Source organism: Diadema antillarum, unplaced genomic scaffold (genome assembly GCF_040938485.1).
Source record: "Diadema antillarum isolate AM-2024a unplaced genomic scaffold, OU_Dant_1.0 seq00001316_RagTag, whole genome shotgun sequence".
Classification (NCBI taxonomy): Eukaryota; Metazoa; Echinodermata; class Echinoidea; order Diadematoida; family Diadematidae; genus Diadema; species Diadema antillarum.
Window position 1 is genome coordinate 275,151 of NW_027272088.1, and position 53,961 is coordinate 329,111.

At 37.8% G+C, this 53,961-nt stretch overlaps 2 protein-coding genes across 2 annotated transcripts; both read left to right on the top strand.

The window, feature by feature from the left end:
* The first annotated feature begins 9,324 nt into the window (after positions 1-9,324).
* Positions 9,325-19,873, top strand: LOC139708165 (flavin-containing monooxygenase 5-like). The gene is made up of 8 exons (XM_071620139.1): positions 9,325-9,433; positions 11,331-11,476; positions 12,198-12,362; positions 14,026-14,172; positions 15,230-15,285; positions 15,904-16,283; positions 18,213-18,460; positions 19,535-19,873. Exons 1-8 carry the CDS (start codon positions 9,325-9,327, stop codon positions 19,871-19,873), a joined length of 1,590 nt encoding a protein of 529 aa, XP_071476240.1.
* Positions 19,874-36,995: 17,122 nt separating this feature from the next.
* LOC139708167 (flavin-containing monooxygenase 5-like) lies at positions 36,996-47,192 on the top strand. Its single transcript, XM_071620140.1, has 9 exons — positions 36,996-37,104; positions 38,117-38,262; positions 39,320-39,487; positions 40,474-40,624; positions 41,944-41,999; positions 42,460-42,850; positions 45,412-45,590; positions 46,506-46,764; positions 47,170-47,192. The coding sequence occupies exons 1-9, from the start codon at positions 36,996-36,998 to the stop codon at positions 47,190-47,192; spliced, it is 1,482 nt and encodes a 493-aa protein (XP_071476241.1).
* Positions 47,193-53,961: the final 6,769 nt, after the last annotated feature.

A 53,961-nucleotide genomic window follows, 5' to 3' on the forward strand; every position in this document is an offset into this window, starting at 1 on the left:
TTATGTCGGACAAGGTTTTGACAAGTTTTATCTTTATAGTGGGAAAAAATGAGCAAAGAAAAAATGAGATTTCTATCGGGATATATCTTTTTTAAAGGAATATTTCTTTATAAAGGAAAAACTCATACGTTTCTCATCGTGCAATAGCTCACTGCTTAGTGGGACAGTCGTCAAGAAAAAGTTTTGTTCATGTCAGTGAAATACTAAGCCGGTTCTGTTTTCAGTTTCTATCCCGATATGGGATTACGTTTAAACATCCTTCTGTCTGTGTGTTTTGCTGTTGCTGTTTTTTCTTTTTTTCTTTTTTGCTTTCTTTTTTTTTCTTATTTTTCTTTCTTTTCTTTCTTTCTTTTTTTTTGGGGTGGGGGTCCGATCCTCAGAATAGGCTTAGGCGTCCCTGCATGTAGTGTTTTTTTTTTTTTTTTGCATTATGCATGTTTATTCAAATACATCGAAAAGAGCCAACACAGTCCTAGATATGATTGCAGTTTTGATAATGTCCATAAATTAATCCTACGGACATTCTAACCAAACAAAGAATGGTTTTCTCATCAAGGTCTATCTCTTCAGTTTTTGCCATTGTCATGTTTCAACTTTCATTCCTCTCATCTTTGTGGTCATATTATGAAACAAGTTGATGGGCATGTCGATTAATCAGATGACTTTTCAGCCATTGCCAGGAATATATGCCATGAAAAAACAGAAACACCATAAAATAGTATCATAAATATTTTACGCCACACAAAACATCTTAAAAATAATCGTCGTTTGTTAGATTTTTGATTTCATCCAGGTAATACGACTCATAATTAAAATCTGTTCGATTGAAACCTATTTTGATGTGAAGTCCACGGATTGGTATATAGAGTTTTTGAATGGTTGGCAAAACTGTATGTGGGTGGAGAGTTTCTTTCTGACACAAACTTTTTCACCAACATTAATTCTCTTCTGTCCAATGTTTTTTTTTTTTCTAGTTTCTCTCCGACAGAGTACAGCGTTTGGTAGGTTTTTTTAATGTCCTCAACGAGCTAAAGGGGGAGTAGGCTGAAAAATCAATGGACTTTTTGGGGGCTTGTCCGGGAGAGTATACTTTTGGCCAATGTTTGGCAGAGAAACTTGTTAAACCAAGTTTTACACGTGTAAATCTGTTTCCGTCAAAATCGGGTCAGTTTCAACCACTGAAATTCCGCTGTAATTCGGTGATCACGTGGACCATGTTTGGAGCAAAAAAGCAAAGGGACTGAACCCCGTTCGGAAACGCGTTTGAAAGCTGGCCAACGGGCCATGGCGCGACCGGGTCCAGAAACTGTAGGGCCTAATAGGGCCTGCTATCCGTCTGAAAAAAGGGACGGTAAAATTAGTTTTGAAATTGTCCAAACTCTCCTGCGGAAAGTTAAGTACCCCTGGTAACATGATATGGCTAGATGACATAAGAATATTTTTTGAAAAAACATAGGGAGCTATAGTGCAGTATATAATTTTGAGATAAATTAGGGAGCTTTAGATTTGTCGCGACGGGGGACGTTTCAGAGGGAAATAAAACCTGGTCTGAGCATGCGCAGAATAGCGTAGCAAAGTCGATCTAGTCATAGCTTGCGCGCCTGAATTTTCACTACGCGTTTCTTTTGCTATTTTTTACGTCCGCTCAGTTTCACGACGTAGATCGCTACTTCATGCACCGATCATATGGGGGCGCCATTTTATCTTTTATACGTTGCGTCTCAGCGCGTATGCCCCAGTCACATACAGCGTGTTTCTACAGAACCCAACATTCCGGGTCTATCGGATTGTATCCGATAGAGGAGCCTGTAGAAACGCACCAGTGTCGGTTTCTCTCAGATTCCGATTCCGATTCCGATTATCATAACCGTCTCCAGAGGTAGTTCTTTCCAGGTCAGTTTCCCGTTTCAGCGCTGTGGAAATAAGCCGGGTTCAATAACCCAATACAGCTAGCTGGTGTGAGGTCGCGGTATGACCTAGGTGTATTCTGAAGTCACTATTGGCGTCATCGTGCTTCATCATACACAATGCTAAACTAAACTGCAAAAAAAAAAAAAAAAAAAAAAACACCCTCGATCGGCAATCGTACCAGCAGTCATGATGAATGTTTATTTACCCACAATGCACTAAGTAAACTTTCCAGACATCCGGTCACAACTGCATACAGGAGTAGAATCGGATTCTAACCGATTACACGTTTTCTGTAGAAACAACCCGGGTCTGCATTAGCGCAGTATTTGATTACGCGTTGGCAAATTATAGGTCTATCGGATTCTCTGCAGAAACACGCCGATTGACATCCCGGATCACCCCCGGACCACCCCGGATTTGATCCGGGGTGATCTGGAGAGAGATCCCTAGTATTGTACGAGTGTATTGTACGAGGCGGCGCGAAACCACACTATTAGCCCAAGACCGCGCAGCAAATCTAAAGCTTACTAGTATTGTACGACTCGGCGCGAAACCACACTAGCCCAAGACCGTTCTGAATCATGGCAATTCAATTTTTTTTTCATGCACTACTTATAATTTCTTCCTTCTTCTTTTTACGTCGCTACGGAACATTAGTCACGAACCTTGTGCCTCGCAGTTTCCAGGCATTTGATCACGCAAAAATAAAATCTGTGTGTTTCATTTCTAGTTACCTTTGTGCCTCTTAAACAAACTTTACGACCACAGTGCGTTTGTTTTCAGTGCTTTTCCACAACTTTGGGGTCACAGTAATGCCTGGATGCCTGTTTCACCCTCTGCCGCGTACACATGAAGTGCGGCTCATTGACAAAACGGCTCTGAATACGTTTTTATACAAAAGCATCACGATGTCGTTGATATCATTCTTTGTGTGTGTGCGTGTGTGTGTGTTTCAAGACGTCCTTATGTAGCATTGTAGCTTGTTGCCTCATATTATACGAATGGAATCAGCCTCACATCATGCGGCCTGGCTTTGATTTATAATAAACTAACATCGTCGAGCGCAGGATCTAGGGTAATCTATATTCCTTCTAAGCGGCAGTAGGGAGTACCCTGCCGAAGAAAAAGAACAGAAAGAAAGAACAACAAAGCAAAAACAACAACAACAACAACAACCACGAAGCTTAGCTCAGTCATCAGCCTATGTAGTCGCGTTCACCGTGAACTTGAACAGTTTCTTCATTGGGGTTTCTCCACACCGCGTTCTTATTGACTGAACAAAAATGTGAGTATATTATGTATGGAACTTCAACACATAATTGTATTATTTTGTAGCTCCATAATTAGTTCGTAGTTCTGACCATGGGGCTACAGATGTTGTACCTCCATGTGTGGAGATGATACGTAGAACAGATTATCTAAATCTATTTTCTGTGGAGCTAGACGAATCAACTCCGGAGGGTGCTTGCGCTTTTTACAGTTGATTTACATCACTGTGTAGCAGTATAGTCGCGTTCAATACGTATATTGCGCCAAGCACTCTTTAGGTTTGTTAGAGCCGACTTCCCCAAACTTCAGGATTCGGAAATATGTCGAGTACTATGTACCAACATACCAGACAGCATTTTCCTGCATGGATACCTCATTGAACAAGTCGCTTCGGCCATCGTTTCTCAGCGGCTGCCTTGCGATTCTAGAAGCCCGGGTTATTTTGTCGTTGTTTTGCTCTCTTTGTGTTTCATTTGATAAATGAATAGACTGACAATAATCGCAATAGTGCCCAGTTGTAATTACTGATAGGTAATATAATTTTTATTGTTAGTATTTAATATGTCAATGAAAGGGAATTTAACAAATATGGGAGAATAATCCACAGTGCGATTATATAAAATGTTTAATGTCTGTTTGTCCGTCCGTCGTCCGTCCGTAACGCTACAAAAACTTGAATAACTTTCTACTGAGGACTTCAATTTCATTCAAACTTGGAAGACAGTGTAGTTCAAGATACACATTTTACCAAACATGAAGGTCATCTCAAGGTCAAAGGTCACAGGCAGGGGTCAATGAACTTTAGGACCCAATGTTAAGTTTTTAGAGCGCGTTTCGATTATGGCTCATAACATTTGATGTATATGTCTGTTCGTGACCAAACTTAGATGGTAGAAGTCACTCGTTGAGTTGAAGGTCACCACAAGGTCAAAGGTCACAGACAGGGGTCAACGAACTTTTAGGATCCAATGTTAGATTTTTATGGCGCGTTTCGATTATGGCTCATAGCTTTTGATCCATATGTCCGTTGTGATCAAACTTGGATGGTAGATGTCCCTTGGGGAGTTGAAGGTCGTCACAAGGTCAAAGTTCACAGACAGGGGTAAACGAACTTTTCGGGCCCAATGTTAAGTTTTTAGGGCGCGTTTCGATTATGGCTCATAACTTTTGATCCATATGTTCGTTTGTGACCAAACTTGGATGGTAAATGTCCCTTGGGGAGTTGAAGGTCACCCCAAGGTCAAAGGTTATAGGCGTGGTCAATGAATTTCCGGGAGTTAGAAAAACATTCTACGCGAATGGGCGAGACACATTTTGGCACTTGCCTTGTTATTTTTATAATTTTTTTTTTTTTTGCTTTCTACACAGTACACTGGCTACATTGCATCAATCATTCAATTACTGCTACTCTAACTTAGTAATTTGTACCGAACCATCGATTAATGAACAAATAAATTAGACCATAAAACAGATTTCCATTTTATACAAACACACACAAACACCAATAGGCCCTATTTCCTTCGTCCGAGCGGGCTATCATTTTGTATGTACACAAAACGTCTTTTATTAATGATACGTTTCACGTGATAACGGCAAATTATATAAGGCCGTCTTTTTTTATACGCAACTTAGGCCCAAAGTTCATATCTTAAAAGCTAACTCGTGTTAGATTTCCTTAATGTCAAAATCCGCTATCTGAATAAAACACTGTACACTTTCCAACCTTACAGCACCGACACACCCTGGCACGTGCATATGCACGCAATTTTCCTCTATTTTTATCTGAGGAACTGTTTGTCCAAATATGCCTAAATTTTCTGTACATATAGAACTTAGACAGACATATATGATAATGTCAAGAGATGCGATCGTTCTCACATGTTTGATCTGGTTATTTATGATGATTTGGTAATTGATATCTTTATTAATAACTTATTGTTGCCATCTTGGTATGTATTCTTCATTTCGTGGAGTAATCTTGTTATCTTTTCACAGATTTATCAAATAATTATGAATCCATATATGTGTGTATATGATTATTATGAATTGTTTTAATGCAATAATGATAATTTATATTTCTTTTGTGAATACAGCTGTATGCTACTCTGCAATTCAGCCATTTGGCTGCCATGGCAGTTTCGTGCATGAATAAACCAGACTGAATTGACTTGAATTGAAAAATATAACTTCAAGTCTTTTGTGTCGCCCCCTCAGCCAGAAATTGGGAGTCAAAACGGTCCGATTCATTTTACTGTGATAACAACATGAGTTCCTTCACATAACAACTGTACTGATTTGTGATTCCCCAGTTTCAAAGATTACGATCATAAGTGACTTCTGCCAGTATATACCTGCGTATCACTTAGTTTGTCTAAGTGACGAGTTCAAGTCTAGTTGAAAGATTGAAATCGTTTTTAAAACCTCCAAAGCAACGTCGTCCATGCCATTCAACTTCTGCTAAATTTAACAGTATCAGGTGCAAGTTTGCTACGATTACGGTATAGGCCCCCTACTAAAAAAAAAAAAAAAAAAAAAAAAAAATTGCAGTGGGGGATCCAGCGGACGGGGCGCACCGGGCACGCCCCCTTTTACTTTTTGTTAAAAAAAAAAATGGGGCACTTGCGCCCTCCTTAATTTTGTAAAGGCGCCTCTTCTTTATGGAATGCCTGGATCCGCCCCTGTTTTGTCCAACCAACTACAACTTACGAGCAACACCCTCACCCCAGGCAAGCAAGACCCCCTCCCCCATAACACACACATACACATACATACACACACTGTTGCTGTTCTTGTTGGGAACTCCAATGCATACGACAGCGGTAACAAAAGTGTGCAATGAATGCAGTATATCATCGTCCCCTGCGCGCAGGCCATGCAATCTATCTTGTGGGTGCCATTAGTCATTGAATCATTCGCGTATAAGAGGCTTCTGAGGGTGTTTCATAAAGCTGCTCTTAAAGTTACGAACGACTTAAGAACGACTGGTGATCAGTTCTTGTACTGAATTATTGGAATTCTGATAAGTATAGCACATCAGTCGTTCGTAGGCTGTTCGTAACTTTAAGAACAGCTTCATGAAACACCCTCCTGAGCAATCAGCGAATATCAATCCCATTCTGAGTCAGGTACATGCACTTCATTATTGCTTCTAGTGGAAATCACCACACGCCACGACATAATAATAACAACAATAATAATAAAACGTCAATGAAACGCAAGACCTGGAGCGATATACTTTAACGACGCAATTGCCTGCTCGTACACTGTATCCCAGAAACAGGACAGAGTATGCTGACGCCATCATCGACAACCTCGCCAAGGACAATCCCAGGTGCAAACTAGGTCATCCCCCCCTCTCGGCATCTGATCGTAGTCATCGACGAGGATTAGATAACGCGTATTAAAGGTTGTTATCTCATCTGGCAAGCGACAAAATTGCTTCGTGATACAAGACGAAAATACTTGACGCCTCACGACAAAGTGTTATCTCAGGGCCGAAAAGTCAAGGTAAGAACGTGTGATGATAAGAATCTGACAATCTCCAGTGATGCCAATTATTGGCAAAAGCATGATATTTGCCATGATATTTGCCATGATATTTGCCATGATAAAACTATGCAGGGGGCTAGTAATACACCATCAATTTTGCCTATGCATCATGTCTAATTAATTGCGGAAACGTTCTTCACATAGTAGGGATTTTTGTTTGTTTTTGCTATATCGACTTCAGAAACAATACTATAGTATTGCCTATTGATTTATTTGTGACCAGATGCAACCTAAAATGAATCATGATTATTGAATTCAATTAAGATGACCCCAAGCGACAAAATTGATTCACGATACAAGATGAAAATACCTTATACGCCTCACAACAAAGTTTGATCCCATGGAGGAAAAATCAAGGTAAGAACTTGTCAATATTAACAAACTTCTTTGTTAATGATGTGAATATGCTCGATATCAACTCTGTACCGGACATATGATTCAATTTACTGTACCAGTGATTAAGCTGATGTCTTGAATATTCATGATGCACTTTGTCAATACTCCTTCACGGATACTTTAATATGATCAATTATCATTACTTGAATAGTTTACAAAACAAAGTTAGCCTTCAAGTCAATTTTCATGTAAATGTTCAAAGCTTGCCCGCAAAGCTTGAAAATTTAGAAAGTTATCAATATAGCATTAATGAGCATTAATAAAAAGAGTTACAGCATTCGCCTTCTCAGAAACTTGGTTGTCTGACAATGTAATTTCGTACTCTAACTTTGCCTATACAACAAGTTCACACAATATGTTTCACAACGCGGTCGTATCATACAGTGGAGATGGAGTATATGTATATAAATTTCAATTAAACAGAACTGATTTTTCATTCGGTGACTGTTTACTTAATGACTCCAATGACATTGAGCAAAAGGACCATTAAAAAAAAAAATAAATGTTAGAGTAATTTGCAAACCTCCAAATTTCCACTCCATTCATGTTTCACTTATCGATATCTTCAGTCAAATAGAATCTGAATATAAAGACCGTTTTCATGAAGCGATTATAACTTTACTTTAATTGAACATTCAACCCACGGAGATACTCAGTACTTTCTAATCTGATACAGAATAGTTTAGTTATCCCCCATCGATAAGAAAGTTAATTCGTAACACATAGAAAAATAAACTGAAAAAAAATATTCCCCCCCCCCCACAGGATTCGATGGAATCATGTAAATTCTTAATAAATAAATTGTGTAATGTATTTTAAAGCTTTTCACTCACATTGCAACTGATTGTTTTTAGACGGTTCTTTTCCAGAGAGTATAAACACACGATGCTCTTGATTCTTGTGCATAGATATTCAAGTGGTGATCCAAACTGAGCGATCAGCTATCTCCCGATTTCCTAGTTATACCCTTCTTTCGAAAGAGCTGGAGCGCTTAGTGTTCAATAGGTTGTATAAATTCCCTCCTATCATTAAAGTAGATAGCCAAAGAGTATAGTTAGGGTTTCGTCCCAAACACTCGACTGAACTTTATATTAATCCCTGCTATAGAACTGCGCTTTTCATGGAAGAGAAATGCTATTCACTCGGTGTATACACTGACTTTTTAAAGGTCTTTGACGCACTCAATCATGATATTTGGCTTCACAAACTCAAAAGTGTATAGAGTAAGGTCATGGCCTTCATTGGTTCGCAAAATTCCTTACGTAATTGTAAATAACTTGGTTAAATCAATGACTGCATACGTCGCTTTCAACACTGGCAGCATACTGGGCCCTCTTACTCTTTTGCATCTGATACGTCATTGAACAGGACCCTGTTTTATGAAGAGTTATAATTGATTGCAGAGTTGATTTCTGTCATAAGTCTATGGCAGCCTGTGTGATAAAGAAATTTATAATCGATTATATCTTTTGATAAAACGAGACCCTGGTCCGTAACTCACAAAGAGTACCATTCACTCTCTATAGTGATGACACCGATCTTTTCTTGTCCGATGAAGACCTTCATTCACGCCACTAATGAGCTTCAAGAAAATATCCCACTGGCACGGGAGTAAACTGGACACTGGTGCAATCTAACTTGCTGCTCAAAACCTTTTCTTTCTTTGATATGATATTAATCAACTCAGTCCGGCCATTATAATTCTTTCCCTCCCCCCCCCCCAAAAAAAAAAAAAATCTGTATCCGCCTGCCAAAGCTGTTACACATTTCTCTTTGCATTTTACCATTGTTGGACCACGTACACTGTCTTTAGTGCATAGTTTTACATTGTACTTGTATTTCCATCTTTCTCTTTTTTCAGTGTCATATTGAAGATATCTTAGATTCTTATGATTTTTTTTAAAAGAGAATGCTTTTATCCATTTCAAACCTTTTTTTTACAACTTGACACTGATTTATTGTTCATTTCTATTTGCGAATTTAACGAATAGATGTTTAATTAAATTGAATTGAATCTTGCTTAAGCACATTGTGAACCTAAGTTTGTTATGATTAACTCAGTAAGAACCATTTCTTTGCTGCTGAAATTATGACAGGCAAATAAATTCGATACAAGTAAAAATTTACTGCCATTAAAACCTCCTAAAATTTGGCAAAACAACAGATCTGTACTACCGACGCTGATTCTAGGCATTCATTATGAAGAGAGTTGCTGTCATCGGAGCCGGTGTCTCTGGCTTGGTTTCCATCAAAATTTGCTTGGAAGACGGACTGGAACCAGTTTGTTTTGAGCGAACAAATTATATTGGTGAGAGACAAGATTAATGTATACTGATTTATATCCCCTTTTATTTTTTCTTACCTAGAAGAAAAGTAATAGAAAGCATATTACACACAAGAGAAGGATTCACAGTGGGAAATCACACTGAATGATATCACGAGCAAAAAGCACGAACTGCTTAAAAGCTTTAAAATCATCTTTGAGATATTAAAAGCACCTTCTAATGATAAGAAACTGTGTACTACATGTGTAACATTTTAGGTAACTTTTGAATAAGATTTGAACACATTACACATTTTGTGTTTGGTCTCTGTTTCTACACATGTATGTATTGCCGATATCTCATAAAAACGAGTAAATACTGTCATTCATTTGGGTCTTTTTCCATTTATTTACAACTGTTCGACTTACATTTTCAAGAGCCCCTTATACCCAACAACAAAGTTCTTGTTTCTCAAATTGTTTTTTTTTTTCACTTCTGATTTAATGCCATCTATTCTTTTTCCAGTGCAACATATACAGTGAAAGTACGACAAAACAATTTGATTATGGCAACAACAACCACGAAATATTTCTGCAGAAGAAATCCTGACGTGTGGAGCTCAAAATTAATGCAAAATTATGTTTTCATGTCAAGGTGATATACACTCAGCAAAAAAAAAGAAAGAAAGTTAACACTTTTTCCAGTTAATATCTTTCATAGAAGATTTTGATAAAAATCAATGTGTCATATACCATATCAAAGATTATCTAATTGGCTATTGATCTGGTAGATTTATACAAAGGAAAATTTTACGCATGAGTGAACACATTCGTTTTTGTCCTCCAAGGCAGAAAGGTAAAAATTGCAGAATCGGACATGTTGAAATTCCTTTGCAAATGCCCTCCAAGATAGCAAATGATAACAAAAGATAATGATAACAAAAGACCAATTTAACGCAATGAGAGACATGAATGAAACAGCACAACTAAGTTTCCATTCCCTTGTTTCCCTTTGTATTCAAAACAAAAACATAGTGGCGAAACTGAAGGTGGAGCATAAGCATTTTCCATCAATTCAAACTTTAAATGACATAGGGAGTAAGCCGTAAAGGTGATAAAATCGACAGAATTTCTTCATTTCACCTTTTAATTAAAGAATTTAAGAATGCACGAGAAAAATTCAAGAACCAAATATCATTTCAAATGTTCTTAATTTGGAATAACGTTTGAAAGTTAACTTTCTTTCCTACCATTATTTTTCTCTTATGTCTTTTGACTGCGGATTTGACAGAAGATTCTTCATTTTCCTCCATTATTATTTGCATTTCTTTATCTTTGGAGGGTAACAGAGACATTATTGAGATCATAGGTTGATTTTTGCAAATTAATTTGCATTTCTATTCTGTTGAATTTGTCTTTTGTTCTCATTATTATACGGAAGAGCAAATAAGCTTGAATAACAACTTGTTCGTTTTGCAATTTTTACTTTTGTGCCTTGGAAGAGAAAAACGAATGTGTTCACTCATGCGTAAATTCAATAGTCTCATTGACCTACTAGGTTGATAGCTAATCAAATTACCTTGGTAAATTAACATGGTATACAAAATACCATTTTTAACCAGATAGTCTATGAGAAAGATAAACTTGCAAAAGTGTTTACTTTCTTTCTTTCTATCTTTTTTTTTTTTTTTTTTTTTTTTTTGCTGAGTGTAGATATGCATAACTCTGACTGCTGGCCCTCAGTTGGCTGAAATCCTCAAGGATATGTGCATTTTTAGATATAAAAAACATATATGACAGACTGCTGGTCTATAATCACTTTGCCTACAGACAATGATGACATCGGGTCTATATCTAGATATGACTGTGACGTCAGTACAGATTCTATTGTGTAATGACACATCGTGTGATATTGTCAACCTATGAATGTATTGCTGAGCAGGTGGTCTGTGGGTGGTCCCAGAAGAAGAGAGGACGGACCCACGTGGACCATCATGTATCTACAAAGGACTCGTAACTAACGTGTGCAAGTCGATGATGGCTTTCAGTGATTTCCCATTCCCTCCTGAATGGCCACCATTCTTACAGGTAATTTCACATTGCTTTCATAGTCTTCAGACCTATAATTATGAACGTTTGTCTTCCTTTTCAAGGTGAATTCAATACATGAATACATATTTTGATATTCTCAAGAAAGGTATAATGAAAATACAGTCATCGCGCCTACGCATATACAAAAGTGACAAAAATGCATTTTAGGTAAAACATTCAGCTGAATTACAAAAGTTTCCTGATGTGAAATTATGGTCAATTTACAACAGTATTGATATACTATGATCTGCAAAGTAGTATGCAAAGTATAAGAAGCCTACATAGTATAGTAGACCCTGATATCAAATGGAAGGGAAATGTGGAACACGGATAACTTCTCAAACCGGTGAGTGAAAAAAAGCACAAAAAGGGAAACAATTTTAATATATAAGTCAGCGATGCTACCTGATATAACAATAAGTAATACAATATTCATACAAACAACACATTGCAAGAAAAATGTACTGGCGTTTCAAATATGATAATTCAAATGGCATTTGGGCGCTTTATTCGTTGACGCGACAGGGTGACATAAATGCATATGATGTAGGAATTTGGAGAGTAAAAAAAAAAACTTACTTTTTGCTTCTTCTAAATGCAATAGTTCAGAAGACTTCCTCTCTTTATGCTCCTCAGGTTCACTGCTTGATTTTTTTTTTGAGAACAGATGGTTGGTGTACTACTTGTTTGTTTGTTTGTTTGTTTATTCACGCATAAGGGTGAGCATGTCCTCGAGTATTACAGGAACTACGCAAATCATTTTGACCTCAAGAACATTCGGTTCAACACCAAAGTGGTTCAAGTGGAAAAAGCAGATGATTTTGAGAAAACAGGAAGATGGATTGTGAGGTCACAATGTAAGGATGAAGATGTCAAGATAGAAGTAAGCCATTGATCCGTAACTTATATGTTTTTTGATTAATTTCTATTATATATATGTATATATATATATATATATATATGAGCGTGTGTGTGTGTGTGTTCATATACATTCATGCTTAATATATTATCCATACCGTGACGTATACTGCAAGCAATCACTATGGTCAGTACATACATAGATATTCAGGGTTATTTGTTTTCTTCGTTGTATAGGTGGGATAGGTTTGTTAAAACTCATATCTATAATAATATGCTCATAAATACACATGATTACATAAAACTGCATTCGAAATTCACATTCAAAACTTTTAGTAGTTTTCCAATACATCATTAACAAACCATATCTTTTAATGTATCAAGCCATTCTCAAGCATGTAGCACACACAATGTTGAATACCCTGTTTGTGTTATTTTCATCGAACAAAATCAGGGATATTAAGTTTTATTACACGGTCGTGCAAAGATTATATTGAACTTTTAAGGGGCCCTGAAATCCAAACGCATTTTGATTTGTGTTGATTTATGATACCCTCAACATCACTTTCGCAGTAAAACGAATATCTAGAAACATTTCATATATTTTTAACGATTTTTTTTCTTCTATTTTTCTTCAGATTACTTGGTAACGCCCACAAAAAATCCTTCCAAACCAATTAATATTGTCATTCTTGAGATGACCTCATCTGTCAATCATTGCTAAAGTATTGACATGTTTAACAAAAGACAATGGAATGCGCCTTCCCCTCGGCTCAGCATAACTTGCATGTTCCCTCGCCATGTCTTTTGTTAGTCATATTATAAATATGACAGAAACATGCAAGTTATCCTGAGTCACGAGGAAGGTGCATTCCAATGTCTTTTGTTTAAAGGGGACCTCCGGATGATTTTCAGATTTTTACATTTGAACAATTATAAATTAGTTAAACTGAGTACAGAGTTTCAGAATTTTTAGTGATTGGGATGAGGAATGAGAATGTTTTCAAAATCTATATCAAATTGCAATGAACAAGGATGATGACATAGCAGCCTCATCATAAGAATGCATGAGTTGGGGCTGAAGGAAGCAGAACAAAAGAAGAAGGCATGCATAAATTTTTCACAGGTGAACTTGTTGAGCAATTGGCGGTATTGTAATAGAATTACACTGCTACATTTCTGAAATATATGAGGCTCTGGTGTCATCAACACTGTTCAGTGTAATTTGTTTAAGATTTTCAATTTATTGTTTTCTCTGCTCAAGGACCGCAATAAATTCCACGAATCTATACATGGAGCTGTTGATTTATGTACCACATGATGTGAAATTATGAAATTCGTCCGGAATGCCCCTTTAACATTTCAGTACTTTAGCAATGATTGACAGATGAGGTCATCTCAAGAATATTAATATTGATTGGTTTGGAAGGATTATTTGTGGGCGTTCCCAAGTAATCTGAAGAAAAATAGAAGAAAAAATCGTTAAAAATATATGAAATGTTTCTAGATATTTGTTTTACCGCAAAAGTGATGTTGAGGGTATCATAAATCAACACTAATCAACATGCATTTGGATTTCAGGGCCCCTTTAAGCGTTCTTTTCATGTCTTCATTTGTAACATCCCTTTACTTTTCATATTTGACAGGGCTCTTATGCCTACGATTGTGTAATCTCTCTCACCCTGCAGGTATATGATGCTGTTATGGTGTGCACGGGACTCCATTCATCGGGCTTCGTTCCCGAATTCCCTGGTATGTCAGAGTTCAAAGGTCAGGTGCTTCACACCTGTCAGTTTCGAAGAGGATCAGATTTCAAGGACAGGACTGTTGTGGTTGTAGGTAATTCTCTCCAAACTTTCAAAAAGTCTTATCTCATCTGTCTATGCTACTTTGATTTTGCAGGTATAGGACTGAAGGAATGTTCGAATGGTTGTACATAATTATCTCAAACAAATATCGATGGAGAGTAAGGGTATACGTCATCATACGTCATAATATGCACACTGGCACTGGTCCGACGGTCCCTGACCAGTAAAAATCACTGTCAGACCAGTAACTTGATTAGGAATGGACCAGTAAAAAGAATGCAAAAACTGGGCGCCTACTGGTCCGACAGACAGGCTGGACCAGCAGAAAATATTGGTTAGTGTGTGCATATAGCATATATCAAAAATATCAATCATGTATGTATGATCATACAGGAGATTAAAACAAATGCTACGCCATTATTTTTATAGGTATTGTTATATTGCTCTCCAGATAGTTCAATAACATCATTGTCATCAATCATTTTCCACACACTGAAATTGGAGCTGAGTTTACCGATGGAGTTGAAAGATAATATACTTCATCACACGTCATTATCATTACATTTTGTTCATCAATTATTGTACAGAAGGCCGTAGACATGTACAGACACCGTACATAACATAAGAATTATGTTTGTATGATCATACAGTAGATAAAAAGAATGTTGTCGTGGTTGTTATGCCATTTTGTATGTGCGTATTGTTATACTCGGTGAAAGATGAGGCGCACTATTCAACTCGGCTTCGCCCAGTAGTATGATATAGAGTGTTTCTATCTTTCATTTCGTAAAAAAAAAAAAATTTAAAAAGTTGTGCCATCGCAGCCGTGACCACTTACTTCTTGTATATTATTACTCTCCAGATAGTTCAACAATAACGCTGTCATCAATTATGCCATGTGTCGCCGCAATAACAGGTTATGTTTGATGTCACGGAGTGCTCATGTATTACGAAAGGTAGGAGTATTATGAGATTACATACAGGGAAAGTTCCAAATGCACTCCGCACCATTATGTGCTTTTGCATTTCTGCGATGTGCTGTCAGACATTAATCCCGTTACTGTTTCTTTCTGTATCGCAACAGGTGCAGGCCATTCTGCTGGTGATGCGGCGGTTTTGTGCGCTGATCATGCTAAAAAGGTAATAATCGCATGTAATCAGTCGCAGTTTTCAAGTTAGTAAAGGGATGTTAGCACATAGAAGCAAATTGAAAATGATAGGAAAATGTTTTGAGTCACTGTTTTCAGTTAATGGAAAAAAAATGCATTCCTCCTAGCTTTTGTAACGGCTTTTTATCCGAGCTGTATTATGCTAAAAGAGTCGTGCAACCACGCAAAACCTATAACCTTAAAACCTCAAGACGCTGTCTTCATGAAACAGCTCGACATGTATTCAGAAATATCCATTGATTTTAAGATCCTGCATGCTCCATGGTGAAGAGTAACAGTAGGCCTACACAAAACGTTAACAAAGGTCTTTAAAGTTGTAGCAAGCAAGCAATTGTATGAAATTGATTAATAAAATGGAGCATTACAGTGGACTCCCGTTATAACGAAGTCCTCGGGACCAGCAGTATTCTTTCTTTATATCAAAATTTCGTTATAACCGAACAAATAAAAACAAACAATAAAAATACACAGCATAGATAATGTTGGGACCTGGATTTTTACTTCGTTGTAACCGGAATTTCGTTATAACCGTGTTCCTCATAAAGGGAGTGCAGTGTACCTTTATGCTATGTTAACAGGTCTTCCTCAGCATGAAGGAAGGGTCTTGGATTATTCCTCGTGTGTTTGGCAACCAGCCGGTAGATGTTCTTCTCAACAGGCGATGGAGGGATGCCATCCCCTCATGGTTGGTCCGCCGGATGACGGACAGAACGATGAAGTCACTCCAAGACTGGGATGGTCTTGGGCTTCGACGGCAGACGCCTCCCCACAAGAGCCCTGCCATGATCAGTGACCGCCTCCCCATGGATATCATGAGTGGCAGAGTCAGCATCAGGAGTGGGATTCAGCGCTTCCAAGGGTCAAAGGTCGTCTTTGACGACGGAAAGGAGATGGATGACGTGGACTGCGTGATATTTGGGACTGGTTACAGACTGAGAATTCCATTTGTTGATGATAGCATTCTCTCAGGTAAATTATCAGATGTATACCAACAACAAAGAATCCTGCTAAAGAGCATTGACATTGTCACTATAGCGAGTCAAAGTTCTGAACTCAAGCAAATGTGAGTCTGTATTTTTTTTTTTGTACTTTGTAACTCAGAACTTTGATTTGAATTAACGCATTCGTTGTAAGTTTGTGACTATACTGACAAGTCAAACATAGTTATACATTTTCCATCCTACATTGGCATACCAGATGCACAAGTGACTTATCTTCAGAATGTGAATTCTTGGTATCTTCTGCATTCGACAAAAACATTGGATGCAGTGAGGTAAACAGGCCGACGAGTTATACGGTCTACGAACTCGACACTAACTGAAAAAGAACCATGAGTTCGACACTTAGCAAATAAGGCCCCCAAGCCCTACACTAGGCAAATAAGGGCCATGAGCTCGACATCCAGGATGAACAGCGCGATCTATAAGCAAATGATAAGTGCGTGTTTGTATATTTGTCCAGATACTGGTACGATGAAGAAATAGATAATGGGAAAAGGCAGTTTTGTTACGCTAGAGGGCGTGATGGATTGACGGCCATGCTAATATGCCTAACTATTTAGCGTTTGAAATTTAATATTACCGTTTTGAGGAGAATTGATATAAACAAAAACCACAAATCGACGATGCATCGCTGCGATATCAAAATCAATCATTTTATAGCTTCAGAGATGATTACAAATTGTTTCTCTAGTATCATTGTTCCTAATCATTTCTTGACAGTCATCTAGGATAATAATATGCACATAAATTATAATAGTTAACTAATGAAGCGATAATAATAGAAAAGGATTGAAGAAAAAAAATCTGCCATCCGGCCCACTACCTTCTAGCTGAAAACCTAGCAAGCCTGAATAGCGCGATGTCATCATCGAATGTCCAAACTTGATCCATGAACCGTACAATGCTATTGGAAAATTAGATCTCTCAGCCGTGACGAAAGCGTGACAAAACTACCATCATTTATTGCTTTTTCCCCACATGGTATAATGCATCACCCTGTAAACCAGCACGCACTTGTCGTTGATATATAGATGGCCCTGTTCATCCCCTTTGTGCTCACGGGCCTTATTTGCTTAGTGTCTATTTCGTGGGCTGTATGACTCGTGGGTGTCGAGCTTGGGTGATGACCCCGCTTATACTACAGCCAAATTTGGGCTCAAATTTAGATTTATCACACCTAGTCAGACAAGAAAGATATCAATAAGCTTTATTTAACCTAATTGCTTAGTCTCTTGGAGAAGAAGAACTGAAATATATATTCACATATCTAAATCTCACTGCTTAAGGGAACCAAACCCCAAATGTAAATGTGGATTGAGTGACAGCAACAATAACGCATCAGTGAAAGCTTGAGGAAAATCGGACATTCAATTCAAAAGTTATGAATGTTTAAAGTTTCATGCTATCATTGCTGGATAAGGAACCTTTCACTCCATGACTTCATTATGAACAATAATGATATTAATAATATCATAAAGAAGATAAAGAAATTCAACATATTTCAATTTTCTGTCGTAATGGATGAGGACTTGACTTTCCGCTTTCAGAAAGCAGGTACCCTCAACATTATGTCAGTAACAAGTCAATGGAGGGTGTAAGTTTCGTGAAAAATTCAATTTTGTGGAATTCTCCTCATAATTTCTTGATATAACTGTCCAAAATTACCTCATGAAGCCTAGTAGTCTTCTCACCAAAAATAACGGCACAGAAATTCAAAAATTCATATGTTTTTGAATCGATTGTCCTATTTTCCTCAAACTTTCACAGATGTGTTCCACTAGCATTGCTGCAACATTTATATTTGGGATTTGGTTTCCTTTACTTGATACACAGTCTCTTGTGAAGGGAAAATTAAGTGTGCTTTTTATGTAATACTTGAATACCTTCCTGCATGTAGATGACTTGGGACGACTAGACCTCTACCTACATGTCTTCCCACCAAATCTGACCCACCACACCATGGCAGCTGTTGGTTACATCGTGGCTACTCACAGCGCCACAGGGTCTGTGGCAGAACTGCAAGCCCGCTATGCCGTCCAGGTGTTCAAGGGAGAAGCCAAGTTACCCAGTCTGCCAGAAATGATGTCCGACATCCATGCCAGGCGGGACAGAACTTTTAAACAGTTTGGCCAACATAAACCTCTGGTAAAGCACCCTTCTTGTAATCTTGAATCTTTTTAATGATTTGCCCAATCAAAACTGCTCCAAAGCCTCCAAGCTGCAACATTATATGCCTCAGCAGGGTCTGTTTGCTGCATTTCACAGTGCACAGTTATCGTATAGAACCTCTGGATTCCCTGAAGGGGGAGGGGGGGAGGGGCAATAGTATTTCTGGTGACACCTTCGGGTTTAATCAGCTGACAAGCAAAAAAAAAGGGGGGCTTCAGCAAAATTTTCTAGCTGCCAAATATGGTTTCTTAAAAATAAATGAATAAATAAACAAATGAATAAGGAGCACGCGCACCCGGTGCGACCCCCCCCCCCCCCCCCCCCCGATCAACCACTTTAAGTCACTGCTGTATCTATACTCTGCTTTATCTCATACGAATCATTTAGTAACTTGAATCAATCCAGAGCCAACTCATGGACCATAAGGAGGTCAACATATGAGTCACCTCTTGTGCTTCGGACTCAACCCATGGGCTTACCTAGTAAATCACTGTCGTGAATGCTAAACTCTGTAATGGTAAACTCTAAATTGATGGTTGTTGATTAAGTACCGTATTGGGCACCTCATGAACTTCCAGATAAACAGACGCATAACTCTACTCTTCTACAACCCTTACTTGAGTCAATTATTCAATCGAAGCAATCTGAACAACTGAACTATAAATTGACACCTCATAAGCTCCTGAACAAATTCATGGCTTACCCAACGTGTCACCACCACAACTCTTACGGTCTGTGACTGCTTTGTAATCGCTTAATATATCAGTTCAGAGAGAATACATGAATGACTTGTCGAACCCATTCACGAGTTACCTCAAAACCTTTCGAATAAACGTACGTTACATCATGAAGTGCCCTTACTAATGTTCAGAGCATGCAGTTGGTCCTGTTTCTTTGGAGCTGAAGAGGCTATTCTTGCAACATTTCGAACAATTCGCCATGTTCTCGTTTGAGGCATTTCACTCTTAGTTTGACGATACAGACAGATATGAAGGTCGTAAATATTGCAAATCTTTTTTTTTCCCTGTACCCATTGTTTTAATTCATTAGATAGTGCCCTCAAAGTACCAGGACAGATTAGCGCGTGAAATTGGTGTTCTGCCAAGTCTGTGGAAGCTTCTCTTCACCGATCCAAAGCTCGCCTTCAGTTTCTACTTCCATCCAAACTATCCCATGTGCTACCGTCTTGTGGGACCCCATGCAATGCCTGGCACACGGGAAGCATTCCTCCGTGGTTCTGAAGACCTCATGCATGGCGTCACCCTGAGATCGGTCAGGAATAAGAGCAAGCCACTCAGCAGGGAGACCAGCACAGGAGTTTCCAAACTATTAGTGTTGTGTGTTCTTATAGTGAGCCTTATTTTGGCCTACTTGATTGCCAGGGTATGATCACATACAGTGGAAGGATGATACTGTGGTACATCACTTGAAGACAAATTGTTAACCTGTTTTGTACGATATAGGCCTATGTTCATAATGCAGTAATAGGCAATCGAAACCAGCCCCAAGAACAAGAGCAGTGAAAACGTGATACGGAAAGTCACAGTTACTGGTACATGTATTCAACCCCTCATGTCACAGCTATTACTTACTAGTAAAGATTGATGCTTTGTGAGGAAACATCTATATATTCATATTCCTCTATCAACACTCTTTTCTGAAGGTCCTTTGGCATTTCATGTCATAAAGAACAAATGAGAGTCAGTGTACCTGTGCGTTCCCTGCTTACATGTACCTTAAATTCAGCAGAATGTAGTATAATTGGATGTTGATTAGTGTTCGCTGGTGTATACATACCCATGTGTCACGAGCTTTAAATTTTCGTTACCTTTTTCCCCATTGCATGTGCAAAAAAAAATGTCCATCAAGTGATCTGACACTATGAATCTGTTCCTTCTCTCTTATGAAGAAAACAAACTGTTTAACACGTCACTCCAAACTGAAACAATTGATATTCATGTTTAATTAGATATCTCTTGAAAGATGTAGCACATGATCACACCACTTTAGATCTGAACAGTGATGGAATAAGTAATGATGTTTCCTTTTTATTTACATAACTGAACATTTGTTAATTTAATTCTGAATTTCCTGAGGATGAACAATGTGTTTCCTAGTCATTAGTTCATATTGTAGAAGTATTTGGTAAGAATGACAATTTGAATATGTGCTTTATTAGTTCGTGCATAAGTTTTAATACTAGTCGTGTAACAGAAACCTGGTGAAATGCATCATCACATATGGACAGTTATGGTCTCCATGGTTGTAAATATATATTTTTTTTGGTGATAAGCAAGGGTGGTGGCAAAGGTATTGTATTCTACAAAACATTGAATTGTTCTATGAGGCATGCTTTGAATGCTACCAATGAATCATTCACAAATATTGTTGAAATGCCAAAATTTACTAAAATGCATTTAACCTGTGATATGTGTAATAGGTGCAATGTGCAAATGGTTACAGTTCGTTATTCCAAAGGTTCGTTCAAAAATGAAATAAGGTTCGTAATTCAGAATGTTTGTTATATATTACGAGCCTTCTTTTCATTTTTAGATTGAAGAACCCTATTTTGCTTTCGGATTAACGGACTTTCGGAATAACGAACATCACCCTTTCCGGACAACTGCACAGTGAAACTTTTGACCTCAGAAAGGGATGTTTGAAATTCACGCAAAGTCACGTTTTAGATTGTTTGTCTCGTAGAGTCGTAGAGATTATGTTATTGGTATATTTATGAGCCTTATTATACAAGACATTATTTTGATACTATATTGATCACGATAAACTTATTCAAAACTCTGTCATTTTGGGGTGCGTGGCAATAATTTAATGTGGTTCGTAGATTATTTTGAATAATACTTAGTAACCAACAATACGTTCAATTTCAAACTGCTATTGAGTCCCAAAACAGACAATTGTAATGTGTCCAGCAAGGTTCTACCTTGGGACCATTATTATTCATTTAGGATATATAAATGACATATCTTATTCGTCCCCATTATTACATTTCACACTTTCCACGGAAGATACAAATATTATATTTTCTCATGGAAATTTTTGATACCCTCATACGTATTCTAAATTATCGAAAATTCCTTCATGGTTTGAATGTAATAGATTATCATTCAATATTTTTAAAAAATTATATGTATCTATAATGGCTCACACTCTCAACCTGATGAATGTAATAGTTGTATAGATGGAAAATTATTAATTGAATGAACGTCTACTAAGTTTTTCGAGGTAAGTTTGAATAATTACTTAACTTGGCATGATCATAAGAAATATAACAAGTGTTATATCTAGATAGATTGATATATTATATAAATGGTGACGTTTATTGTCGTCCAAATCTATGATTTGTGATGTATTTATTTTTCCTGATATGACTTAGTATAACACTTTTTAGGGGTAATTGTAATCAGACGCAGGTGAGTTCGTTGTTTTTATCGCAAACAGGCAATCAGAATATTTTTACATTCTGCGTACTTAGCGCGTACGGCCCGTTATTTAAGTAACTCAATGCATTAAAAATTGATGACATACATACATTTCAAATATCTCTATATTCATGTACAAATATACCAAGAATTTGCTGCCGCAGTCCTTTCAAAACTTTCTTCGAGTATAATACAAACATTCACTCGTACCCTAAACGACACTCAACGGAAATCCACTAACATAATCCAAAATCCCTTACAGCAAACACAGGTCAGTGAGGCATCATGGACCATATACATGGAATGCCTTTCCCGAATCGCTGAAAACACGAACATCACTGTCTTCATTTAAAGCTAGTATAAAGAAGTTTATTCTAACCCAAAACACTTTATTTTGTTTTGGTCTGATTTTTCTGAAGAATAATCATATATCATAATGGCCCCAGTAGAAATATTTGTGCGCTTATTGCACACGCACAGCACTCCTCCATATCTTCCCACCACTACCCTCCACAATGATAACTCTAAAAATGGTGAATCAATCCAAATACAATTTCAGGGTGTGAAACTATAACTTATTACCCATATTTTACAGAAAACCCCATCCGATTTGCTTCAGTGGTCAAAGAGAAATGAGGAGTTTTGTGGAGCATGTCAGGAATCCCTTCCCTCCAAGTTCTGTCCATGTGTTCTCATATTATGCAGTTCCAACAGCATCCAAGTGCCTAACTTGGAAGAATCAGACCCATGACATATGTTACAATGATCCACATATCTCTGTGACCACTCAACCAAATTGAATGGGGTTTTCTGCATAATATAGCTAAAATGTTATATCTTAAGACCCTGGAGTAGCATTTCAGTTCGATTCAATTCAATTCAATTTTATTTTCCGTTTCTGGAAATATGTTTTGTTTGCATGCATACCCGGTTACATTGATACATTATACATATACAAAGCACACGTATACATTGTAACATAGATACATAGACATGATAGACATACAAAAGATATACAGCAATACAATATCACTATCATTGTCAAAAATACATAACATTAAAGAAGTATCAATCTGTATGAATCAACATTGTATTGGATGTGGTGTGCATATAATATATACGGGTGTATAAATATGTGTCAATTGGTAATAACTATATAAGAAGTTTAAACAATACAAGTGAATGCATGTTTATATGTAAATAAATATAAATAATTATATTAAAATCTTGAAGGTTATATACGTGTGTGTGTGTGTGTGTGTGTATGCATGTGTGTGAAGGTACAAAAATTTGAATTTATGTGTTTTCAACAAAACATATATATCACACCAACGGTCATAATCATTCTATATACTCCTGAATTAATATTTTCACTTGACTTTAACCTTTGGCCTTTGACCAAATAGCCCAGAACTTGCCCTGCGAAATCTTTGTCGAGTGACAAAATTATATACACTGAATTTGAAACATATACGAGCAAACAAACCAGCCTTGGGGCAATTGATAAACACAGCTTCATCCACTCATACATAATAATGATATATACATATATCTGATGTTTGATATAATACAGATTTGATGATTATAACACAAAACTACAAAAATAAAGACGGTTAAATTATATTGGAAGTTATCAAAGCGAAAATCCGATTGTAATTTCTTGGGGGGACATACTGTATAACATGCTATTGCAATAAAAAAAAACCTAACCTACCCTTTGTAAGAATCAAACCTGAGCTGCATTCCAAATAAGGCCATCAGGCCAGTCAAGCCCTGCTTATGCTGACAGTCTCCTGCTTCCTTGTTGAATCAAAGATACTGGGTTTTTTTATTCATATACATACGTAATTGTTTCATGCTGAGTATGTTGAAGTTATAATTTCATTTTGATTTGATTTGAGAAGCAGAATAAATGCCAACATTGTTAAAACAAACGAACGAACAATCTTGATTTTTACGTGGGCCCTCCTTTTCCAAAGCACAATGATTTTGAACAATAGCTTCATATTGGTTACTATATATGCTCTTGCTCATTTCTCTTCAGCTTTCAAATTTGTTTTGTGGTTTGTATTGTTGTAATAACATCTATTATTGTATTTGAAAACAAATGTGATATTGGAAATAAAATTTGATTTGATATGAAAAAGGTTCTACCTCGAGATCGTTCGTATTAAAGGGGGTGGGGGACGGAAGAGAGTATTGACAAAACCATCCACGAAAACTACTGATAATTCCCCTCCCCGTCCGGATGGCCATACAGCCCCCCCCCCCCACACACACACACACGCACATACACACACACACGCGCGCGCGCGCACACACACACACACACACACACAAACACACACACTAGCCATGTCTACACCTATCCAAAAACTTGTAGTTATACTAACTACGAGCGCAAAAATTCCTTCCCCTAACCACGACAAAACTTCGATGCCGTTCACACCTACATGCAGTTAGCAAAACCTCGAGGTAAAGCTAACTACGATAGAAAATAAAGGGCGCCTAGTTCGCACATAGGGTTGCGCACTATTGTGGAAAAAACTGAGCGTCGTGGTTAAAACTCCGTTCACATCTGTCTTACGCTGCCACAGCGCGCTTAAACTACGCGCTTAAACCACGACAACACCTTCAGAAATCTTGTGGTGTTGTCGTGGTGTCTTCGTAAAGGTTTTGTCGTGGTTTTCAAAACTACCTGCGTCTACATCTACGCTAACTTAGAGTTTAGTGCCTCGTGGTTTTCAAAACCTCGAGGTTTTGAAAACCTTAAGGTATATAAAGGGATCTAGGTGTGATGACAGTTCCGCAGCTTCTGCGTCAAATCAGCCAGTTTCAACTACTGAAATATACTGAGTATTCGGTGATCACGCAAATGTCACGTAACCTACTGGAGTGAAAGCAATGTACTGAACCCGGTACCCCGTTGAGAATGCGCTGAAGCTGCCCACCACGACCAGGCCAAAACTATGTAAGCCCGGACTGTAGGCCTACTAGCTGTCTGAAAAGGGACGGTAAATTAATTTGAAATCGTTTATTCTGCTGCTAAAGTGAAGTACCTCTGATACGTACATGGTATGACGAGATCAATTACAAGACAATATTATGAAAAATAGAGACCAGTGTATTAGTTAATTTCACACAGCGCTCCTGTTATACATCTACCTGTGTACACAGATCTATTATAGTTGGTATACACAGTATCGACAGCTTACTACACAGCTTTAATTCAAACGATCACAGAAATGTGCAAAAAGTGTCAAATCGGAAAATATTCAACTTCTGCCAGACTTTGAAGACTCAGACGCAAATTTTCAAGTTGTGAAATACGAAAGGTGAATTTGCGCATGATTTTTGTAAACCATTGTTCGAGGCGGCGCGAAACTACTCTTGCACAAGACTGTTCTGAACCATGGTGAGTCAATTGTATTATGTAATAATCTTTTTTTCTTCGTTGCTCTGCAACCTTACAAACCTTGTGAAAGGAAACCTTATTAAGGAAGTGCTGAATCAACTCACAAGAGTGTGGGGTTAGAGCAACTAACAGCTTCTCTGTTTCCAGGTATATTGATCACGCAAAAATAGAATCTGCACATGTTTCTAGCTAGCTAGCCTTGTGCCTCTACAACAGACTTTAGGACTGCAGTGCGTCTGTTAACATTATCATTGTATTTCCACAACTTCGGGGTCACAGAAATGTCAGGACATCCGACCGACATTACTGGTAGACTTCAATGGTTTCAAAGTCTGCGTGCACTTGAAATGCGGCTCATTGACAATGTGCTGAATACGATACCAAAGCATCGCACTATCATTGATGCCTTTCTTTTTGATATTTTTTTTCCCCAAAAACGTCCCTACTATATGTAGCATAGTAGCATTTTGCCGCTTATTGTATAGAGTGGAGCCAGTCTGACATAATGGACCAAGGGTGGTATTCTGAAATCCTTCCTAGGAAGAAATTTCTTCCTAAGTCAGGATTTTTTCCTAAGTGGTATTCTGAAAATCTTCCTAAGTTTCTTCCTAAGTAGACTTAGGAAGAAACTTAGGAAGGGGGCGGGAATATGCAAATTTCTGACTTTATAGGAAGAAGTTGGTATTCTAGAATGCACTTAGGAAAGAATTTTAGGAAAGTATTTAGGAAAGCTCCACCCCTGTCCTAAGTATGGTTGGGTGTCCATAATACCGGACACCTAACGTTTTTCTATCAATAGAAACGTGAAAAATCTCACAATTGGCCTGAAATTTTACTCACGTGTGGAGAAAATACTCCGTATTCACAAGCGCGCACTGAAAATGCGATCTGAGGTACGCGCTCTTAGATGGCGGCTTCGAACGCGTGGGGTGTCATTTTTTCCGCACTCAGTTGCCCTGCTCATTTCCACCGACCACCCTGAGAATACGTATAAAGGGCACTTAAATGCGTTTTTTCGACAGGCCGCTGTTTTTTTCTAGCCGTCATTTTTTTCCCAATAATATTTGAATATATTTTGAATCCTTCGATATTACTTTTGAAGGACCGTTTGATGAATTTGAATTGATTTTCATAAGGAAACTTTTCATCGTAATTGAAATAAATTAGATGAGTCGGTTTGTTTTTTCACATTCATTTCTCGTTTCTGCATCAACTCGTACGGTCGTAGCGGGCGACAAAATGTTTATGTCATGTGTATGTGTAACGTGTGTGCTCGATCGTACAAGCGGCGGTGACAATTTTGCGGTCAAAATCGTCAAATTTATTACGGAAGGATACTCTACATCTAACAACGAGTCAGCAAAGGTAGGCCTAGTTATAATATATGTAACGTTAGTTACACGATAAACCTTATTCGATTTTGCTAAATTTCGGTAATTTAGAGGGAATACTTAGTTGTTTTCGCCACATTTTACTCGGTAGCGTAGCCAAGTGAATAATCGAACACCGTTGCGCGTAGTCCCATGCGTACATTTTCTTTCTGTACGCGCAATGCCATTATAATGCGCGGCCGGTCGTTATGGACCCGGTCGGTAGGTTGGACACCTACCATACGTTGTTAAGAATAGCAAACTGCAAGCATCGTGATAGGCACGCTTGTCAGTCATTGCGCGCACATGTACTTTGATGCGCGAAATGAGCGTGAGAAAGGGGACATGCCGCGCACTCGTGTATTTGACCCTACGTCACAGTAATATGCGATTGTCATTGGCAGACATTGGTTAGTTCCTTATGATACGGCATTTCGTATTGGCTTAGGAAAGGACGTGGGTGGGGATAAGGATGGCTTAATTTGCATTAAGAAGTGCCTAGGAAGACATTTCAGAATACCAATTTTGTCTTTCCTAGGCACTTCCTAAGTTTAACGAATAGATGTTTCATTGACAACAGGACCGTTTCCCTTATTACCACCGCCAAGGGAGGAGGTTATATTTTCGTTACCGTTGGTTTGTGTGTTCGTTTGTCAGTGTGCAAAATCGCTCAAAAAAATAGTTAACGGAGTTGGATGAAACTTGCAGGAAAGGTTTAGAATGATACAAGTAACAGATGATTAAATTTTGGTAGTGATCCGAGAATTTTGGGGGAATTTATGAAGGATTTTTTATATTTTGGCAGGTAGGGTCAATGAACTTGGGAGTTCAGGCTGCGCGTATTTTAGGTTTTCATGCGCGCACTAAAGTGCGTGCTCTAGTTTCTGCTAGGGCGAGGCGCGCCGCGCAGCTGAGGGTTTATGACGTAACAAAGGCTTCTACACTCAGCAAAAAAAGAAAGTAAACACTTTTTCAAATTTAGATTTCTCATAAAATCTTTGGCTGAAAGCTAATATACTAATGATGCACAGGATAGAGTGTGTTAGTGAAGGTGCGGCGCGCTCGAGAGTATTGACAATGGTGCGACATGCACGAGGCGCAGCCGAGTGCATGTTTGCAACCGTTGTCAATACTCGAGAGTGAGCCGCACCTTCACTAACGCCACGAAATAATCCTGTGCATCATTAGTTTTATAAAATGGGTCGAAAACTAAAAGCATTATTCACGTACCTTTGTGGGTCAATACCAGTCAGCTACATGTAGCACTCGCTCAAAAGTCAAGATGTCCGAAGATGTTCGTCCCAAACATTTACGCACGTCGCACTCGGAAATCCCGCACTACTGTACGTACGTATAAGAGTATACGTACGCCACGTACTGTTATGCACAAGAAAGGCCGCCGGCTGTTGTGGCAGCCCGCGGCCCGAACTAGAACTTGTTTACAGGATTGACAGCGCGTATAGTAGCGCGTGACGCACTTGTAACAACTGATTGAGTGCGCACTGCTAGTGTAAAACATTGTGACGTACGTCAGGCCAGGGAGGTGGAAGAGAGACTCTTCTTAGTGCTTACCTGAAGAAAATAATGCACGCACACGTGACTCATTTCAGCGCTTCCAATTGGCTACATTCTTGAACCCATTTTATAATATACAAATGATGCACAGGATAGAGTGCGTTAGTGTAGGCGTAGTGCACTCGAGGGTATTTACAATTGTGAAACATGCACGAGGCGAAGCCGAGTGCATGTTGCACTACATTGTAAATACCCGAGAGTGAGCTACGCCTACACTAACGCCACGAAATAATCCTGTGCATCATTTGTTTTATAAAATGGGTCGAAAATTCGAAAACTAACATCATTTTTCAGCGTTTTTCACGTACCTTTGTGGGTCAAGACGTCCGAAGATGTTCGTCCCAAACTTTTACGCACGTCGCACTCGCGGAAGTCCCGCACATACAGTATAAGTATAATGGGGGGTTGGGTTTCCGGACACCCGCATGAAAACTTACTTATTTTACATAGAATATGCACCCTTTACCTTAAAGACTTGATATAGACTCCTCATATAGGCCTACTAGACAACATACTCTGAAAACGGCGTGAGAATTAACCTGCTAAATCGTTGGATTTGCTCTTCAAAGTGACTCCATGTACGCGTCCGGTCCCATAACGCTTGGTCTACTGTACTGTACAAAGTGTACGTATAGTACAGGGGATACGTACGTACGCCACATATATGCACAAGGGAAGACAGGCCGGCCGGCCGGCAGCCCGAACTAGAAGTTGTTTACAGGATTGACAGCGCGTACGCGTATGCATGCAATTCATCAAAGGAGCCGCCGCGCGCACAGACGATCGGCAATCTACCATAGGATTACAGGCAGTGCAGTTGTACTGAAGTAAAGGAAGGAGGTGTGTCTCATTTCAGCGCTTCCTATTGGCTACATTCTTGAACCCATTTTATAATGTATTATATACCATATTGAAGGTGATTTAATTGGCTATCAACCTGGTAGGTCGACAAAAAGGGAGACTTTAAGCATGATTGAACACCATTGTTTTTCTCTTCCAGAGCACAAAAGTAAAAATTGCAAAACTGAACAAGTTGTCATTCATGCGTATGTGCTCTTCCATAGAACAATAAGAACAAACAACAAATTTCACCAAAAAAAAAAATGAATTAAGTTGCAAAAATAAACCTTTGATCTCTATGATATATTTAAAGCCCAAAAGACCGATAAAGGCTAAAAATAATGGAGGAAAATAAAGTATCTCATGTCAAATCTAAATTCAAATGAAATAAGAGAAGTAATAATTAACAAAAATGGTAGAAATTTGAGCTTTTTTTCAAATTAGGAAATTGTAAATAATGTTTGGTTCTTGAAATTGTCACATGGAATCTAAATCACTAGATTAAAATAAATAAATAAAGAAATTCTGCTCATTTAGTCATGTTTATGCTTATTATTCCCTATGTCATTTGAAGTTTGACTTGACAGAAAAATTCTTATTTTTCCCCTTTAGTTTCCCACTTTGTTTTTCTTAGAGGTTATAAAGAGATAAAGAGAACAAAAACTTATATTCCTTATTTCATTCATGTCTCTCATTGTGGCCCACTAGTCTTTTGTTGTCAATGTTACCGTGAAGTGCATTTGCAAATGAAAGAGAACAATTTTTAATTTTGTGCCTTGGAGGACAAAAACGAATGTGCTCACTCATGCGTAAAGGTTTCTTTTTAATTAACCTATTAGCTTAACAGCCAATTAAATTAACTTTGATATGGTATATAAAACATTGATTTTCATCAAAATCTTCTATGAAAAATATGATCTCGAAAAAGTGTTTACTTTCTTTTTGTGCTGAGTGTATATTGGGAAATCGGGCGATTTTTCTGCGTGTATACCTATGGGTGGAAATCACTGATCTCTATGGAAGAGCCCAAAGAGCTTTTAAAATAGTGTATCTTTGGGAAGAGCAGGATCATCGGTGGAAAGTAGCTGCTTGGCGGAGGTCTGCGCTCTCAGAGTGCTTTTCTAGAGGTACCTCCGCCAAGGGAGGAGGTTATGTTTTCGTTACCGTTGGTTTGTTTGTTTGTTCGTTAGTTAGTTAGTTAGTTTGTCTGTGTGCAAAATAACTCAAAAAGTAGTGAACGGATTGGGATAAACTTGTAGGAAAGGTTGAGAATGACACAAGTAACAAACGATTAACTTTTGGTAGTGATCCGAAAATTTTTGGGGAATTTATGAAGGATTTTTTATATTTTGGCAGGTAGGGTCAATGAACTTGGGAGTTCAGGCTGCGCGTATTTGAGGTTTGCATGCGCGCACTAAATTCCGTGCTCTAGTTTCTGCTTATAGGTCGAGGCGCGCGGTGCAGCTGAGGGTTTATGACGTAACAAAGGCTTCTACGTTGGGAAATCGGGCGACTTTCAGCACACAATGCTATAAATTTCAGTACGTATGGGTGGAAATCACTGATAGCTCTAATGGAAGAACAAGATTAATGGTGGAAAATGAACTGCATGCTTGGCGGAGGTCCATGCTCTCAGAGTGCTTCTCTACTTGTCTTCTTTTTTTTTGTCCGATGTGTCTCTTCAGACTCAACTGCGCGCCATTAAATAAAAACCAATGATTGGGAGCAGCAAACCTGAAAACATGACAAATTTTGCGGCACAAAATTGGAAATTACTAAAGGGGAAACAATTCATGTGGACACACATGTAACGTTTCTTAATTGGAAGACATAGGTCTACATGTTATCTTCCCGAAATTCTCCTACCCTGTCGTTGGTCGACAACTAATTGCCGCCAAAGATCAGTTGGCCTGATGAAGCGTCCCGGAGAGGACGTGAAACGTCGCTACTCCACAAAAGCACAAGTAAGACCCGTTGACTAGATTTATTGATACAGTTTATGATCTATGTGACCGAGAATATTCACAGTTATGTCGTTTACCGTTTCTGTCCATGTGAAAATGTGGGGGAAATAGATTACAAATCACAGTCAATCTGCCAAAACATTTGCTTTAATTCTTTTGTAAAGTGCGTGCATTTCTCAAATCAATTCCCCAATTTCAAAGATGAAGATAATTGGTGAGTAATTGTCAGTAACTGCGTATATCACCTAGCTTTTCTAAGTGACGATCGAGTTCAAGTTTAGTTAAAAGATTGAAATCGCTTTTAAACCTCTAAAGCAATATAACGTCCATGCAATTCAATTGCTGCTATTTGACAGTATCAAGTACAATTTTGCAAGTCCTATGAAAGTATGATTACACACAAAGAAAAAAAAAATACCAACAAACAACAAGCACCATCCTCATCCCCAGGCCAGACCCCCCCCCCCCCTCCAGACACACACACACACACACACACACACACACACATGCATCGTCGTTGTTGTTGCTGTTGTTTCTTGTTCTTTGGAAATCCCTACAACGATATGCCGTATGTGAGCGAGGGCAATGGTGAATGGTGAAGATAGTGTATCATCGTCCCCGCGCGCGTGGGCCAATTGATATTGTGGGTGTCATTATTGAAGCAGGGAGGTGGAAGCAGTCACCTCCCTGGTGGAAGGAAGCATGAACAGATAAGAGGCTGCGTGCTCAACAGGCTTATTTGCGCTCTGAGTCGGGCCCTTGTGCTTCTAGTGGAGATTACCACACGCAACGACATAATAAAAACGCCAGGTCAATGATCAGAGCAATATGAAAGACGAAATTGCTTCGTCGTACACTGCATTCTAGAAACGGGGCAGGGTATTCTGACACCACTATCGGTAACATCGCCAAGGACAATCCTAATTGGCACATCTCCCCTCTCGACCTCCGTCGCAGTTCTCGACAAGAACAACGCGGGGAAAAGGACGTTACAGGTCGTTGCTCATCCACCAAGCGACAACTAAAATTATATTAGCTTCATGATACGAGTCGGAAATACCCTGCACTTCATTCGATTCCAGAGCGAAAACTTCAAGGTAAGAACTTATAGGTGACACGTTAACGTGCGAAATATGAAGGAACCGCGAAACCAAAGCTTGAAACCGCGGGTTCCAGAAAAAAAATACCAATGTGAATACAATTTGCAATGGAGACAGGACACAAAGTACTGATGATATAACTACTATGAAAGCTGGAACAGCAAGGTCCAAAGGGCAGAAGAAGTAAGAAAAGAGAAAGAAAAAAAAAAGGAAGGAGATGATAATTATGCACCCGACCGCGATCTTGGTGTCGATTTGACCAGATACAATTATGCACGAGCTGAATGTCGAATCGCCTTATATTCAGTTTAAACATCCGATCAAGGTAACTGCGGAAATTTCCTTCACTTATAGAGTTTGGTTGTTGTTTTGTTGTTTCATTATTTGTTTGTTAGGTTGGTGTGTTGTTGTTGTTTGTTTGGTGGGTTTTTTTTTTTTTTTGCCATCGAGTTCAGAAGTATAAAATGACATTTGATGTTTCTTTCTATGTAACCAGATGCGACCTAAAATGAAAATGCAATGTCTGTTATATAATAAAGATATCCGAGAGAAATACCCATAACTTCAAGAAATCATGAGTAAATCCGGTCTAAAAAGAAATGCTATGAAGCCTGCAGTGGTATCCGTATAACCAAGACCACACTACAAGTGGTCTTGCTCAATATGTACTGCTGTAAACTTAGCATTCAATCATAATTCTGATTACTGAATTTAAGATGACCCCTCGAAACAATGCTCAACTTATAACTCTGTACCGGACATATCATTTCATGTGAACTGTACCAATGATTAAGCTGATATTTTGAATATTCACGATGCACTCCTTCGCGGATACTTTAAGTTTGATCATCATAAGTTGAGTAATATTTGCAAAGCCATGTTAACTCGTCAATTTGTATTCATATGATAAAAAATACCATGTCTAAAGCTCACCCTCAAAGTTTGAAAATTTAGAAAACTGTCGATATAGCATTAAAAAGCATTAATAAACAAAATACAGCGTTCGCCTTCTCAAAAATTGGTGTCTGGCGATGTAATTTCGTACTACAACTTGCCTACAACACGTTTATAAACAACTGTCTCAATTAAATCGTATCACAGTGGAGATTGAGTATAATTTGTGTATGTAAATTCCAATGAAACATGGTCAGACTTTGATTCGGTGATATCGTTAAACAGTTGTTCACCCATCGATAACAAAGTTGATCAAAGTCTCATCACTAAAATTTAGCTGATTTTTTTTTTGTCTCCAACAGGATTTGATGGATTCTTGTCAAACCTCAACAAACAAATTGTGTTATGTATCGTAAATCCTTTCACTCATATTTGCAACAATCTGTTTTCATTAGCTCTTTTCCAGAAAGTGCAAAAACAAGTGGCAACTCCTGTGCACAATATAGTGGTGATCCAAACTGAGTTATATACAAGCTCGTCTGATTTCCCGTGCCTCCCACTCTTTCGAAAGTACCGGTTACTGCTGAGACCGCTCAGTTTTCGATCATAGATTCCTTTCTGTAAATACGAGCACTTGTGCTCCTTTCTAATTAGATTCTTGTCCCAGACACTCGACTAAACCAGGGAGGTGAGCCTCCCTGACTAAACTTCAACAAATCAGTGCTCTAGGACTTCATTCTCTCATGGAAGAGAAATGCTATTCACTCATTACCCGTTGTATACACATACTTTTCAAAAGCCTTTTGACGCATTCAGTCAGAATAATCACTTCACCATGCTCCATGGTCCATGGCTTCACAAGCTCAAAGGGGTACAGAGTTTTTAGGTCGTGCCGTGTAATGGTTCACAAGGTACTTACGTAATCGCAAATAACTTGGTTATAGCAAAGAGGTTCAAGAGATGGAGTTACAACTGACTATGATTATTCAATCAGCTGTCAGTTTTCTATGGATGGACAAAAGAATTCCAAAGGTGCATTTGTGCCTTTGATGTTCGATGCTTGAAGCCGCCATCTTTCTGAGCAATCTGAAGATTCATTTTTAACGCTAACGTAATATCGGGTATATGCTGCTCGTTTATATATTAAATGCAATGAAATTTCACCTAATGAAAAAGCATATAAAACAAAAGTCAATTCCGTTCGAAAATATGCGCAAAAGTGTAAATCTGAGCTGTATTTTGTGAAAGTGTTTGAAATTTTACCCTCATGGAAAGCCGGTTTTATCACTTTTCTTTCCGCCAAATGAAACTAATGTGTATATCATCTTGAAGTATAGTTCTTTATAAATTAATATGTTAGCGTACAGACACGTACAGTCGAGTAATTTTGATATATATTTCAGCAATATTTGAGCAATTTCTATTCGCGCACCCCCGTGCCTTTACCATTGTCTACCGCCCATCGTTTGTAAGTAGGGATAGCGAAAAGTAATTACCATCATAAAGACATATCTTCTGTAGAGAGTGGCTGGTCATTGTGCAATGAGAACTGAATTTATTGTCTTCCTGCCTGTACTAGGGCAGATGCAGTTTGACACATACATACTTCAAATTGGTTATAGGATGGACCTACTACACACATGGACTATGAACGAAGGTCCCATCATTACCGCCGCCACCCGATTATGTGCACCATAATGAGTACATTCAGACGTTTGCACAATGACAATTGTATAATCGTCCTGACAAAAAAACAACAACGACAAAGTTTATTTAGTTCTGTCATATATCTGGCTGAGGTGCCCTTTCTGACTCAGCAGCCTTTGAATAAACACCAATGGGGGGGGGGGGGGCAGCAAACCTGAAAACATTACAAAATTTTTGTGTTACGAAATCGGTAATTGCTGCAGTGGTCACTTTGTGGACACGCATGTAACGGTGCTTTAATGAGCGATGATGTAGGGCCTACACTACAGCGGCACATGCATTTTCTTTCTTTGCGATAAGAGAAATCCCCCACCCCCCCCCCCCAACATGAAGTTTTTCGAGTTTTGCGAGTCTGTAATTTCCAAGCATATGACACGAAATTACTGGTGTTCGGACATTTGCTGCTTCTCATTGGCGTTTATTCAAAGACGTTCCCGCCTGAAAAGGCGCATCAGCCAAAAAACACCGGAATTATGGAAACAGTTTCTTTGTCAGTGACGATGCATAATTATGCAATCATCATTTTCGAGACACCTGTATGTACTCAATAGGCGTTTTCACATCAGCCCGATATTTCGAAATGGCGCGCTATTTTCTGCCTTGAGAAATTATTCCGATAGCGAAATAGCGCGCTATTTGATAATGTGAACACAAATTAGCGCGCTAATTGTATCGCTCTGATCGAGAAAATTTCTCGAGTCCAACTCGGGAAATTTCTGAAATAGCGGGATAGTAGCGCGCTATGAATGTGAAAACGACTCGAGAAATTAGCAAGATGCATCCCATCATGCCTAGCGTGTGTGACCCGGTCGATCGAGGCAAACTGCACACAAATCATGAGGAATTTTTGAGAGGGCACACACATTACTGATGCTGTTTGCACATACTCAGCTGTCGAATTAGCTCGAAAAAAATTCGGGCTAATTCTCTTCGGGCTGATGTGAATAAGAAATGAAATAGCGCGCTAATTCGCAATCGCGAAAGATATCTCGAGCTTGGATTTTTATCGGGCTGATGTGAAAACGCCTATTGAGACGCGCATAGTATAGTCAATTGTCAGCGGATCTCGCACTTCAAAGTGGTTGATTCGTTGAAGGTCCATTCGTTATTAGGTCCATGGTACAAACACATCTTTATCATGTTTATCGCAACCAAAGTCAGTCGTAACGATGGCAAAGTGTTGAAAGAACGTAAAGTCTTCGTAAAAATATTCGTATCCTGCAGTGACGGATCCAGAGGGGGGCGCAACCGGCGCACGCCCCCCCCCTTTAATTTTCGTTAAAAACAAAGAAAATAAAAATAAAAAAAAAATGAAATGAAACCCGGAAGTGGCCAATAGAAATATTAGTCACGCCCCCCCCCCTTTACAGAATTCCTGGATCCGCCCCTGTCCTGCACTGCATTTTTATCTTGCCTAATCATTCTAACTACTGTACTATGATATTCTCCGACACAACGGAGTAACTTGTATTTGTTTAAAAAAAAACAAGCAAGCAAACAAGCAAACAAATATAAAAAATAACAAAACAAGCCAAATTCGCTTATACACATGCGCTCCCTACCGTGACCATATTGAAAAATTAATCCTACTCCTATATAAATGAATCAATTTTGAAATAGGGATTTTTATGCACAAATAAAAAGTTTATATGCTGCCAGTCGATTTTCATGTGAAATATTTTTCTTTGTATCCGCTTATCGAACCTGCTACACATTTCTCCTTACATCTTACCATTGTTAAACCATGCAACCTATATATAATTATTATTGTGTTGTATATCACAAGTATTAGTCATTTAGATTATTTTGTTGTGTCTTGCATAGATTCATGATGTATTTCATCTTTGTCTTTTATTCACTGTCAAATCAAAGGTATCTTATGTCCTTGAGATTTTTTTTGTAGAGAATGCCTTTATTGATCTCAAACTTTGATATTTAAAAGACAATGATAATGATGTATTGATTACTCTTGATTGCGACGTTAACGAATAGATGTTTCATTGAATTGAATTGAATCTTGCTTTAAAGTACATTGTAAAACCCCTGTTTATATGATTAACTCAGTTTTAAACATTTCTTTGCGGCTGAAGTGATATGTTACAGTAAAGATATCTTTAATACAAGTAATATTTTGCTGCTATTAAAACCTCATAAAATTTGCAAAACAACAGATCTGCACTACCACCACTGATTCAAGGCGTCCATTATGAAGAGAGTTGCTGTCATCGGAGCTGGTGTCTCTGGTTTGGTTTCCATCAAAACTTGCTTGGAAGAGGGGCTCGAACCAGTATGTTTTGAGCGAGCAAGTCAAATTGGTGAGAGCCAAGATGAGTGTATACTGATTTCTACCCCCAAGTATTTTTGTTTTGTTATAGCTAGAAGAAGAGTAATAAATGGTTGAGTATAAAATGCATATCACAAACAAAAGACACATTCACAATGGGAAATCACAATGAATGATATCGCAAGACAAAAGTAAATAATGCTTAAAACCTTTTTAATCTTAAATTTGAGACAACCACCTAATGAGAAGAAAAAGACAATTCAGCTTATAGAACAGTGTACTATGACCACAGATAACTCTTGAATACAGAGTATAGACCCATTTGAAGACATCACACATTTTCGTGGTTGGTCGCCGTTCCTCTTATGAAATTGGTAATTTCTCATGAGGACAAGTAAATACTGTCATTCATTTGGGACTTTTTCTATTTATTAATAACTGTTTTGCTTATGTTTTCAAGAGTCCCTTATCCTAATGATTTCTTAATTTATGAATACTTTTTAATTGGACAAGACAGTACAACACAGTTCTTATTTCTTAAATGTATTTTCTAACATTTTTTAATTCAATGTCATCTGTTTTGTTTTCCAGTGCGTGCAAGATACGTAGTTGAAGTAAGACAAAATAATTTGATTATGACAAACAAATATATATATAATATATATATATATATATATATATATGATAATATATGTATATATATGCGGAATATATCTACATGATGTGTGAAGTTTAGTCAGAATGAATGGAAAAGTATTTTCATGCCCAGGTGATACAGGCATGCATTAATCATGTTAACCCATATCCATGTCTGCTTTCAGTAAAGTTGGCTGAAATGCTCATTGTGTATATTTGAATAAGCAAGTGAAAATATAACTAAGGACAGACCACTGAATTGTCTAATCACTTTGCCTACAATAATGTATGATTATGCAGACAACAGCAGACAACATGTCGACTGAATGATTGCGACATCAGTACAGATTCTACAATTGTCCACTGAGACATCATGTGATATTGTCAACCTATGTATTGCTGATCAGGTGGAGTGTGGGTGTTCCCAGAGGAAGAGAGAGCGGACCCACGTGGACCATCATGTATCTACAAAGGACTCGTCACCAATATCTGCAAGCCAATGATGGCTTTCAGTGATTTCCCATTCCCTCCTGAATGGCCGCCATTCTTACAGGTGATTTCACATTTCTATCCTAATAGTCTTCAGTATCACAATTACGAATTTTTCTTTTCATTTTCAAGATTAATTTCAACATAATTATATATATATAATATACATATATATATATATATATATATATATATGTATATTTATATGTATTTAATATATATATATATATATATATATATATATATTCTCCAGAAATTAAGGAACCCTTTTCACAAAGATTGATCGGAAGATTGATTTGCGATTGATGCGATTCAGAAAAGTTACACTCGATCTGCTCTTAAATCTGTACTTTTAATCGAGCGCAAGTATCTTTCTGAAATAGACTTTCGAATCAGTATTGATCTTACGCTCGATTCGTTGAATTCTGCACAAGAGTAAGATCGAGTCAAACTCTTTAGGAAACAGGCCCAAGGTATAATGAAATACAGTCATTATAGGGCCTACGCATACAAAAGTTACAAAATGCACAAAATGCGATTTAGTTAAAACATTCACCTGATTACACGAAACCTTCCTGATGTGAATATAAGCGCAATGGTCAATACATCAGTAATGATATACTTTCATCTTGCAAAGTATTATAGGAGAAACATTACGGAGCCTATACGATATATAGCGGAACTGTTTATTCTTAGGCCCTGATGTCAATAGGGGGAGGGAAAGTATGGAACACGGATAACTTCTTACACCCAAACCACTGAGAGGAAAAAAAAAAGGATGCTGACATAAGCCTCAGAGAAACCACATGATGCAATATTGAGTCATACAATACTTTCACAAAACATTGAAACACACTGAAAAAAAAAAGCAACTGATGTTTTGGTGATTCAAAGGATGGTAATGGGCGCTACTTTCGTTAAAGCGTAACGGTGGCATAATGCATAGCATAGAAAATTAGATTGTGGACCCCTTTACATTTTTCTTCACCCAAATGCAGAGGTTGAGAAGACTTTCTCGTCTTATGCAACTAAATCTATCTGCTTTATTTTTTCTTTAAAGAACAGATATTTGATGTACTGTTTATTGTGTTTGTTTGTTTTTTCATCTATTCACGCATTAGGGTGAGCATGTTCTTAAGTATTACAAGGACTACGCAAATCATTTTGACCTTCTCAAGAACATCCGGTTCAACACCAAAGTGGTTCAAGTGGAGAAAGCAGATGATTTTGAGAAAACAGGAAGATGGATTGTGAGGTCGCAATGTAAGGATGAAGATATCAAGATAGAGGTAAGCCATTAATCCGTAACTTACATTTTTGCAATTCCTTTCCAATCGTATATATAATCATAATATCATATTACTAGTATAGGGCGGTGAGTTGCCTCAGTCGGTGGCGCGTCTGCTTCACGATCCTAAGGGCCCGGGTTCGAACCCGAGTCTGGACTGAGCAATGTTGTGTGTAATCATACCGTCCCCTCTAACAAGAGGCAAAACACTCTGTCCCTCGGATAGGACATAAAATGGACGTCCCATGTATGAGAGAATCACAACTCATATGCACGTAAAAGATCCCGCTTCATTCACTCATCGTAAAGAGCAGGGTGTTGAACCCGGAGGGATTCCACCTCACATCCAACTGGACCCCATGGAAGACCAGGGCCCTGTTGCATGAAACCCTTACCGCTGGACTTACCGCTCCTTTCTAGCGGTAGGTCTTCAAATTAGCGGTAAATTTTACAATCCTTAATTGATGCTGACTGGCTGTGACGCCTAGTTTTGACGGTAGTTACCAATGAAATTCAATGGTAAGTTTTATGCAACGGGCCACAGCTTAACATAGCTGAATATGGGCTATCCAGCCATCTTCACAGATGGAAATGAACAAACAAATATGGATGTGTGTGTGTGTATGTGTGCGTGTGTATGTGTGAATTTATGCATGCTCAATACAATCATATAGATACAATGCAAACAATCACTCTAAGCAGGTTTCCAATACATTATTGATAAACCAAATCTTTTGAAGTATTATAATACATGTACATGTTTTTCTCAGGCAGGCAGCTCACACAATGTTGAATCCTCTGTATTTTGTGTTATTGTCATTAAAACAAAATCAGGGATATACCGGTATTAAGTTCACTTAATGGTCATGTAAAGATTACATTGTTCTTTAAGCTTTCTTTTCTTGTCTCCATTTGTAGCAGCCCTTTATTCTCTTCACCTTTGACTGTGCCTTTATGCCGAGGATTTTAATCTCTCTCACCCGACAGGTATTTGATGCTGTTATGGTGTGCACGGGACTCCATTCATCGGGCTACGTTCCCGAATTCCCTGGCATGTCAGAGTTCAAAGGTCAGGTGCTTCACACCTGTCAGTTTCGCAGAGGATCATATTTCAAGGACAAGACTGTTGTGGTTGTAGGTAATTCTCTCCAAACTTTTAAAAAGTCTTATCCCATCTTTGTGTACTACTTTGACTTTGCAAGTATAGGACTGAAGGAATGTTCGAATGGATACCGATGGAGAGGAAGGGTGTACTTAGACTTCATACGAAATTATCGTTTTGTTCATCAATTATTGCACAGACACCGTAGACATTACTTTTTGGGTTCGGTGTAATAATGTCAGAGGTAAAAATGTCAGAGGTAAAAATGTCAGAAGTAAAAATGTCAGAAGCAAATATGTCACAGGTAAAAATGTCAGAAGTAAAAGTGTCAGAAGTAAAAATGTTTTACCTCTGACATTTTTACCTCATTTTTACGACTGACATTTTTACTTCTGACATTTTTACCTCTGACATTTTTACTTCTGACATTTTTACTTTTGACATTTTTACCTCTGGCATTTTTACCTCTGGCATTTTTACTTCTGACATTTTTACCTCTGACATTTTTACCTGGCACCACTTGTTTAGGGGGTGCGATTCCTGATGAGCAAAAATTGTTAATCAGAGGTCCCCTTGGGACGCTGCAGATTCTCTGGTCCAATAGGGTTTATTGTTCAGTTCAGTTCAGTTCAGTTCAAATTTATTTCATATTTCCACTTTCTCAATGATGAAATTACAAAATGATTGGCCGTAAACAACAAGTAAGAAAATATTCTATGTATACAACCATGTCTTTTGATTGAAAAAAAAAATACTGATCACAAATGTATATAGTCATATATTGAGGATGTCACAAGGAAATATCAGAAATGTGATGAGGCCTATACATAAAAGCAATATCGCTTGTAAAACTGTAGATTCCCGAATTCACAGGCGTGGAATTATACGGAGAACGGATATTCATTTTTTATCTTGACCAACTAAAATTATACCAGTATTGTGATCAATGAGTCTTAATATTTGTGTACAGCTATGTTATAAAATATAAATCATATGTATGATCACACAGAAGATCAAAAGAATGTTGATATGCCATTTTGTATGTGTTATTGTTGTTCTCCAGATGGCCCAACAATAACATTGTTGTTGATTAATGTGCTGCCGCTCTAATACGTTATGTCTTATTTCATGGAGTGCCCCTGTAAGGCAGAGGTATTATGACACTGCATGCATCGGAAAGTCCCGAATCCACTCCGCCCCATTATGTGGTTTTGTTAGGTTCTATAACACGAGCGTGGTACGTTTTATCCGTGATTTTGCTGTCAAGACATGACATAGTATTGGACAACTATTACGAATGTTACTATCGTTATGATTATTATTATCATCATCGTTATTATTTTGTATCGCAACAGGCTCAGGCCATTCTGCAGGTGATGCGGCGGTTTTGTGCGCTGATCATGCTAAAAAGGTAATGATCACATGTAATCATTGGCAGTTTCCAAGTCAGTAAAGGGACGTTAACACATAGAAACATAATGAAAACGATAAAAAGAAATGTTTTAAGTCACTTTTTTTAGTTAGTGGGAAAAATGCTTTCCTATTAACTTTTTAATATGACTTTTTGTACGAGAAAAGTTAAAAGCCGTGAGCCATATACCTGCGCGTCCTTTTTGTAACATACCTTAAATCACCTCATAACGTTGTCTTTATGAAACTGCTCAGAAAGTATTCAGAAATAAGTGTGGATTTTAAAATTCTGCATTCTTCATTGTGAAGAGTGACAGTATATAGGCCTACACAAAACTTAAACATATAAGGTAACAAAAAATATGTCATGTAGCAAGAAAGCAATCGTAAACTTTTAACATCACTCATTCTAATGAAATTGGTAAATAAAATTGAGCTAAACCTTCATGGTGTGTTGACAGGTTTTCCTTAGCCTGAGGGAAGGGTCGTGGATTATTCCTCGTGCCTTTCACAACCAGCCAGTTGATGTTCTTCGCAACAGGCGATGGAGGGATGCCATCCCCTCCTGGTTGGTACGCCGGATGACAGACAGGACGATAAAGTCACTCCAGGACTGGGATAGTCTCGGCCTTCGAAGGCAGAATCCTCCCCACAAGGGCGTAATCATGGTCAACGACCGCATCCCCATGGATATCATGAATGGCAGAATCAGCGTCAGGAGTGGGATCCAGAGCTTCCAAGGGTCAAAGGTCATCTTTGACGATGGGAAGGAAGTGGACGGGGTTGACTGCGTGATATTTGGGACTGGTTACACACTGAGAATTCCATTTGTTGATGATAGCATTCTCTCAGGTAAATTATCAGATGTATAATAACAACTCAGAGTCCTATACTGAACTGCAATGAATTTCCTACTCTTAAGAAATTCTTTAGCGATTCCGAATTTTCATCTTAAGTAAATAATTTGTTTCTAACTCGGATACTCAGAGCTTTGATTTAGGGTAACACATGTGTTGTTGATTTTTGACTATACTAAAAGTCAAACATTCACGTCATAGTTACGTTTGTTATCCTACATTAAGTGTTTGCATAAAGATACACAAGGGTTTAGTGACTAATCTTCCGAATGTGAATTCTTGATAAATTTTCTTGTTCCGACGAAAGCATTATTGAATGCCAGGTTTTGGACAGAGATCGATTGCACCAAGAGATATCCATCAAGTCTATAGATATCAGAAGATTACGCTGATTTTGAAATAAACATCACATGCATTATGCTCGTTTGTAACAACAACAACAATAATAATAATAATAATAATAATAATAATGATAATAATAATAATAATAACAATAATAATAAAGTCACTAACTTATACAGGTTCACGTCACGAGCTCGAGACTGACGAGTCATTCAGCCCACGAGCTAGACTCTGAATGAAAATGCCCGACGAGCTTTAAATCGTATATAAAATAGGCTGACGAGTTATACGGTCCATGAGCAAGACACGACAGGCAAATAAGGTCCATGAGCTAGCTAGACACTAGGCAAATAGTCATGTAAGGCCTTCATGAGTTCTTTACACTATAGGCAGACACGACCTACGAGCTCGACAGAATGAACAGCGTAATCTATAAACAAATAATGAGTGCGTATTTACAGGGCGTCCTGATAATGTCATAGGAAAGAAAAAACAACTATGGGAGCGAGCAGTTTTGTATCTCTATCGGGCATGATGGATTGACGCCTACCTTTTAATGTTTAGAATACGATATTACGATTTTGAGGAGAATATATCATGTAAAAAAAAAAACACTAATCGACGATGTATCGCTGCAATATCAAATGCAGTCTTCAATTGAAAACATTTTGTAGTTTCAGTGATGATAACAATTTTTCTCTCTCATGACAATTCACGACAATCGGATATAGGATAATTTCCATATATGTGCGAAAGTTAATTAATAAAGCTGTGTAGAAAAGGGAGCCAAATCTAACGTCTGCCCCTCTTATATTCTAGCTAAAAACGTGGCAAACCTGACTAGCACACAATATTGGGAAATACATATACATGTATATTTTTTAAATTGGTAACAATCTCGCACCTGTTAGGGTGACGAAACTGTCCCTCCCAACATTGACCCCCCCCCCCATGCCATTATTGCAACACCATACCAATAAGTTGTTTTTTTTAATGATATATACAGTTGAATATACTCTGTACTCTATCGAGCTCGTGCGCCTATATCTAGTGTCGAGCTTGTAAGGTGAGCCTGTTATAATTGTCTATTTTGTGGGCTGTATGACTCGTGGGTGTCAAGCTTGGGGGATGACCCCGCTTATATTACAGCCAAATTAGGGCTCAAATCTAAGTCGACTTTACCTATCCATACATCAGACAAGAAAGAATCAATATACTTTACGGAACATATGTTATTTATCCTCTTGATGAAAAGAACAGAAATTGCGTAGATATAACTATTCACATAGGACCCTTAACAAATTTCACGGTTTAAAGGAAACTAAGGCCAAAAATGTAAGTGTGGATTGCGTGAAAGCAGCTATATTAGTAAAAACACACACTGCTATAGCTTCTGACCACCCGAGCATTGAGAATAAAGGGTTTCTGGGACGAACACTGCACTAGGGCTTTCTATAGCTCAGTCGGTAGAGCACCGGTCTAGCAATCCGGAGGTCTCGGGTTCGAATCCCGATGGAATCCCATTTTCTTTGCTCACTTTTCCAATAATAATTTATATTCTTTCTGGTCAGTTTATTCTGTCTTTATTTGTTACAAACTCAAAAAGCTGCATCACTTCGGTGATCCCTCGCATTTATCCCCAAGTTGAATTATCCTTCGGGTTTATGCCAGGTTCAAGTGTGTGCGTGTGTGTCACACACATACACACTGCTATAGCTTCTGACCACCCGAGCATTGAGAATAAAGGGTTTCTGGGACGAACACTGCACTAGGGCTTTCTATAGCTCAGTCGGTAGAGCACCGGTCTAGCAATCCGGAGGTCTCGGGTTCGAATCCCGATGGAATCCCATTTTCTTTGCTCACTTTTCCAATAAAAACACAATAGTGAAAGTTTTAGGAAAATCGCACAATCAATTCAAAAGTTATGAATGTTTAAAGTTTCTGTGCTGTCATTGATTTATAAGGAAACTGCGACTTGTCATTCCATGGACATCAATGTAATGACAATTCAACACGTTTTCGTTTTCACTTTCACTCAATCCCAGTCTAAATTGGGGCTTTGGTCCCATTTGATTAATACATAGTCTCGTGCGTAGGAAAATACGTGTTGGGCTACTTATCTTACTAGCTTGAATTCCTACACAGATGACTTGGGTCGACTAGACCTTTACCTTCATGTCATCCCACCACATCTGGCCCATCACACTATGGCAGCTGTGGGTTACGTCGTGGCTTTCTACGGTGGCACAGGGTCTGTTGCGGAACTGCAAGCCCGCTATGCCGTCCGGGTGTTCAAGGGAGAAACCAAGTTACCCAGTCTTCCGGAAATGATGTCTGACATCCAGGCCACACGGGACAGAATTTTTAAACAGTTTGGCCGACATAAACTTGTGGTAGGGCACCTCATAGCAATCTTGAGTTACCATGATCTACCCAAGTAAAAGTGTTTCCAGCTGCAAGTGTACATGTATATGCCTCACTAGAGTCTGCTTGTTTAACTTGTCAATGTATCCCGGGTTATAGTAGAATCTTTCAGTTCCCTTCTCAGTGAGTCTGAGTATAACTAAAAACTCTGTTTTCAGTGTGTTGTTTGGTCATCAGTCAAATAAGATAATCACGAGTAAACTATAGGAATTGCAAACTGCTCACCTCATTGGTCACTGCATGCTGTTACTATATCCTATATTAACTCAATTCGAGTCATTCGATAGCTTGAATCAGTCTCGAGTCCAGTCATGAACTTACTGGTCAACACATAAGTCACCTCTTGCTCTCCTAAATCAGCCCATGGGCTCACCGAGGAAGTCACTGCCATGAATGCAAAACTCTAATATTCGGTAGACTCCAAATGAGGGATTGTCGATCAGATTAATTCATGATTACTAGTATATACGAGCCATGTAGTACATTACAGCACAGCAGAACCAGCGCATAACATGATCGTTCAACTCTTGAAGCACTAGCTGTCATGATGATAAAATTTCCTCCTATTCTTTAACCCTGAGCTACATTTCAGCTCTTAAGGCAATTGAATAAATTCAGACTCCGTCTTGCAGAAAGTTCATGATGATAAACGACTTAAGTACAGTTTTACGTGAAATGCAGAATAGGAATCCTTATCCAAGGTTTCAAACATACTGGTGGTCCTGTTTCCTAGAGCTGGGAGGCTATAAATTTGCAATATCTCAAACAATTCACAATGTTCTCGTTCGAAGCATTTCACTCTTAGTTTCAGACTGTTAAAGGTTATAAATATTGCAAATTTCATTCTCTTTTTATGCCCTGTACCAATTGCTTCAATTCAATAGATAGTGCCCTCAAAGTACCAAGACAGACTAGCTCGTGAAATCGGTGCCCTGCCAAGTCTGTGGAAGCTTCTCTTCACCGATCCAAAGCTTGCCTTCAGTTTCTACTTCCATCCAAACTATCCCCCGTGCTATCGCCTTGTGGGACCCCATGCCACGCCCGGCACACGAGAAGCATTCCTCCGTGGTTCTGAAGACCTTATGCATGGCGTCACCCTGAAATCGGTCAGGAATAAGAGCAAGCCACGTACCGAGGAGACGAGTAGGCCTGCAGGTGTTTCCTCATTGTTAATGTTGTTCGTTGCTATAGTGAGTCTTATTTTGGCCTACTGGGTGGGAAGGGTGTAATCACATACAGTGCAAGGATGTTACCATGGTTAAGCATCTGTTGAAGACAGGGGGATGTCATTGTTTTGTACAATATGTGTTCATAATACAGTAACCAATCCAAGACTAGTCCCAAGAATAACAGCAGCGAAGCTACTACACAGAAAATCAGTTATTCATTGCCACATCGCTACTTTAATTCAAGGTTAATGCTTTGTTAGCGGACTTTAAATAGGCAATTATATCCCTCCATCAATACTCTTTTCTGTAGGTATTTCGTTTTCATAAGGGACAGATGAAATTCATTGTACCTTTGTGCTCCCTGCTTTCCTTATTCAAGTGCATTACCACATCGTGTCGTAGTAGAATACAGTAGTATCTAGTTTCATGTATACAAGTGTTCATACATTTCGCCTTAGTAGAACTGTGCAATTCGATATTGATAATGTTCAATGGTGTATGTCAATGTCATGAGGTCTAAATTTTGATTACGCTTTTCCATATGCAAGCAATGTCCTCCAAATGATCTGATGTGGGCATAACCCTTAATATGTTCAAGTCAACTTCTTTTTGATTAGTTCATTTTAAATGTAGAAGTTTACCACGTAATTTTTGACAATATGGATATTTACCTTGCCAGGCTAGTCTGTAAGTTTCATAATACTCGTGTAACGGGTAAAATGCATCATCACACATCGCTGCGAATTGGTAGTTATTATCTCGATGGTAGTAATTTCTTTGTAATATTGTAAAGCGAGGTGGTGACCAAGATATTGATGTCTACAAAACATCACATTCTTTCTACATAAAGACATGATTTGAATGTTACAAAAAATAAAAACCCAGAAAAAAAAAACTTACCGAAACATCATTTCGATTATTTCAGAATGAATTTTCTAATTTTTTGAATAAGATAAATGTTAGGTAATGCAATTGGTTTAGTACAGGTGATCTAACTCAAGATTGAATGAGAACATGCTTCCAATCAAAACTTATTTTTAAGAGATTTGTTTTCCACCTTTTCTTCACAACTGGTTGACGGTCCAGTCCTACAAGAATAACTCAAACCTCTACTTCTTTACATACTAGACGACATCTTTGACTGATGTTAACTATGTGTTGTTGGTGATGTTAACTATGTGTTGTTGGTTTTTTTTTTTACCAGGTACTAGTATTTTGTTGTGCGATACAAGTGATCATCTTGCTATGTATTTTTAATTTCTCACCTTCTTTTCAGTAATGACAAACATAATGTCTCCTGGTAGTTATCATAAGCGTGCATTTGATTATTCTAATCTAAAATCACTACTTAACAAGGTAAATAATGTGACTTGGAAAGAATGTCCAATAAATGTTAATTAGAAGTGTAATACTATCTTGACTATGTTTATTGGGGATGATATAAAGACTATTTCCTTTAAATATTTTTCTCCAGAGTAAAGGCAAAATGTAAGAACACATGCATGTAAAACTAATGATCGAGTTAAATTGTGTAGTTAAAAAAAAGCCAACCAGCCAAAATCTCCTTGAGTCTGTTTGAGTTTCGCGAAGAAACATGTACCAAATATCTCATGATCATTTTGTGTAACAGAAAAAAAAAATGAACTTGGGCATGCCCAGAGGGAGTATTGTAATAGATCATCCAATGAATTCAAAGATTATATTTAATCAATATGGAATTTGATAAATAACCTTTTGGATATGAATGAAAAAAAAATGAGGACAATGGAATAGAACCACTCGAAATTTAAAATAAAAATATAACTAATAAGAAAGAAATTGCAATATTTTTCCTTTTTGTTAGCTCGGCACGAAATAGAAAATTCAAGCTTATACATTAGGCCTAATCATATCAAGATTATCTAAAGTCTCCCAAAGAGGGTACAATTTTTCAACAAGTAACAAGTACTGATATGTTGCAAGTGTATTGATGATAAATGAAAAATAACACTATTTCTTGTATGAATGGATAGTGAGGTAATAAAATGTGTACTTTTTTATTGTGTTCTTTTAGGTGGAATTATTACGTAGTCCGTGGTACAGTCCCCTAAACAGTAAAACTTCCAGAGTTACACACATCCATGAAAAAGACCAAATAAAGAAAATGACGTTAATAATGACAGACCAGTTTCAGTTTGATCAATATTCTATGAATGATTAGGGAAGTGTATCTACAAAAGACTAATGGACATCAAAGATGTCAGTTTATTTCGAGGTCGTTAAGAGGTAACAGTAATAGATGGAGTTTCTTCAATTCTCTAAGAAATGGAACTGTGGACTCCTATTCAATCAAGTATGATTTACAAATGATTTAATTGTTTTGATCGTTTCAGTGTGCAAAAGAAGAAGTGATTGGATGAAAGCTGATACATGTATATTGATTTAGAATATTGACAGAATTATGAAAAACGGACATTGCAAGAATTTTGAATACAACGTAGTTTGCATTTATGTCATACTCGAGAATTAATAGTGCTTTTAGTATGTAACTCTTAGGGACGTTTGTTGATGAAACAAAAAGATATATAGGAATCACATTTGACAATTACTGTAAAACTATGAACACAGATGTTGATTTTTTCTATAACGGTGGCAATTTCTTCCACAACAAATCTTAGAGACCTGATTTCATTCATTTGTTCCATGCAGTGTTCATTATTGAAATGTCGTTTGGGGTTTTGCAGGTTACTTCAGAGGGAAAAAAAAATATAGAGCGTGTCTTAACGAAGTACGAAAACGAGCTGTTTACATTATTACATGTACCCCCCCCCCCCCACACACACACACCTCTATTCTTAGAAATAGTCTTTGGAAATTGCTGAATTTATGTTCAAACTACTGTATGCGTTTTCTTTTTCTTTTTTTTTTTTACTAGAAGTGCCCTGTGATTACATGTATTTCACTTTGAATTGTTCTGCTCATTACAGTACTAGAAATGCCCAAAATATCCATCTTCCATGAAATGGAAGACACTGTGTAACCTACGAGATTTATAGACGTCTTACAATTGTATATTTCTTTCCTGTTTCTGTTACCGTTATAATGCATTATTTTAATTGCTGATACTACACTTTGTAAATTAAATCTGTCATAGATCACTATCAACAAGCCTCTACTGTGTGCTCTTTTTGTTCCGCCACTAACATTTGCATGTCTGGTATCTGTCTGTCTGTCTAGATCAATGTCGTTGTCATGCCTGATATATGCGTGGAAATGAATACATGTACATGTTTTAATATTCACGCCAATTCTGGTACAGGTATATCGATATAGGCCTGCACTGCCTGTCTCAATCTGGATAGTTCCCCCCCCCCCCCCTTTCTCCCAATTCATTTGTTGCCACACTACTACAACAGCTAGTAATGTCCGGCAGCATCTATGCATAGTTGTAATGAAAACGTTATATCGGTCTAAACAAGTGACCAAGGCAATTGAAAGATCGCACAAGTGTTAGGTGTTGTGCATAGTAGCCTACATGCATGCCGGCCGAATCATGACGTGTGGTGTGTGTGATGGGAACAGACCTGTATCTTTTTTGAAATAAAGAAATAAAAGTTCAAGCTTATCTGTAGATTCTTGAATTATTCTGTGGCCAGAAAGAGAAATTGTATGTTTTACAAAATCCTAAGGCGAGGATTCTTTGCAAGATGTTCTGTTTGCAATTATTTATTCATTTCTTAGAAATGAATAGAAAATAGAAATAAATGTAATAAATAGGAAAATACAGTTTCCAATGTGCTCGCCTCCCGATTCGTTTCATCTCACATCATTTATTTAAGCACAGCACATGATTCAGCCACCATGTATGGCTCTTCTTCCCTCGTGTTTTTGAGAGTTTTTACATTTTCAAAAGTGAAATTCAATGTTCCTGGTGGAATACAGAGAAAATATTCAACCAAATAAGACGATAAAAAAAACAAAGGAAACCCCAAACAAACTGAAGGCTTTCACTGTTGAGAGATTAGACATAAATTTGTTTGTTTTGCTTTTTTTCAAAGAAACACCCACAAACATAAAAACGGAACCAAAAAAACAAACAAAAAAAAGAGACACTACAATAGTAAGAAGAATACAGATTGACAGAAAGGGAAAACATAGGATAAAAAGATGTAAAATCTGTTCAGGAGACAAAGTAGTGTAATCATTCAACCAGTCTTCTTTATTGAATATCATTTACTAATTAGGTCCAACTTCTTTACAAAAATAGAAAATTTATTCCAATACATGTTCACATTCTGAAAATTTCATTTCATTTCTTTAACTTACCTTCCAATACAGTGTACAACATACACATTCTAAACAAACTCATATAAATACATGTATACACATAACACATACAATTGACTGCATTACACTCAAAGCAATTGAAATGTACACTTGATGTTATTGATAAACATATTGGATACATAGAATAATTCATTGCATTATATCCTGCATAAGTTTCTTGAGTTCTTGAGTCATTCTTACATATCTTGAGGTATTCAACTGGTTCCTTGTCATTGTGTTCAATGGCTGTTGACACTGTTTGGCTATTTTTTTTTCTTGCCAAGGTCAACAAATCGTTTAAAAAAAATTGTTACAAGGCATATATGTTCAGAGACCATTGTCCCAGTCGAGCGATTTGCTTATTGATAACGGTTTTCCCTACCTGTACACTTAAAAATCTGTATAATGAAATTCATGTATTATTTCACACGATAATACACTTGTAATATTAAATCTTGTTTATATTTTCATGATTTGTGAAAAAATATGTTTGATATTGTTATACTTATTTTCTGTTATGTACAAGTGGAGAAATAAAACTTACTGAAACTGAAACTGAAATCGTTGGTTGTCAAAAAAAAAAAACCAACTCATGATTCATTTGACATACTTCAGCCTAAGTATTCTACACTTTCTTCATGAATAGCATGTTTGCCTTGGGCTCAAGTTGCAATCTCATGTACCAGTATCTTTTCTTCCTAAACTTTCGCCAGTTACCCTACAGCCCAGTCAGAGTCGCATATCCTGAATAAACTTTATCTATCTTTAAACTGTAGACAATGACACTATTTATTACAAGAACCCAACTTGTGAAAGATTATGCCATTTCCTTTGCTTTTACAGTCAGTACAACCACATGCCAGGCAAGATTTTGGCATGTTGTTTATCCCTTTTCAACACAGTAACACTATTTCAGTACTCTTAGCATCTGGCAAATTTGGGCAGCGTCAATCTTGCTCAATGATTTTGCCCCACTTAAAAACGGTGGACAGATGGTCAAAGAAATGTTACATAGTCCACCCTCTAGCGATAATAAGTAGGTGACCTCTTCAGTTTTCAGTGACATCGGAGAAGTAAGAATGTACAAAACTGTGAGTTGATTAATGGAGACCTCCGGATGACTTTTCAGACTTTTGCATTTGAACAACTTTAAAATGGTTACACAGGGTACAGAGTTTCGGAATTCATGGAGATTGGAATGAGGAGTAACACAGTTTTCAAAATTCATATTAAATAACAGTGAACAAGGATGATGACATGGCCGCTTCACATAAGAATGTATGATTGGGTGCTCAGGAAAGTAAATCAAAAGAAGAAATCTTGTTAAGCAAGTGGTATTGTTTTGAAATTACACTGATGCATTTCTGGAATATGTCAGACTCCTTTGTAACCATCCTTGTTCAGTGTAATTTCGCTTTGGGTTTTTCACAGAAGTTATTTATCTGCTCAAGGACCACATTAAATTCCACAAAAATCTACACATGATGCTATTGATTCATGAACTACACGATGTGAAATCCTATACATGTATATTGTCTGGAATGCCCCTTGAAGAGAATGTCATGGCCAAGAGGAAATGCAAATGGATGACATCAGAATGGATTATCCATTCTGCTCAACAAAAATTGCACATTAACCAGCTACAACATACAATGGTAATTTTTCTAGTGAATGTCACATGACCAGCACTGGACCAATCAGGTAGTAGGTGTTGAACTCAACATCATCTCATTAAACTATTGACAAAGACATGGGAATGAGCATGATTATGTATTAGTTGCACTGACACCCTGAATACAGCTTATTCAGATTGCACATGAAACCAATGTTTCAAGTTGTCTGGTAAAACAGAAACTTTGAATTGTAAATAGAGCTAGTACATTTCAAATATGACAAACCCCAGTAGAGGTATTTTTTGTTACCAATGAATAGGTCCATTAATAAATGGCTGCCCACTACTCCACAATGAAATACCTGACACAGATATTTTGTCATGTTTGCCAACTGCTGGAGCGTCATGGTAGTGAAAGGTGTTATACATACTGCACATGTATCATACATATAACCATGTCCCATGATGGAGGCCCCTCCCTGGTGGATGGCAAACATACTCATCTTCAGCAACCTTTCATCCTCTGTTCAGCACACATTTGGTCCATTATCCAAATTACTGTATAAGCTGTTATTTTCGCGAGGGTCCAATTTTCGCAAATTTTGTGAATCTCAGTTGGACCGCGAATTTAACAACACGCGAAAATGTTGCGAAAACAACATCTCGCGAGAATGTCTGTGACCTCCTCATTCGTGAAAATATCTATACACAAAAATAATAGCGTATACAGTATGCTGTTGACTACATTTTTCTTTCACTAAACACACCCGTACATACAGATGTCACCATCCACTGATGTACGATTGATTCATCAGTAGAATATCGTTTCAACACAAGCAGCCTTTGCAACAATTCATTAAAACAGCTCTAAGAATGCCCTTGTCATCACTTTCTGAAAGTGATGGTTTATGAGGCATACTAAATAACCATGCTGAGTTAGGACATACCAAAATTCATTGAGCAATTCATCTATTTAGCATACAATACCATCATCGACTAATAATAATATTCAGCCTTTTCGTTTTACTAAATGAATTTGAATTTGTTTTGTCAATAACTTAACTTTTTTCTGAAATGGAACACAAGACATCAAAAGGATGCTTACTTACTCTTGAGGAAATTTTTGAGGGATAGATTCATTTCTATTCAAAATGACAGACCTTTCATGATTGTCATATAAATCTTGGGGGGAAAAAAAGAAAAAAGAAACATTGCTACAGAAGAGGCATTACACATTCTAGAAAATGGTTACAA

Excerpts from the sequence above, each read along its gene's own strand:
- LOC139708167 (XM_071620140.1), top strand. The coding sequence starts at position 36,996 with ATGAAGAGAGTTGCTGTCATCGGAGCTGGTGTCTCTGGTTTGGTTTCC. Across the intron at positions 38,263-39,319 it reads AATGGCCGCCATTCTTACAG|GGTGAGCATGTTCTTAAGTA; the intron begins GTGATTTCACAT and ends TTCACGCATTAG. Across the intron at positions 42,851-45,411 it reads TGATGATAGCATTCTCTCAG|CTGTGGGTTACGTCGTGGCT; the intron begins GTAAATTATCAG and ends ACACTATGGCAG.
- LOC139708165 (XM_071620139.1), top strand. The coding sequence starts at position 9,325 with ATGAAGAGAGTTGCTGTCATCGGAGCCGGTGTCTCTGGCTTGGTTTCC. Across the intron at positions 15,286-15,903 it reads GCGCTGATCATGCTAAAAAG|CATGAAGGAAGGGTCTTGGA; the intron begins GTAATAATCGCA and ends GGTCTTCCTCAG. Across the intron at positions 16,284-18,212 it reads TGATGATAGCATTCTCTCAG|ATGACTTGGGACGACTAGAC; the intron begins GTAAATTATCAG and ends TCCTGCATGTAG.